Raw genomic sequence first — 60747 nt, forward strand, 5'->3', positions numbered from 1 at the left:
AGACAATAAATGAAATTATTAGGAAAGAAAGGGAAAGAAACAAATAATATAAAATGAACAATTGATGGTCATGGTTTTTTTTTAAGTGTATTCCAATTAATATAAAGATGGAAAAATAAGAGTAGAAAATATTTCAATTGGCGTAGAATTAATTAAAAAATAAATAAATAGACAACCAAAGAATTGGGTAGAAAAAACGAATTAAAAAAGAAAAAAACAAATAAGTTAAATGAACCAAAATTGTCATTACCTGGCCTTGAACCTCTGACTTGTGGGCATTAAAAATGAAGGGAAATATATCCTCCTGAACACTGCGACACAATCACATTCCCTATTACTTATTGCAAGTTTTTGCATATAGATTATTTGCGGGTTTTTTTTCTTTTTACACATTTTCAGTTTTTTTTTTATATATTTTTTTCCGGTTGTGGCGAGTGCCTCCCTTGGTCCCAACGTGGGTCCGCCAATGCTTGTTCTGGTTTCACTTTACATTAATTAATATTTTATGTACAAGGTGAACTCAAGACACATCTACAAGACATAAAATACAAGCAACCAAACAATGACACTTCATTTTAATCCTTTAGGACTTGTGAATAATCATGCAAGACTCAGGTGATATTACTCCCATTGTTCCTTCTCAATATACATTTAACCCGACATTGTCAGTTAAAAAGCGGGATGTGCACAAGGAGCGAAAAATCCTTACTTCAATTCACATAGACTTCCTGAACATACCCTACAGATGGGGTAGAATAAATAGTGCAACATGGCGCGCACGAATAGTTGGCTCAAAGTATGCTAGACATTACGTACAATAGCATAAACAAAATCTCTTACATGTGAAACACCCATACAGGCATAATAATACTTGAACAACATGCTTGACATTAAATTCAACGATTATAAATAATCACAACATGCTTGTTCACATAGAATTCATAAATTCAATAATAATCCATAACATGCTTGTTCACAACATCAAACATGAATCCAATATTAATCCAAGTCACATAATTCACAATAATAAAGTATCACATAGTCCTCATGTAATCGGTGGTCACCCTAGACATGTACGTACCTCGAATATCTAAGTACGGGGGCCACTTTGCAAATCACTATCAAGGTTATAAATCACCTCCTATAATTAAAATAATAAAACTTAGTTATTATATATGCTTACTAAATTTCCAGCAACTTTTATAAATTCTAAAACCCTTGAATTAGTTAGAAATTAATTATCCATTAGTCAAATAATAGTCCCAAATGAAAAACTAAAGTCCTAGTATGAAAACATTAATTTTTCATCTTTAAAATCATCAAAATTGACACTCTTGGGCTTTGAAATAAATCTGAAAATTACATTTGATTTTCATAATTGAAACTAAAATTAAATTACGTAAATCAATCAGTCATTAAATTGAGATTAAAACCCTAACCCTAATTAATCATAAAAACCATTTTAAAATATTAAAAACCCATACTTTATTAAATAATCAAATCTGAAAATTATAGTTCTTTAATTTAAAATATTCCTCATAAATCCAATCATACAAAACATCACAATACGGTGTTCATAACCGTTCCCAACAGTTTAATTAATCAAAATCAATAATAATAATAATAATAATAATAATAATAATAATATAAATTAAAATACGGAATTGAAATAGAATAGGTAAGGAAGAAGAGAATTATCCAAATCCGCCTATAGCACGGTACAATCACGATTTGAATGTGATTGGGCGCAAAGGATAAAAAATATACGGAGTATAATACACACAAGACACAATGGTGTGTGTGTGTTGCGTGCGGTGCAGCAACGAAGGCAGGGGCAGCAATGCTCGGACGAGCAAGGGAGTGTGCGAGTGTGGGCTTGGCGTCGAGGGCGAGCAACAACAACCAACGACAGCAACAACAAACAATAGCACGCAAGGTTGTTGTGTTGTGCGACAAGAGGGAGCGAGAGAACGAGAGTGTATGTGGCGAGGCGAGGGGCGCAACGCGGGTTGTGCGATCACGAGCAGCGACAAGCAACAAAGAGGGGTGAGGGTTGCGTGCATGAAGGCACGAGGCACGAGCAGCGAGGGTTTGTGCATGTGCGGGCAAGGAGACAGGAGAGCAAAGAGGGGACGAGAGGGGAGAGGAATCGGAAGTGGGGATCAATTAATGAAGTGGGTTATCTTTATAGGCTTCCTCAAAATCTAATGGGCTAGGTTTAGGAATTAAATATTGGGTTTTTCAATTTAGGTAATTGGCTTTGAATTGGGATTTGAGCTTAGAAACTCAGTTGGGTTCAACTAGTGGAACAATTTGGGCTTAGAATTAATTCAAACCATATAAAAATACGACCCAATAAATTTCCCGATTTAAATAATAAATTCGTTTTGGATTCAATAAAATAATAATTATTTTATTTAAATAAAAATACATTTAAATCATAGTTAAATGGAATTTAAATTCCAAAATTCATAAAATACTTTATAAATACAATAAAATATATTTATACATTCAGAAAAATACGAGGTATTACAGTCCACACTCCTTAAAAGAAGTTTTGCCCCGAAACTTGGGCACGGTAACCAAATTTTGAAATTCAAGACTTGAGACTTTGTGAGACTTTATTGCGTTTTCTTGCAAAAGAAATATACTTGTTGTACTCTTTAGGTGATTCAACGTGACCATAAGAAGTGCAATTTCAATAGAAAGCACTAAATTTAGCATAAAATAACGGAAAATAAGGTAAAAAGTGCGAAATTCTACCGCACTCTACCCCCCCTTAAAAGACACGAGTTACGACCCCATAACTTAACTAACCTCGGGAAAAATCTCGGGATATTTCTTTCTCATTTCTTCCTCGGCTTCCCATGTAGCTTCTTCTGATTCTTGATTAACATCCTTAGTTCGCGTACTACGCACATTACTATCTAGGATTTTGATTGGTCTTTCCTCAAAGTTAAGCTTTGGTCCAATTCTATGGTCTCCGTTTGCAACACATGCGACTTATCCGGGACATACTTTCTCAATTGAGATATATGGAATACATTATGCACTCTATGAAAGTCCATGGGTAAGGCTAGTCTATAAGCTACATTTTCTATCCGTTCCAGGATTTCATATAGGCCTATGTACTTTGGGCTAAGCTTTCCTTTCTTCCCAAATCTCATTAAACCCTTGGTGAAACTTTGAGCAACACTTTGTCACCTATTTGGAACTCTTCATCCCTACGCTTCAAGTCTGCATAACTCTTTTGGCGATCTTGCGTCGCTTGAATCTTGGACTGAATAGTCGTAACTTGGTTCATTGTTTCCTCTATCATTTGAGGTCCTAACACAACGGTTTCACTAATGCCACTCCAACATAAGGGACTTCTACATTTCCTTCCTTACAGACCTCAAACGGTGACATTCCTATACTGGCATGATAGCTATTGTTGTATGTAAACTCAATTAGATCTAGACTACCTTCCCATCCTCCTTAGAAATCTATAACACATGCTCGAAGCATATCCTCAAGTGTTTGAATATTCCTTTCAGTTTTTCCATATGTGGCTGGATGCAATGCTGTACTCATTTTCAACGTTGTACCAAAGCTCTTCTGCACACTTTTCCAGAAGTTCGAAAGAAACCTTGAATCCCTATTTGATACGATATCCTTAGGAACTCCATGTAGTCTCATAACATACTTAATGTAATATTTGGCAAGTTGCTCCATCTTCTAGGTTTCCTTCATTGGTATAAAAACTGCCGACTTAGTCAATCTATCCACCACAAACCCAAATGGTATCGTTTCCGGTTTTAGACTTGGGTAAACAAGTGACGAAGTCCATTGAAATATAGTCCCATTTCCAACTCGGGATTTCTTACGGTTGGACCTTTCCTTGAGGTCTTCTATGCTCTATCTTGACCTTCTAACAAGCCAAGCATCTTGCTACAAATTCATCTAGTTCATTCTTCATTCTTGGCCACCAATAAACCTTGTTTAGATCCTTATATAGCTTGTCACCTCCCGGGTGGACAGAATACGGTGTATTGTGACCTTCTTTCATTAGCTTTTCCTTCAATTCTCTACACTTTTGAGGTACACACCACCTTCCTTTATACCTTAAACTTCCATCATCATGGATCTTAAAATACGTCTCCTTTCCTTGCAAAATTTTTTCCTTGATTCGTTCTAACTTTACATCTCCGGTTTGATTCTCCTTAATCTCATAAAATACTGATAGTTGTATAGTCAATGCATTCATCATTCCCTCCAGACATTCACCATTCACTATTTCCAGGTTTAATCGTTGCATACCCTTGCACAACTTGTAAGCAACGACTAAAGCACTCACAATATGACTTGATTTCCTATTCAAGGTATCTGCGTCTACATTGGCTTTCCTTTGTGATATTGGATGTCTAGATCGTAGTCCTTAATCAACTCCAACCATCTCCTTTGACGCATATTCTAATCATTTTGTGTGAAAATGTACTTCTAACTCTTATGATCCGTGAATATCTTACATTTCACACCATACAGGTAGTGTCTCCATATCGTCAATGCAAACACTATGGTTGCTAGCTATAAGTCATGGGTGGGGTAATGAGCTTTATACAATTTTTAATTGACTTGATGCATACGCAATAACCTTCCCGTCAAGCATCAGTACACACCCTAAACCATTCTTTGACGCATCACTATACACATCATATGTATCATTTCCATCTGGTAGAGTTAAGACTGGCGCGGTTGTCAAACGCGTCTTTAGAGCTTGGCATGCTTCCTCACACTGTTCATTCCACTCAAAACTAGTTTCCTTTTTCATCAAAGTAGTCATTGGTTTGGCTATCCTAGAGAAATCTTGCACAAAGCGTCTATAATATCCAGCTAAAATCAGAAAACTCCAAATTTCAGTGACACCCTTTGGTGTAGGCCATTCACTAACAACTTTAATCTTTGTAAGATTCACTGCAACTTCTTCTTTAGACACTAGATATTCCAAAATGCGACATTCTCCAACCAAAATTCACACTTCGATAATTTGGCATAGAACTGGTTATCCTAAGTGTACTTAACATAAACCCTAAATGTTCAACATGCTTGAATAAATTTAGAACATTGTTGAGTAAAGCTAGAACATGCTTGAATAAATTTAGAACATGCTTGAATAAATTTAGAACATGCATGAATGAATTTAGAACATGCATGAATGAATTTAGAACATGTTTGAATAAATGTAGAACGTTGTTGAATAAATTTGGAACATGCTTGAATATTTTTAGAGCACAGTTGAATCAATTTAGAACATGAGCTTGGAAATTTAGAGCATGTATATATGTGTTTACTATGTTCTCATGTTCTAAATTAAGATCATGGTTGAATAAATTTAGAACATTGTTGAATAATTTTAGAACATGGTTGAACAAATTTAGAACATTATTCAATAAATTTAGAACATGAGCTTGAAAATTTAGAACATTGTTGAATAAATTTAGAACATGGTTGGACAAATTTAGAACATGAGCTTGGAAATTTAGAACATGTATATATGTATATGTGTTGACTATGTTCTCATGTTCTAAATTTATTCAACCATAAATTTAGAACATTGTTGAATAATTTTAGAACATGGTTGAACAAATTTAGAACATCGTTGAATAAATTTAGAACATGGTTTAATAAATTTAGAACATGAGCTTGAAAATTTAGAACATTGTTGAAGAACATAGTTGACCAAATTTAGAACATGGTTGAACAAATTTAGAACATGGTTGAATAAATTTAGAACATGGTTGAAAAAATTTAGAACATTCTTGAATAATTTTAGAACATGGTTGAACAAATTTAGAACATTGTTGAATAATTTTAGAACATTGTTAAACAAATTTAGAAAATGGTTGAACAAATTTAGAACATGGAGAGTGCAAAAGTATTTTTACCTTAAGAAGTGTTCTTACATAAGGAGGTATTCTTACCGGATCCCTCCCCTATAAAGACCTTATGAAGTAAAACTCGGTTTGTAAATTGTAATGAAACAACCAATACTCGATTGTCAAAGGTTCGGCGATGACTTGTTATTTTACCTCTTTTTTTCTCTAGCTTTTTCCTTTTTCCCAACCATTTTCCCCAAAAAAATTACTATTCTTCTCTTGTTACCTTGGTTCAAGAGATATGGGACTATGGGAAAATTCCTTTTCCATGATCTTATTAAAGCAACACTAGGACCGTTTCTGGCAATTTGGAGACCTTGTATTAAATACAAATATTGGGCCCCTATATTTTTTACGGGAAATTATTTAATGTAAAACACATAAATATTATATTAATATTGTTTTGTTTATACAAAATATAGAGTCAAATTAATAATATGGTTTAACATTTTGTGTGGGTTGGCTTGAGAAAATGGATGAAAATGTTTGATGGAAAAAGCCAAAAAAAATAAAATAAAAAGGAAACCATGTGCTCAAGAATCGAACTCAGGTCTTGGCTAACACACTTATGACTCCTTACCAACTGGACAAATATCACATAATTCTTAACAAAGCATCTGATAAGTGGGTTTTTGTGGATTTAACCAACAAAATTTCGTTTTGGGCCCCAAAATTTCATGGCTCGGTGTTGTAAGTCCGGTTGGACCTCCCTTTAGCCGGCCCTGAGAAACATTGTCTTCTTCATTTATGGAGAGATTGTTATGGTTAGCAATTATCATCAAGAGTTAGCCGAGAGGAGCTACTATCTCTCCTTTTTATAGCTTGGCAGCTTGTTCCTATCGTAGTATAGTTGTTTTCTTAACGAGAATTGTGAGATTCTTGGGGTATGCAGTAAAAGATATTGCACATACAAGAATTGAGGTTGGATCAAGTGGTGAGCTTTCTCATCTTCCCTAGGGAATTCTAGGGTTCAATTCCTTCCCCCCAAGCATTTATGTTGACCCAAGTGGTTTTGGTGATGACTAGCAAACCTTACTAATAAATGTTTAAGTTTCTATGCAAAGAAAACCAGAAGTTCCATAGTAGGAACAAGAGAAGGTCAAAGCATGCAGAGTTGGACAATCAGAAAAACTGATCAAGCAGGCATAATTAAGTTCTTGAAGGGAACACTACCGAGTTCCTGAGGAACAACCAACCTGCGGAGCAGCATGGAACATATAGAGAGGAAAGTTCCTACAGGGAACAATGCCAAATTCCTGAGGAACAACCAACATGTTGAGCAACATGCATGGAACATGAAAACAATAAATAAGAGTTTATTTTCTAGGATTCATTTAAGTATGTAGCAGCTTGAAAGGTAATGGAACAAGATACTAAAAGGAACTTGGAGGAACTGAATGAGATCTTAAAATAGTAAAATGAATTTTCCCTAATAAGATTAATATTTTTTAAAGAAATTTTTTATAAAATAGAAATAGAATTTTATTGTGAAGAAATAAATTGAAAAAGTTATGTTTTGGAAAATACACCTTAGATCCTATTTTACAAAACGTTACTTTTTCCCCAAGGATTTTTTTAAATCACGTTTTACTGTTTCTCCTCTTTGAAAAGGAAATTCTGTTGAGACAATTCTGGCATGTCTAGCCTTGACTCCCACGTTCTCATCAACTGAATAGGTCATGGGTACATGCCTAGAATTATGGCAACATAGCAGTTAGTTGAGGAGATTAAGGGGGGAGCGGTTAGGAGTTCCAACACTATAAAAGAGCATCTTTTCATTCATTCCAAATGGCTTGACTCCAGTAGTCATTCCAGTAGGTCTGGTTTAGGTGGAAAATATCACGCAGAAAAGAAATATATTTTTCCTTCCACATTTACTAAGTCAATTCCTCTGTTCCACATTCCTAGATGTTATAAGTTCCTCATTGTTCTTTCAAGTGCTACATATTAGAGGGATACCATTCTTTAAGCTTTTGTTTTAAGAGTTGGGAAAGGGTTTGAGTGAACTCTTGTAATTGGGAATTGGTCAAGGGTTTGAGTGAATTCTTGTTTCAAGTTTTGGGCAGGAACTTGAGTGAGTTCCTGATGTGTATGGGGTAGTAACTTGAGTGAGTTCTTGTTATAATTGAGTAGCATTTGCGTGAAGTTTATAAGAGATAAACAGAGAGGTTTTGAGTGAAGCCAAAGAGTCAAGAGAGACATTTAGGTAAGTCAGTGAGAGCGTAGTTGTTTTAGGGAACAACTATTGGGAACTTGAGTTCGTAGAGGAACTCAAGTAAAGCCCGAGTTTCTTATAGGATTGTAACTGAGTTGTTGCTCTATAGTGAAAATAGTTTGAGTTGAAATCCCTAGTGGGTCGAGGTTTTCTTTCTAGTTGGGCCTAGAAAATTTTCTCGTAAATGTCTCTTGCAATGTTTCTCTATTTGCTTCAAGTTCCTTTATAATTTCGTTAAATTAGCTACCAAACTACAATTCACCCCCCCCCCCCCTTCTTGTAGTGTTCCATCTGAACAACAATTTGCTTGAGATTTAAGGGGAGATTGAGGGGGTCGGGGTGTATGGTTGTAATGCACCTTTGGACTAGGGTCGTGTGCGAAGGCATCCCAGAGGATTTCTTTCATATACAATCTCAAGAATAGTAACAATTAAGAAAAAAAAAGGTTTTGATCAGTATATAAATGTTATATTTCTTTCGGACCAAAATTATAACAAAAAGCCTAATTCTATATACATGCAATTGCATATTTACATAGAGACCCTATTAGTTTTGAGCCTCCCCTCAAAAGTTATTCCAACATTTAGGACAAGAAACAACACAAAAGCACACCAAGAACAATAGCATCCGAGCAAACATGTTCTCTAACGGGTTAGGAGAAATATTAGTCAAATCATAAAGTCAGATCAAATACCAGAAGCAGTATATCCTTACTAATATACTAAAAGGTGCTTTTAAACAAGAAATGGTGCTACGTGGCGCTCTTTCTTAGGATGTTTTATGCACATAATGCGCATAGCTACGTACAATAAAGAAAAGACAAACTTGTCAAAAATTACCTTATAAAAATGTGTTTTATGCGAAAAACTACTTTAATTATTAAAAAATGTTGTAATTAACTATCTTATAAAAAAATATTGTAAGATACTACCTTTTTCCCGAATTATGAAGGTTGTCTCAAAATTCCGGGATTGACATTACCATATGCATCTTATAATTACGTGCCACTTAATTACCCCTTCTCCCGTCAGATACCGCGTGAGATAAGTCGATACCGGAATCTTAAATTAATGTTCATAATCCAAAGAAATGTACTCCCTCCGTTCCTAAAAGTTCTTCCTGTTTCTTTTTTTAGCGTTCCTAAAAGTTCTTCCTATTTCTATTTTTAGGCATGTTTTTTTTTTCCAAAATACCCTTATATTTCAACTTTATTATGCATAATACCTAAGAATCTTTTCATATTCTACCATCAATTTCCCCACCATCCCTTATTTAATTCATTCACATTTCCCCATTTACCCACCCAACTCCACTTTTATGATTTTTTATTACTTTATTAAAAATATATTTTCTCTCCTTCATTTCTTTATTACTTTCCTTCATTTCTTTATTATTTTCTCTTACACCCAATCATTAATCTTACATTCAATCATTACAAGATTCCATTTTCTTAATTTTCACCTCAAATAGGAATAACTTAAAGAAACAGGGAGACTAGTATCTTACAACATAAAATTTATATAAGATAGTTACTTACAATATTTTTTTATAAGCTAGTTTTTGACAAATTTGCTCAATAAAAAAATAGCAAATCCATTATACAAGATTCAATCTCGGTGACTTCAAGCTTGAATACTAATGAAACAACCAGTTAACCAAATGATATTTAGTAGTACCATTTTAAAACAAAATATTAATTAAAAAGTTTGTAATTGTTGTTCCTAGTTTTGGTTGATGACACAAATCAAACTTCCTACTATTGTTGTCTAATGGTTTCAGTCAAGTGCTAGAGTTCCTGAGAGAAACTAGGGATAGCTGCTGGAATTCCTAGTTAGAAGCAGTAAAAGTTAGAGCACCAAAGCCAATAAAGATCAAAGCAACAACTTGTACAATCGAATGGTTGTCATATATGCAAAGCAAGATGAAGTTCCTAGTCCCGAGTTCCTCTATGCGAAACGAGGAATTCATCTGTTCCGAAGCTGGAACAACCAAAGCTTCTGAGTTGCAAGCTCCAGAAAAGGGAAGACATATATTCTAGGTAGCTTACTGTACTTAGAATTTGTGTAAAATATTAATATTGCTAGAATAGTATATTGGGAACTCGAGGAACTTAAGTTAATTAAAATATTTATCAGATCTCTGGTAGCTAATTTTATGGAAATTATTTACATAAATAAAAGATTTTACGATTTTTAATAAACATCAGATTTTCCTAAAATCTTATTTCCCAAGTAAAAGCAGTCTTGGATTTCCTAAAATATCTCCTAAGATTTTGTAAGTAAATAAAATTGTTTTAGAAAACTTTTTTGGTAGTTGATTTGGTCTAAACCACGTCCAGTGATTGTGGAAGCTACGTGGGAAGTGGTCCTCCCTTGTTCCTCAAGACAAGGGATGTGAAGACCAAGGTTACTGGAAGTTGGCAGTTGAGATTTGAAGGGAACAAACCCTAATGATAAATTTCTATAAAAGGCTAAACGTCTTTCAGGAAAAATCACACAAACATTCTCTGAGTATTTGATATCCTAAAAACGTTTTAAAGAATTTTTTCAAAACAGTTTGTGTCATAGTATAATTCAAGTTCCTAAATTCCTAATATATCTAAACTTTATTAAAATCAAGTGTTCTCATAAAAACTGAACTGTATTTCGAATGTGAAAGGATTGAGTGATCCTTCTAAAGACTTAGGGTTAAGTCTGAAAGCAAGAGAGAAAGAAGAGCACTGTAATCAGAGTTGATTGTTGTTAGGAACTCGAGTCAGAGCGGAACTCGAGTTGTAGTGTATTGTAATCGAGGCATATATTACTTTAATATAAAGAGGTTTTGGGGTTTTCCCTTCTTGATTAGTGTCAACTGTCAAGATGTTTCCTCAATTGTTTATCTTTTATCTCTGTGTTTCTCAGTTCCTTTATTGTTTTCAAGTTCAGCAAGAAACTTCACTAAAGTTCCAATTACAATTCACCCCCATCCTCTTATACGTGTTCCTACTGAAATATCTTTACCCGAGGAATAGCACGGACTTAAGTAGTTATTTTTGTATAACAAGTGTTCCTTGCTTAATTACAATAAGATTGAACGAGTCTCTTACAATAAGATTAAAAAAAAACTCTATTGCGATACTCTTAAGATTGAATGAGTCTCCTAGATAAAGGAAACAAGCTCTCTGCATATCTGTAATAAGTAGCAAGGCTACCTGTACGAAAATACTTAAACTCAGCTGTTGAGGGATTATAGAAATACTGTTTACTTTACATTTCAACTGCACAGGGCGGCATGTTGTAACTGTTGTCTTCGCTAACAAGCACAAGTACAAGCACAAGCACATAAGCAAGCAGAAGATCACCACCCGTTCGTGTTGTAAGAACTTCTAGGCGTAAGTTGGTCGGAGTGGGTCCCACAGTGAACGAATGCTGCCACGACAATGGGACCCCACAATCATCAACTCCGATCACAACCCAAACATCAACGTTACATGTTGCAGCGTTTAACTGACAAGCAAGACCGATAATAGAGATGTATTACAAAATACATATCAGCCAACAAAATAACAAAATATGAAAAAGACAAATACTAAAAACAAACGTCATTTTTTAAAAACAAGTCATTTTAAAAAACAAACGTCTTTGTCACATAAAAAAACACAATTTAATTGTTGTATTTTGTCCTTTAGTGCTTGTCTATTCACTATTTTATCGTTTTATTGGCCGATATATATTTTGTAATACTGTCTCCATTCTTTTTGTTTTTTACGTTTGATTTTTACACGTTTATTAACGACTAATTAATATACATTGAGATTCTTTCTATATTTTACATTTATTTATAATCTTATCACTTTTGTCAAAATTCTAATATTGGGAAAATGAGAAAAAATTTATATCCCAGTGAAAAAGTGTGAAAGATTAAGTGATTCAATAAATATAATTGGTTAAAATAATCATTGGACACAAATTTTAATAGATTATTAAAGTATTTTGTGATAGTATAAAAGGTTATGTAAAGAACATTTTAAAACACCCAAAAATAAAAACGTAAAGAGAAAAAAGAAATCCCTCCGTTCTCGAATATTAGTTTCATTTGGAATCATGACACTATTCACAATTGAAGATAATCTTCTAATTTCTTGTTAATACGTACTTCAAAATATATTCATGTGAGATTTTATTTTGCTCGTCTTAATGTGTAGTTTCACAATATCAAATTTTTATTTTTATTTTGGGTAAATCGTTTTTTACCACCTAAACAATTTGATAAATTATTTTTACCACCTAAAAATATAAAAATTGTCTTTTACCACCTAAAAATAAAAGAAAAATTGTTTTTTACCACCTCTTAACCGGAAAGATGGACGAAAACATCATGCGGACCTATTTCAACTGCTATATTTTTTTTAGTTCTTTCTCTTCTCCAATTATTTTCATGTACATAAACTAACATTTTTCTTTACTTACCATTAATTCACATAACGTTTTCGTCTATTTTGTAGTTAAGAGGTCGTAAAAGACAACTTTTATTCATTTTTTAGGTGGTAAAAGACAATTTTTATTCATTTTTTAGGTGGTAAAAAACAATTTTTATTTTTTAAGGTGGTAAAAAACAATTTGTTAATTTTTTAAAGTGGTAAAAAATAATTTAACCTTTGTTTTTACATATGAATCTTGAGATATTTACGTTCAAATATTGAGTTGTTGAAAAGATTTAAGAACAGAGAGAGTACTCACCTTTTCGTGGACCTCATGGCTCATGAACAATGCAATACTTTCTTCGTAAACTGCAATCTTGATTTCAAAGGCGTAGTGAACCCTAGACTTCGCATCCTCGGGTATATCAGAGACGTTAAAAATCTCAGAACTAAAATTAAAGGATACGAGTTTCCCTACACTTCGATATTCTGGGGCAGTATACCAATAAAACACACCGTTTAAGTACGCATCAGTAGATGGTAGATTTAATGCACCAATCGGCGGTAAGCACAGGTTCTCAACGAGTACACTTCATAGTAAGTAACAGGGTCGGGGTTATCCGTTTTGATACTATAACCTCCCAATATTTTGAAATCATTAGATAGCACATCAAACCCAAATCCCACAACTTCAAAACAAGTTCTAACAATGAGTCCTGCCACATTTGGATATGTGACAAACTTGAATTCTCTAGTGGCAGGATTCCACAAACCTAAACAATCCCGTTTCCAATCTATGTTGTTGTCTAAAAAACGTAGTAAAATGACACCATTGACACACCCATTGCACATAGCCCAACAATGATCGGGAACCATGTTGTTACAATCGCGTTCTAGATCATCATCCAAATCTAAAGTACCGACATCGATATCGACATCGACATCGACATCGACATCTCCATGGAGTATAGAGAGAAGGTAGTATGAATCTATACGACCCGGTTTATTGTATTACCCGCTTCCTCGACAAAGTGGGGCATGTTGCCATCCACTTTGCAAATTGAAGTTTGAACTTGGTAGTGGTTCTTGATAAAGGTAGGGCTATCGATGAGGGAACACCAATCTTTACTCACACATCTCGAGCGTAACAAGTCTCCGACTTGAAGCCTTGATAGTATGTCCTGTACTAAATCATCTGGAAAAATGCAGTTTTCTTCCATACCGCGTGCCTTAAACCTGGGTTTTAATTCCAAATTCTCCCGATTTTCAACTATGACACAAATTGTTGTTTCTGCCCAAAACAAGGATGCACCATATAAACAAAAGTCCGTTAATCATCGACGGATGGAATGTATGTATTACTAATGTTGCTATGTATTACTAATCATCGACTTAGGATTAGGGATGGCAGTGGGTAATGGACCCGACCCGGATCCGTGGTGAAGGAAATAATGCCCTTGGTCCAAGTATGCATTCTATGTTAAGTCTAATAAATGCGGTTCAGTATTAATTAACAAGTTAATAATTCAGTGAGATCAAGTGAGCTGAATGCCTAGCTAGAGGCCGCTTCAGTTCAAGTGGAATTAATGATATTAATCCACAGCTTACTCTTGACTGAACCCGTAGGGTCACACAAATAGTACGTAAACGGATCAAGTATTTAATGGCATTGAATACTCCATCTATGAATATTCGGAACCGACGGATCTTGGTTTCAGTGGGAGCTAAGATCGTCACAGGCAAGAAATGAATACTCCGGAAACGATGATATTGCCGGAAACGGAAATATGGATCGTATCGGAAATATGAATATTATCCAAGTCGTAGATGTTGCCGGAAACGGAAACATGGTACGTATCGGAAAATATTATTGGAAATGGAAATATTACCAGAATCGGAAATATTGCCGGAAACGGAAATATTGTCAGAATCGGAAATATTGCCGGAATCGGAAAATAATTCCGGAAACGGAAATATTAAATATTTGTTCGAAACGGAAATTAATTCCGGAATCGGAAATATTAAATATTGTTCGTATCGGAAATAGATTCCGGAAATGGAAATTTAATCGGAAGCGTATCGTACGAATTAGCATCGGACGAGGCCTGCCGGACGAAGGCCCAGCACGAAGCCAGGCCGTCGCCCAGCAAGCACGCACGTCACAAGCCCAGCGCGCGCCAAGGCCACGGATGCGTGGGCCTTGCTGCGTGGGCTGCAGCTCGCACGCATGGGCAATCCTTGTGGCTGCCGTGTGTGTGTGAGTTTGTGCTCATGCGTGATTCCTGAATCTGCAAGAGTCAGTGTATGATTAAATGTCTATTCCTAATTGGATAAATTAATTAAATAGAATTCATGTAGGATTCTAATTCCAATTAATTCGCATCCTACTAGGATTACGATTCCTTTTCCATAACTCTATAAATAAAGGCCTAGGGGTCATAATTTATATACAAGTTTCAAAGTATTCAAAAGTGAGTTTTTTGAGAGAAAATCAAACACACATCTTGCTCAAAAGTGCCGAAATTTTCTAGTACCTTAAGGGCGATTCTAGTTGGTCAATCTTAAGGCGGATCCGGACGTGCTGTGGACTATCTACGGAGGGACGACACTTGGAGTCCTAAAAGACTTGTTCTTGTTCGGTTCGGGCGCAGCTAGGGAGGGCACGCAACAAAGAGTATGCATCTAAATTATGCTATATGATTATGTGTAAATAATATGTTGTCCTGGGTTAATGGTTGTTTCCGCATGATTTATGTAATGTCATATGTATCATAACCTAACAGTGGTATCACGAGCCCCTTATTATTTTCATAATCTAAATTGCATGAACATGGTTAAATATTACAAATTTGCAAGAATTAAAAGGGGTGATTAATTTTCGTAATTGTTAATTAATTGCAAATTGCGTTTATTTAATTATATGTACGCAGTTTTTCGGCAGTTTCTTCATTACTCATCCGAATTGAGTGATTTTTGTGTCAATTCCGCATGTAAAAGGCATTCTAAAATTTTGACAAAAATAATATTTTTCTGCCGAACCCAGAATTCTCAAATTCGAAGCCTAACTATGACTTTTCGAAGGTTTTAGTTTTTCGAATGCAAAATTTCGTAAATTTAAGATGTTAAATTAAATATTTGCGATTCCTGTTGATAAATCTTGAATTTTTGATTGACCTACTGCATATGTTTAACAAGTTTGAATGCCTAGTCTTGTTAATTATGCAATCTAATTTGTAATTATGATTAATTTGTTGAAAATTAGAATAATTTAGAATTAATTTGATTTTCATAATTAATTGTAATTTAATTAGAAACCTATGATTAAAAACCACCATAAAAATTGTAAATTTACGATAAATTTTAAATTTTTATGACCTAGACTTGAATCCATATCAATCGGAAATCAATTGGATAATAAATTTTCGATTTTTCGCCCTAAAATTATGAAATTAATAAGATTTATTAATTTGTCATTAATTTTAAATATAAATTTTAAATTTTTTATGCGATTCGTTCAAATAACTTGCACGCACGAAGCAATGGACGCTTCGTGTTACCCTTAAGGGGTGTTGTATAATGCGGGCATGCGACGACGAGCAAGGGAGCTCGTCGCCCGTGCGGCACGAATGCAATGAGCAAGGGCGTAGTGCACGAGCGCAAGGCAGCAGCCCTGCCTTGTGTCGTGTGCCACGAGCAATGAACGTATGGGCATGGGCGAGGGGCGAGCCAAGGCAGTCGCGTGTGGGCAGCAAGCGAGCTGCGCCACAACGCGCGCTGCCTCGCACAAGTGCGCGCAGCCTCGCGCGCAGCGAGCGCAAGCTCGCGTGCCACGAGCGCTGCGCACAGCATCACTCGCGCGCACATCGCGCGATGTCGCCCGCCCAGCGAGCGATGTCGCGCACCAGCGAGCGATGGCTCGCGCGCGCGCAGCGAGCGATCTCGCGCGCCAGCGAGCGATCTCGCGCCCCAGCGAGCGATGGCTCGCGCGCGCAGCGAGCGAGCTTGCGCGCCCAGCGAGCGATCTTAAAATGCATGAGATCATAAGCTTGATTATGTTGCATGATTAAGGATTTTAGTTCACTTAAAATCTAACCAACATAGTAAGAGCCTTAAGTTCCAAAATTAAAAATTGAGTTAAAAGGTGCCATGCCAAAATATACACTTGCTTGGATATCCTTTACATCAATCTAGTAATAGTTTTCGCTCAGCGAGGTGTTACTTATTGGTCCTAAAGGGGCAAGGTACACAAATAATTGTGAGTACATGTTAGTTTTGGTAAAACTCAACGATATAAGTAAGGAGTCCTTTTATGTCGTGGCAAATTCGATAGGTTTACCTAATAAGTTCTTAGACGTACCTATCAACCAAGAATAGTTTCTAGACTATTAGCAAAAGGCTTTTGCTTACCTAAGATGTTCTAGGATTAAGTCGACAAACTGTGCTTAGTTCTTCAATGATTTTAGGATCTTGGAATCATTTTATTCACACCTGCCGGAACACATAACTTGAATAAAATGCTTAATAAACATTGAATTATGCATGTATGCTAGAATTTAAGTTTATTAAGAGAAACTGTGAATGGTTATTTATTTGTTTATTCTTTTCAATTGTAGTTTTTAATATGGCAAACAACAATTCATTCAACATTCGATCAATTCTCGAAAAGGAGAAGTTGAACGGGAAAAACTTCCTTGACTGGCAAAGGAACTTGCAAATAAATCTTATGCAGGAAGAAAAGGAGTATGTCCTAGATGAGGCGATGCCCGAAGCTCCTGGCGACGGGGTCACTCAGGCTGCCCTCAATCGTTGGATTGATGCCAACAAGGATGTGAAATGTCTAATGCTCGCCACCATGAGTGCGGATCTGCAGAAAACGTTCATCAACTCAGATGCTTTCACAATCATCAGTGAGTTGAAGAACATGTTCCAAGATCTGGCTCGAGTCGAAAGATTCGAGACTCATAGGCAAATTCTTGAGACCAAGCTTAAGAAAGGCGAGCCCGTAAGTCCACATGTTCTCAAAATGATTGGACTCATTGAGAATATGAGTCGGCTGGATCAGCAATTTTCTCAGGAAATGGCTATAGACACCATCCTCCATTCTCTTCATAGCGGGTATGATCAGTTCAAACTGAACTACAGTATGAATAGTCTGGACAAAACGCTCACTGAGCTTCACGGTATGCTGAAGACCGCTGAAAAGACGCTCAAAAGTGATAAGCAGGATGTGCTTATGGTGCGTGGGGGAAAGTTCAAGAAATCTGGAAAGAAGAGGAATGCTAAGAAAGGTGGCAACAAGGCCAGCCCAACTAAGCAAACTGGCGCCAAATCTGCAAAGAGGAAGGTCAGTCAACCCACTTCTGAATCCGAATGCTTCTACTGCAAGAAGAAGGGGCATTGGAAGAGAGATTGCTTGAAGCTAAAGGAAGATCAGAAGAACGGAACAGTCGTTCCATCTTCAGGTATTTTCGTTATAGATTGTATACTTGCTAATTCAACTTCTTGGGTATTAGATACAGGTTGTGGCTCACACTTATGTTCCAATCCACAGGGACGAAGAAGAAGTAGAAAGTTAAGCAAGGGTGAAGTCGACCTACGAGTGGGAAATGGAGCACGGATTGCTGCATTAGCTGTAGGAACTTACTATTTGTCGTTGCCCTCCGGGCTAGTTTTGGAACTGGAAGAGTGTTTCCATGTTCCAAGTCTTACTAAAAACATCATTTCAGTTTCTTGCTTAGATGCTAAGGGATTTTCCTTTATAATAAAAGACAATAGTTGTTCGTTTTATTTTAAAGAGATGTTTTATGGATCTGCTAGATTAGTCAATGGACTTTATTTATTAGATCACGACAAACAAGTATATAACATAAATACCAAAAAGGCCAAAAAGGATGATTCAGATCTCACCTATCTGTGGCATTGTCGATTAGGCCATATAAACTTGAAACGCTTAGAAAGACTTCAAAGGGAAGGAATTCTAGAACCATTTGACTTAGAGGATTATGGTAAATGCGAATCATGTTTACTTGGCAAAATGACAAAGCAACCTTTCTCTAAAGTTGGAGAAAGAGCAAATGAACTATTGGGTTTAATCCATACAGATGTATGTGGACCAATGAGTACAAATGCTAGAGGTGGTTTCAGCTACTTTATCACTTTCACTGATGACTTCAGTAGGTATGGTTATGTCTACCTAATGAAGCATAAGTCTGAATCCTTTGACAAATTCAAGGAATTTCAGAGTGAAGTAGAGAATCAATTAGGCAAGAAGATTAAGGCGCTGCGGTCTGATAGAGGCGGTGAATATCTGAGCTATGAATTTGATGACCATCTGAAAGAATGTGGAATTCTATCAGAATTGACTCCTCCTGGAACACCACAATGGAACGGTGTGTCAGAACGGAGGAACAGAACCTTGCTAGACATGGTCAGGTCAATGATGGGTCAGGCCGAACTTCCATTAGAATTTTGGGGACATGCACTAAATACAGCTGCACTCACTATAAATAGAGCTCCGTCTAAAGCTGTCGAAAAGACTCCATACGAATTATGGTTTGGAAAACCTCCAAATGTGTCTTTTCTTAAGATTTGGGGATGTGAAGTATACGTCAAACGATTAATTTCAGACAAACTTCATCCAAAATCTGACAAATGTATCCTTGTGGGCTATCCAAAGGAAACAAAGGGGTATTACTTCTACAATACATCTGAGAACAAAGTGTTTGTTGCTCGAGATGGTGTCTTTTTGGAGAAGGATCACATTTCCAAAATGACAAGTGGGAGAAAAGTAGACCTCGAAGAAATTCGAGTCGAACAACAAACTCTAGAGAATGCTCAAGATGACATTCAGGATGAAACTCAGAGATCTTTAGAAGAATCTGGTGAGAATCATGGTCAGTCTAGAAATGTTACCCCGCGTAGATCGCAAAGATATAGATCTCAACCGGAGAGGTACTTAGGTATTTTGACGAACGAGAGCTATGACGTTCTATTACTTGAAAGTGATGAACCTGCGACTTACAAGCAAGCTATGACGAGCCCTAGCTCCAAGCAATGGCAAGAAGCCATGCAATCTGAATTAGACTCCATGTCTGAAAACCAAGTATGGGATTTGGTCGATTTGCCAGATGGCTACCAAGCCATTGGAAGCAAATGGGTTTTCAAACTGAAAAAGGACAAGGATGGGAAACTTGAAGTTTTCAAAGCTAGATTGGTTGCAAAAGGTTACAGGCAAGTCCACGGTGTGGATTACGATGAAACCTTTTCACCAGTTGCAATGCTAAAGTCTATTCGAATAATGTTAGCAATCGCTGCATATTACGATTACGAAATATGGCAGATGGATGTCAAAACTGCTTTCTTAAACGGCGTTTTAACAGAAACTGTGTTTATGACACAGCCTGAAGGTTTTGAGGATCCAAAGAATGCTAAAAAGGTATGCAAGCTAAAGAAGTCAATCTACGGATTGAAGCAGGCATCCAGGAGCTGGAATATACGTTTTGATGAAGCAGTCAGTGACTTTGGTTTCATCAAGAACGCAGACGAATCTTGTGTATACAAGAAGGTCAGTGGGAGCAAAATTGCTTTCCTAGTATTATATGTCGACGACATATTGCTTATCGGAAATGACATTCCTATGTTGAACTCTGTCAAGATTTGGCTTGGGAAATGTTTTTCGATGAAGGATCTAGGAGAAGCACAGTACATATTGGGCATCAAGATTTACAGAGATAGATCTAAAAAGATGATTGGACTTAGTCAAAGCACTTATATCAATAAGGTGCTTGATAGGTTCAAGATGGCGGACTCCAAGCGAGGCTACCTACCCATGTCTCATGGAATGACTCTAAGCAAGACTCAGTGCCCAAAAACACTTGATGAGCGTAGACGAATGAGTGGGATTCCATATGCATCATTGATTGGTTCAATAATGTATGCTATGATATGTACACGCCCGGATGTTGCGTACGCACTCAGTGCTACGAGCAGATACCAGTCAGACCCAGGAGAGGCGCATTGGACTGCTGCCAAGAACATTCTGAAGTACCTGAAAAGGCACAAAGATGACTTCCTGGTCTATGGTGGAGATGATGAATTAATTGTTAAAGGCTATACGGACGCAAGTTTCCATGTTAAGTCATCTAAGCAACCATGTTAAGTGAAGGAAATAATGCCCTTGGTCCAAGTATGCATAATATATCTAAAGAGTTAGGTTATGATACATATCTAGATATCCAAACAAAGATTTACAGATTTACAGTTAAATATTCATTATTCCAAGTATGCATAATATATCCAAACAAAGCATCACTAGCAACCTATGCAGTTGAAGTAAAAGTAATTATTGCCTAAGAAGCAATAAAACAGGGTTGTTTAAAGTTCTTCACTGAACTTGGGTAGATCACCTATCTGCTGGCTTGATGGTTCTTCATTGAAAAATGCGTGGAACCACTCTTGAAGCAAGAAAAACGTCTGCTAACTTAATGGTTCTTCATTGCAAAATGCGTAGAACCACTAATGTAGTAAGAAAGACTAGATCACATAATAAACAAACTCGAAACATGCTTTGCCAATCTTAACATCCTTTTCATCGAATGTTCTTTGAGATATGATGATAAGATCTTTTCGAGTTTGTTTATTATGTGATCTAGTCTTTCTTACTACATTAGTGGTTCTACGCATTTTGCAATGAAGAACCATTAAGTTAGCAGACGTTTTTCTTGCTTCAAGAGTGGTTCCACGCATTTTTCAATGAAGAACCATCAAGCCAGCAGATAGGTGATCTACCCAAGTTCAGTGAAGAACTTTAAACAACCCTGTTTTATTGCTTCTTAGGCAATAATTACTTTTACTTCAACTGCATAGGTTGCTAGTGATGCTTTGTTTGGATTTACCTATCCAAGCAGTTCATAGATATGTGGAAGACTCTCCAACTGTATCTTAGAACATAGAAATTAATATTTTAATTTCCCACGCAACAACTCATGGTCTCCAATCCATGTTGCCATTTCAAAACACGATGCTCTATAGCTCGTCCTTATCAATGGTTAACTCCAAAGGGTCTTGCTTGATCCTTTGCCAGTGTTTATGCGTGTAGCATCAATATTTAGCGTATCTTTATTTCCTTGAATCAAGAACTATTCCTATGTACCTTTTCAAGTACCATAAGTATTCTTGGTCTCAATCTAGTTGATCTTCACTTTAGATCAATAGAGATTGGTATATGTTCGTCATGCCTAAAGGCATACGATACGTTTTTGGCGATCCTCATATTATATCATACATGATAAATTCTTTTGCAGAATAATTCCCAATTGAATTCTATTCATGTAACTTTAGCTCATTCAATTTTTAGTAGATACTGAATCCAGCTAAATTCTTTGACATATAATATAGGTTAAGAATCTCATTTAGACTCTTTGATGTTTAACTTAGTAAATGCTTATACATAGTTCAAACATTCTTTACTTAGATTTATTCACATGGGTCGAATATCTCCAATGGAGACTTTCGTGTTTGATTTAGTAAATGCCATTTACTTAATCCAAAACAATATCATAAGATCTTTGTAAATAGATCTTAATACCCAGTATGTACTAAGTTTCGCCATGGTCCATCATTGATGAATAATTTCAAATCTAAGTCATTAGCATTTGAATGTTATTTCACAATAGAGAGATATGTGTGTGATACACATAGGACCAAATAAGTTTTTATGTACTCCCACTAAACTTCTTATACATCTATAAGAATCATGTATATTTTATGAAACTAAAATGCTTATTAGCTTCACTTAAAACACAGTTCTGGTCAATGAAACCATGATCTATGTAAATGTCATATGTATCATAACCTAACAGTATTTTATGAAACTAAAATGCTCAACTACCACCAAACTAAACCAAATTCGTCAAAGCTATTGAAAAGTAATTTCAGAATATCTTTTCATAATATATCTAAAGAGTTCCTAAACTCAGTGGGAGCTTAGTGTTTGTTATTCAACAAACTAAGGCCCAAGCATAGATATATGTTTCATTGTGATTTATTCCAATAAGACACAAGGGTATTGTTTCTACCACGAATTTTTGAGAACATAATGTTTGTTTGCTCGAAATAATGTCCTTTTGGAGATTCGTTTCCAAAATGACAAGTGGGAGAAAATAGACCTCGAAAGTTTTCGAGGCGAACAACAAACATAAACGGACATTCCGGAGGCTTTTCGAAGTGCTTATCGGAAATGACATTCCTATGTTGAACTCTGTCAAGATTTGGCTTGGGAAATGTTTTTCGATGAAGGATCTAGGAGAAGCACAGTACATATTGGGCATCAAGATTTACAGAGATAGATCTAAAAGGATGATTGGACTTAGTCAAAGCACTTATATCAATAAGGTGCTTGATAGGTTCAAGATGGCGGACTCCAAGCGAGGCTACCTACCCATGTCTCATGGAATGACTCTAAGCAAGACTCAGTGCCCAAAAACACTTGATGAGCGTAGACGAATGAATGGGATTCCATATGCATCATTGATTGGTTCAATAATGTATGCTATGATATGTACACGCCCGGATGTTGCGTACGCACTCAGTGCTACGAGCAGATACCAGTCAGACCCAGGAGAGGCGCATTGGACTGCTGCCAAGAACATTCTGAAGTACCTGAAAAGGCACAAAGATGACTTCCTGGTCTATGGTGGAGATGATGAATTAATTGTTAAAGGCTATACGGACGCAAGTTTCCAAACCGACAAAGATGATTTCAGATCACAGTCTGGGTTTGTCTTCTGCCTCAACGGAGGAGCAGTAAGCTGGAAAAGTGCTAAGCAAAGCACCATTGCGGATTCTACAACTGAAGCGGAGTACATTGCTGCACATGAAGCAGCAAAGGAAGCTATATGGCTAAGGAAGTTCATAGGAGAACTTGGTGTAGTCCCCTCCATTAAAGGACCAATAGCCCTGTATTGTGATAATAACGGAGCTATTGCACAGGCAAAAGAGCCTAGACACCACCAGAGAGTCAAGCATGTACTTCGTAGATTTCACCTTCTACGAGAGTTCGTTGAAAGAAAAGAAGTCGAGATAAGCAAAATTGGAACTGATGACAACATATCAGATCCATTAACTAAACCTCTGCCGCAAGCGAAGCACAACTCGCACACTGCAGCTATGGGAATCAAGCATATTGGAGAATGGCTTTGATGTCTCTGTTTAATGTTTTAAAGTTTTAGAGTTTAAATCTTTGTAAAACATTATTGGTTAATCATTCACAATAAATGAAAGGAATTCATTTTTCCATTTAATTCGTGGTTTATTAAATGATGAGTCCCTTCAACTTGACGATATATTCAAGATAGACTGTCAGGACCAGTCCTGTGACTAAGAAATGTCTATCAAGTGAACTTGAATGTCAAAGGTTGAAAATGGTCCCTAATCGGAGTTTTCTATAAAATTGGACGCATAGAAAACGTTAGACGATTAGAATGCAAGATGACTAGTAGTTCTGTTTCTTGAACTATGTGGACATGGCAATGTCATAATCATTTGCATAGATACTTACTTTGGGAAGACTAGTATCGGACAAGACCTATGAAACTTTACTGTAAGAGATGAAAGTCTGTCATAAGTAAATTTCATTAAATTATTAGACACTAAATCCTCAATACCTGAGTGATTTGAGATTACTTGTTTGAGAACTGGTTGCTTTGACGTTGACCAACCGTCGCACCGTAAAAGGAGGCTATAAAGGCAACGCTCAGGTAATCACCTATCAAACGAAGTCTAATCTCAAGATCGCAAGATTGGGATTGTCCTCCCATAAATCGGGATGAGATGCTTAAAAGTTGTACAAGGCCACTCGGAGAGCTAGAAACTGTGAAATGCATGGCCGTGCTCGGATGAATCATAGGCTATGATTATCTGTTTATTTGATCAGTTGAACTCTGAAACCGAGGAACACCTCTGGACATAATAAGGATGACAACTCTTACCTTATGTTCAAGAGCAAGCATCGAGCGACAAAGGAATTAGGAAATGCACACTTGTCCCTAAGGACAAGTGGGAGACTGAAGGAAATAATGCCCTTGGTCCAAGTATGCATTCTATGTTAAGTCTAATAAATGCGGTTCAGTATTAATTAACAAGTTAATAATTCAGTGAGATCAAGTGAGCTGAATGCCTAGCTAGAGGCCGCTTCAGTTCAAGTGGAATTAATGATATTAATCCACAGCTTACTCTTGACTGAACCCGTAGGGTCACACAAATAGTACGTAAACGGATCAAGTATTTAATGGCATTAAATACTCCATCTATGAATATTCGGAACCGACGGATCTTGGTTTCAGTGGGAGCTAAGATCGTCACAGGCAAGAAATGAATACTCCGGAAACGATGATATTGCCGGAAACGGAAATATGGATCGTATCGGAAATATGAATATTATCCAAGTCGTAGATGTTGCCGGAAACGGAAACATGGTACGTATCGGAAAATATTATTGGAAATGGAAATATTACCAGAATCGGAAATATTGCCGGAAACGGAAATATTGTCAGAATCGGAAATATTGCCGGAATCGGAAAATAATTCCGGAAACGGAAATATTAAATATTTGTTCGAAACGGAAATTAATTCCGGAATCGGAAATATTAAATATTGTTCGTATCGGAAATAGATTCCGGAAATGGAAATTTAATCGGAAGCGTATCGTACGAATTAGCATCGGACGAGGCTTGCCGGACGAAGGCCCAGCACGAAGCCAGGCCGTCGCCCAGCAAGCACGCACGTCACAAGCCCAGCGCGCGCCAAGGCCACGGATGCGTGGGCCTTGCTGCGTGGGCTGCAGCTCGCACGCATGGGCAGTCCTTGTGGCTGCCGTGTGTGTGTGAGTTTGTGCTCATGCGTGATTCCTGAATCTGCAAGAGTCAGTGTATGATTAAATGTCTATTCCTAATTGGATAAATTAATTAAATAGAATTCATGTAGGATTCTAATTCCAATTAATTCGCATCCTACTAGGATTACGATTCCTTTTCCATAACTCTATAAATAAAGGCCTAGGGGTCATAATTTATATACAAGTTTCAAAGTATTCAAAAGTGAGTTTTTGAGAGAAAATTAAAACACATCTTGCTCATAAAAGTGCCGAATTTTCTAGTACCTTAAGGGCGATTCTAGTTGGTCAATCTTAAGGCGGATCCGGACGTGCTGTGGACTATCTACGGAGGGACGACACTTGGAGTCCTAAAAGACTTGTTCTTGTTCGGTTCGGGCGCAGCTAGGGAGGGCACGCAACAAAGAGTATGCATCTAAATTATGCTATATGATTATGTGTAAATAATATGTTGTCCTGGGTTAATGGTTGTTTCCGCATGATTTATGTAATGTCATATGTATCATAACCTAACACGTGGATCTAGATCCCTTTTCAACGGATCAGGATCCTCAATTTTTGGACCCGATGGATCCGGGTAGGATCTGAATCCTTGGTTTTAAAAACGGATCTGGATCGGGTCCTAAGTCATTACCCGGATCCGGATCCGTTTACCCGTTTTTATAAATAAAAAAAATTAAAATATAAAAATAAAGACTTAAGAATTGTAGCATTATTGAAGTTTGTTGAACTATTAATATTATTTATGTTGGATTTGTAAAATTTAATTTTATTGAATTCTTGTATGGACAAATAGCGTTGTTATTGAAGTTATTAAACTATGTTTTAAGGTTAAAATGTAAATTAGGGTCGTTTGATGAAAAAATAAGTTAGGATCCGTTTTGGACCCGGATCTGGATCTGGATCCTCAATTTAATTACCCAGCGGTTCCGAGTAGGATCTGGATCCTTGCCTAAAAAATGGATCTGAATCTGAATCCTAGAGGATCCGGTCCAGATCCTACCCGTTGCCATCCCTACTCAACACTACGATCGACATGAGTATGTACAATATTTCACAGCAAGATTAACACATGACACCCCAAAATAATTCATTTATTTATCGTAATAATGCACTAATGTTGTGTCTACTTTTAAATTTTCTTATTTAATCAATTAATTTTTTTTCCCAATACACCCTTATAAAACAACTTAATCACCCTAATTATCCCATTTTTACCTACAAAATATGGTCTCATATCTTATGTTTGTAACAATGAAAATAGTATAATCCCATAATTAATGCTTCTATCCTGAAAACGTGGTCCAATAATTTATTGTTTTTGTCTTTTTATTTAAAAATAAAATAAATTGTGCACTTTTCTAGTAAAGTACAACAACATTAATAGTTAATTATGTCATTTTTCAAGTTTCTTAATTTCCGTGAAAAATGTCAAATGTACTTGTATTATGGGATGGAGGGAATATAAGTTAAAAATCAATGTTGTAAACTGTATTTTGAATTATGAAAAAGTAAATACATAAACTAGACTACGACGATATAATCTCTGTCCTTAGGATAAATATTAACCCCCACTATATTGCTGATGGGATTCAAAGCTAATTTACCCCCATGATTCTCTAATCACGAATGGAATACGGCAAACTCAACATTCACAAGAACATGTATTTTGGAAGAAACTGACATTATATTGTAAGAAATATGAGAAACGTAATCAACATTGTGCATTAGGTTAAATAGGAAATATATGGCAGTTACTAAATATATAACTGCCCTTGGTATTATCCTATTTAAAATAAATAATTATTTAATATCGAAATATTAATTAATTAATTAACCGCAAAAAGATTAACGTTAAGTATGTTATTCAATAAATCGTGCAAAGTGTTAAGTCTTGATAAATAATATATAGTCATATTACTAACTCAATAGTAGCACGTCAAGCCCAATGCTCCATTTGGAGCAACAACTCCACCCAACACATATTTAATATACGTTTATTTAAAGATATTCTAAACTATACATCATATGTCTTACACCTGGAAGCGCACGCACAAAGTGAAGACTATTATCTAACAATCCATGCATTGCATGTAGTGATATAGACTTGGCATAAGCAACCAATTCCAAGGAATATCCTGGCCACAATCACAAGCCCTAAGCGAATACTAACTTTGATTTGATAAAAGAGATCATTAACGGATTTGTAATATCATATTGCATGGCATATCAACTGCATCTAATAACTAATGCAAATTTAAAAAAAAAAAAAAAAAAAAGATATTTCTAAGTGGTATCTTGAAATTATGATATTTAAGTCGAAAATTTGCACTGTAACAGAGAAATCAGAAGTTTTGATCATAAGAAAAAGTAAGGGATTCAAATTAATTTAAAAGCACAAGAGTTTAACAATAGAATTAAGATTTGAGAGAGAAAAGCAAACCTCGATCATATGCTGATCTTGAAGAGGTCACCGTTAAAGCCTTAAAAGCGGTAAAGGGGATAAGAAGCAAGGTGTAGAAGATAAATAATGAAGTATCTATCTATCTATACTAATATATTAAAAGGCGTTGAGAAAAATGTCCATGTGGTACATAGTACTCTTCCCTTTGCGCCACATCATCCACTCACCAAATGATATGTCATATCATGGACAACCAAAAATCAATACGTATAATGAGGTTTGAACTCCTGACCTCAAGTGTGGAGAATAACTCTCATTACCATCTTAACCAACAACCATTTGTGGTATATCTCTTCACATTAATTTATAAATGAATGTTAATATGAAGTTTACAACAACTAAACTTTTATGTGATTTTTTATTTTCTATTGACTATTTTGGAAAAAAATAATAATTAAAGAATTAGGACAACCATGAATAAACATGATGTCATAAGTCTGATAAGCATCAACTACATAAATGCCTTGCATGACTGCATATGTCTAATTTGGTGTTTGTTAATTTTAAATCACTTATTTCCACTAGAAAACAAATTATAAATTGTAAGATGATGCAATTGAAAAATTATTTCTCATGATAAATGACTTAGTGCGTTTGTGTAGTTGATGAACTTGATGAATGCTTTCACTTAATGCTATACATGTATCTTATCAAATATTTTGCTCAAGAAAAATCTAAAATTTTAACTATTCAATGTAGCAATCGGGGCATCGCCCGAGCCACACACTAGTTATTCATTTATTTGTAGTGGTGAAAAGTGGAAAAATGACACGGTGAGGCGGTGCTAGGAGTACTTATCTCAAATAAGAATTTGTTTGGGACTGTTATATATGGAGACTCATTGGATATAGATGATGATTTTGAAAGAAAATTTATGATAAAAATGATACTCCCTCTGTCCTGGAATACTTGACCTGTTTTCCTTATCGGGCCGTCCCTTAATATTTGAACTGTTTCTAAAAATGGAAATATTCTAACAATATTATATTATTTCTCACTCCACCCCTATTAACCCACTTACCCCCTACTCCATACAAAAAATAATTAAAAATTCAACCCCTACTCTCCCCCAACCCCACCTCTTAATCCACCTCCCACTAACTATATTAAAATAATACCCCACTATCAACTACTACCTATTAAATTAAATAAGTCAATTCAAGTCCCTTAAACTCTGTGCCGGTCAAACCGGGTCGAGTATTCCGGGACGGAGGGAGTATGAAATTAACAAAATAATATAAAAAAAACTACAATAAATAGTCAGAGAAAGTGATATTTATAAATAAACAATAAGCAATGGCTTATTTTCAAACGCGAAACTAGTCGTTGATCAACAAAATGAGTAATTTTAAGTTATGGGTATTTGGTGAATTATGTTTTAGAATAGGGGTATTTGGTGAAACAAGTATTAAAATAGAGGTATTTAGTGAATTTGAAAATTAGGCTAACAGAGGATTAACGACGCATCTAGAGCTGTCAAAAACTGACCCGACCCGAAAACCCGACCTGAACCGACCGAACCCGTAACCGACCATGACCCGAAATTTTGGTAAAATAGGTAACCCGAAACCCAACATGTACCCAACCCGAATAAACCGATAACCGATTTTAACCCGACGTGTATGACCCGAGCCCGACACCCGACCGAAAGATAACCGATAACCGAACTGACGGCGACTGAATAATAATCCGAACCCGATTCGATAACCGACAATGACCTTAACCCGATTTTTACCACATAACCTGTTATGACTTGACATGTGGAATAAATATTTTACGCTTGAATATTTTGAAATGACTAAATCAAATATTGACTCGATCTTAACCCGTGTCCGAGAGTTAACCCAGCCTGAATTTTAACCGACCCAAAAATTATCCGATCCGAACTTGACCCCAAACCCGAGATTAACTACTACAAACCCGATTCAAACCGACTATATAAGACCAAACCCAAAATTGAACCCGACCCGAACATGACTCGACCCTACCTGACTTGTACCTGAAATGGAAAAAAAAAACCCGACATGACCCGACCGAACCCGACCTGCACCTGAGTTATAAAGTAACCCGACACGACCCGGCCTGTTTATGACCCGAAACCCGTGATTATCCGACCCAGACCCGACCCGATGACCTGTTTTGACAGCTCTAGGCGCGTCATTAGTAATGGTATTTTGGGTATTAAGTCATTTATGAGGGGCATTTGGTAAATTTCTGAAAATCGAGTGGCATTTGGTGAATTACGCCAAAACTCAAGGGTATTTCATGAAAAAATCGTAATAATATTCCCTCTTTAATTAACTCAAAGGTAGTTTTATGTCATTGAAAATTGTAGCCGATTATAATCAAAAGAATTTGTAAAGTAATTAAACGTGAGCGAGAGGAATAGAGCTGAGAGAGGCCATGTTGTCAAAAAACTTTGTTACTTCATATCAATACCTAACAAAAATGTGTATAGATAAGGGCAGGGATGAGAATATATAAATCTCAGGATCACCTGGAACCGGCATGGAAGCTCTAACCAATTGAGCTATCCACCACTCTCTGTGTATAGATAATTGTTCATTGTATCAAAGAATATGTTGGATTGCCTGATGTTCAATTACACTATAATAATTAGGAAATTTTGACATGAATAATCCCAACTTTCACCTATTTTCTCAAAATAATTCCAATTTTGAATTATTTTAGAATAATCCCAACTTTAGGGGGTACATTCTCAAAATAATCCGAAATATTAATTTTCAACATATTACAGACCTAAAACGATTAGTGTAAGCAAGAAAAAGAAAGTTTGGCTTATTTTGAGAATGTCCCCTCAAAAGTTGGGATTATTTTGAAAAAAATCCAAAATTGGGATTATTTTGAGAAGATGGGTGAAAGTTGAGATTATTCATGTTAATGTTTCCTAATAATTATTCATGTAATTCAACTTAAATTTTTTTTCTACCTTCAATACGGTCAAACGATACTAGTTTACCAGAAGTCTTAGTCACCTGTTTGATTCAAGTATTATGCCAATTCACCATCACAGTCCACAAGTTATCATTTATTTAGTGGCACCTAAAAAAAACAATAGTGAAAATTTTATGAGTTTGTCCTAATTCGTTGAATTTTGGTTTAATAATCATTGATAAATGCTAAAATTAGTACTTCGTATTTATGTTAGCCAAGAATGATTAATATGTAATTAGTTAGTATTACATTATTACTGGTCTTTCTAGGCCTTGTTCTTTTGGACTTTATTGCAGTTCCATTCAGTTCAACTCCATTCAGTTCAGTTCAGTTCAGCTCAACTTCATTCAGTTCAATTCAGTTCAGTTCAAAAGAACGGATTCATCTTTCTTTGTAATTATTTTTATTCTTTGATATTGCAATTAAAATTGACAATTATTACTTTTATATATATATATATATATATATATATATATATGTATATATATATATATATATATAATTTATTATTATCATTATTACTTAAATATTACTACCTCCGTTCCTTAATGTTCTTTACGCTTTGGAATATGTGTCCAAAGTATAAAAACTTTGGCCGTGGATTCTCACTGTTATATACATCAAAATGTTATCATGTAAGATATTGTTAGATTGGTCTCGTTATGTACTTTAAAAATATTAAATTTTTATAATTTTTTCACATACGGAAATGGATATATAAGTCGTTAAATATTGCATTGGAGTCCGTGCAAATAGTAAGCGTAAAGAACATTAAGGAACAGAGGTAGTACTATTATTATATTAATATTATATGTAATAATTGTTATTAATAAATAATTATGATTATTGTAGTTATTATTTATTATTATGAGTATTGTTATAAATATTAACATTATATTTATTATTTATTATTACTTATATATATATATTTATTATTTATTATTACTTATATATATATATACAAATTATTATTATCGGTATTATTACTTAAATATTACTATTATTATATTAATATTATATGTAATTATTGTTATTAATAAATAATCATGATTATTATAGTTATTATTCATTATTTTGAGTATTTTTATAAATATTAACATTATATTTTTTATTTTTTATTTTTTTATTTTTTTATTTTAATATTTTATAATTCATTATTTATTATTTATTACTCCCTCTATCCCAGAACACTCGCACCGGTTTGAGTCGACACGCTTGCCAATGCACAACTTTGACCACCAATATCTTTAACTACATATTATAAAAACTTATGAAATATAAATATTTTGAAAATATATGTTAAGATGAAGCCAACAATATATTATATGCTAACTTTTGTTTTCATATATTAGAAATAAAATAGGGTCAAAGTGAATTATGTGAATAGTGCAAAAAGTCAAACCGGTGCGTGTATTCCGGAACGGAGGGAGTATTTGTTATTTATTCAGTTCCATTCAGTTCAGTTCAATTCAGCTTCAGTCAATTCAGTTCAGTTCAGTTCAATTCAATTCACTCTAATCAAATAAAGTTCAGAAGAACAAGGCCCTATTCATTATAGGATTAGCATGTGAAGTACTTCGTATTGTATATTGAATCTTATTAATACAAATCTTAGACACTTTATTTTAAAACGAGATATTCTAAATAAAAGAAGCCTAATCGGGAGTGCTCTTCTTTCTCTCTCTTCAAATTTCGGTTCACTACGAATTCCAATTTCTAGAATTTCTAATCACATTCTGCAAAAATGGTGTTAGCACAATTAGGAGGGAGCATATCCCGTGCTCTCCAGCAGATGAGCAATGCCACAATCATCGATGAGAAAGTTCTTAATGAATGCCTCAATGAGATCACTCGCGCCCTTTTGCAATCCGATGTTCAATTCAAGCTTGTCAGAGATATGACCACCAATATTAAGAAGATTGTAAATCTTGATGATCTTGCTGCTGGTCATAACAAGCGCAGAATCATTCAACAGGTACTGTTGCGTTTCCAATTGTCGAATTTGCGATTTTGATTGTTTGAGGACTGTTATTGAGTTTGAGATAGTAGTGTAAATCAGAATTGTTTGGATTTTAATAGGTTTGCATGAATTGATTTTTGTTTGTGGAAATTGGCTATTGTAATAATATCTAAGTGAGTTGTATTGCGTTTCCGATTGTCGAATATGCGATTTTGATTGTTCAATTGGTGTTTGATGACTGTTACTGAGTTTGAGATAGTAGTGTAAATCAGAATTTTTTGGATTTTAATAAGTTTGCATGAATTGATTTTTGTTTGTGGAAATTGGCTATTGTAATAATATCTAAGTGAGTTGTGAGCTAGTTACTGGGTTGCGATTTTACGGGGGAGAGATAGAGGGTTTGAGTATTGGAGACGAAGTTAGACTTATTGTGTTGAAATAACTCAAGTGAGTTGTAAGTTAGGTTTTTTGCAAATTCGCAATTTGTGAAAGTATGTATGTGGATTTGAAGGTTTTTTTACATAGTGAGAGATATAATCAAACAACTTTTTAATGGTGTTACGCTTTGAACTGAGTGATGGAGACAGTATTGGACAAATTGTTATAGCACATCACACATGTTGATACAGTAAATGAAGTGCATTGTCTAAAAGGATGATTCAATTCTTAGTTGAAGGAATTTGTGATGTAGTTAGGTAGATTTTCTTCTTGCCTAGACCATCGAAATAGTCTTTACTCAATGATTTGCAACTTTGGCAGTGGTCTTTTTGTATTTCATTTTGGTTTGAAGTGAAATCATTTGGTGTTTTACTAATTAGATACTGTGATTATTTAGGCTGTATTTAATGAGCTCTGCAAAATTTTGGATCCCGGGAAGCCAGCTTATGCTCCAAAGAAAGGGAAACCAAGTATCGTCATGTTTGTTGGTCTACAAGGTATGTCACATTGAGGTGTAATGTGTTCTAAACTTAATTGTTGGAGTACTGTGATTTTTTTCTTCTTTCTCAAAGGAGGTTCTTATGTATAATTATGCTGCATGCTTAAATATTCAGGGTCGGGGAAGACAACTACCTGTACAAAATACGCGTATTATCATCAGAAAAAAGGTTGGAAACCAGCTCTGGTTTGTGCTGATACTTTTAGAGCTGGTGCTTTTGATCAGTTGAAGCAAAATGCTACCAAAGCTAAGATTCCCTTCTATGGAAGGTACTCTACCGATTGGCCACGATCATTTCCTTGTACTTCTGTTTATTATTTAATTTATTTTGATGTATTTGGAGCGTTTTAAATACCCCCTGTTGTTTATATGCTTCTGAAGTTTACTTTGCAACATTAGTCCCTCTGTAAACTTCTCCTTAGATACCTTAAATTGAACTGGGACATTGAGTATTAAATAATGTAGAGAAGTGGGACATTGAGTCTGGTAAGTATAAATTGAACTGCAAACTCAGAGGAATTACTTGGAGTGTGGCAAAGGGTTAACATGCTTAATTTTTGATACTGAGACTAAATGCATGAAGATGGTAGGTTTCCACTGGGATATTTGAGACTTGGTTGAAATCAAACCTGTATGTTTTCTACTTGACATGTCAAGTTCAGTAACTAACTTCATTAATTGTCCCTACTTTCTAGCTGATTCACTTTGTCCTTACCGGGAATATTATCACCCTTCTGTTGAGAAGAAAGGCATCCATCTTTGCTGCCAATCATATTTTTAAGTAGGTTCTGTTTTCCTACTTTTTGCTTCAAATTGGTTGGATGATTATATATCTCTTTATGGGAGTGGGGGCTGAATAGAGTAATGCTCAATGATGCAGTTGTGTGGATTACCTGGAGACAAGTGGGATGAAGAAGCTAGAATAAGTTACTTATTATGAGCACACAAATCCCCCTCCCTAAAAGAAAAAAAAGAAAAAGAAAATGAAAACCGAAGCAAGAAAAGGGACATTTTCTTTGAAATCGGAGAATGCAAGTGACGTGTCTTATGTCTGGTAATCAAGTGATTTTACCCATTGGCTACCCTATCGTGTTTTTTTGGTACTCGTAATCTCGATCAACAGGAATGTAAGAAGTGAAGTTGTGAATGGCATTGGTTTGAATCAATTGGCTGGTCATATATCTGCAATCTTGTTGTATTTCTAATTACCGAATGAAAAACATTTGAACAAGGGTTCTGTACAATTAGCTGAGAGGTGCAGAAAGGGTTAGGGAGAAAATAGAAAGGAAGAGAGAAGGATAATTAGGGAAGTAGTACTATGGGAAAATGCTAGTTAGTGCTTAGACTTTTTTTCTCTTGAACTTGCATCTCTGTGTCTACAACATGTGTGTTGATATTTTCATAAAGTTGATCAAACATCAAATAGTACATTTTAAAGGGTGAAACATGAACCTATTTCTCAACATTTTTTGAAACAGAGAGATGCCTTTGAGTTAAAATTCCTTTTGGTTCAGTATTTGCTCATACAAGTGTACTTCTTCTTGGTATGTTCATATGTTTTTGGTACCGTGGTTACGGAGATTTATTTCTGAAGAAGAAGCAATTGTGTTATGTAGTTTTCTTGAAATGATTGTTAGTTTCATCAGTGGAGACTATCGACTGTATTTATGTTGATGATAGCCTGCTTTATTAACAGTTACATGGAGTCAGATCCAGTGAAAATTGCTGTTGAAGGTGTAGAAAGATTCAAAAAGGAATCTTGTGATCTCATTATTGTTGATACTAGTGGACGCCACAAACAAGAAGCTGCTCTCTTTGAAGAAATGCGCCAAGTTGCTGAGGCAACGGTAATCTTTCTAACTTCATAGCTTCTTCCATTGTGTTCATCACTGTATACCCCTTCTTCTCTGAGTGAAGGATATGGAGACATGCAGTATTGAACCTTGTTCTATTTATTTATTTTTTGCAGAAACCAGATCTTGTCATATTTGTCATGGATAGTAGCATCGGTCAAGCTGCATTTGATCAAGCTCAAGCTTTCAAGCAAAGTGTTGCTGTTGGTGCCGTGATTATTACTAAAATGGATGGTCATGCAAAAGGAGGTGGTGCTCTTAGTGCGTAAGTATAATGGTGTTTTACAAGTTGATTACTTAATTTGCAAACGATCTTCTGTATCCTTCTGGATTATTTAGCTATTTAATGTTAGTTGTGAGATCATGAATGACTTGAGCTAATGCGTACGCTTTCATTCCTCTTTACTTGTACGCGCTCTAAATAATCTCTTTAAATTCATAGGATTTTGTCATTGAGGTCATAGTGGTGCTTTAGTTTGCCTTTGTTATTTTGGAGTCCTTGTGTATGGTTTTGGTTTCTGCTATGTTGTTTCCCAAGTGTTTAGTAAAATTTTATAAACTTGAATTGCCGTGCAGTGTGGCTGCAACCAAGAGCCCTGTGATATTCATCGGAACAGGAGAGCACATGGATGAGTTTGAGATTTTTGATGTCAAGCCGTTTGTTAGCCGCCTTTTGGGTATATATATACTTACTCGTATTTGTCACCTTTTTTCTTCTTCTTTCGTATATTCTTATACATCTCTGATATCCTGAATTATGACGTCGTCTCTTTCTTTCATTAGGTATGGGTGACTGGTCAGGGTTCATGGATAAGATTCATGAAGTGGTTCCCATGGATCAGCAGCCTGAACTTTTGCAGAAGTTGTCTGAGGGGAACTTTACTCTCAGAATCATGTACGAACAGTTTCAGAGTATCATGAAGATGGGTCCTATTAGTCAGGTATGGTATAGCTGTCTCTCTCCAGGATTAGCTTGATTGCCCCAATAATTTTAAAATATTTGGCAACTAATCTAACCAAGCTGTAACTAATATTATGTTTTTCACCGTAGGTCTTCTCAATGCTTCCTGGGTTCAGAGCTGAGCTGATGCCCCAAGGTCAAGAAAAGGAGAGCCAGGCAAAGATCAAGCGCTATATGACCATGATGGATTCAATGACAAATGATGGTAAGTTGTGGATACCTTGGATGGTTTTCTATTTGGGGTAAACACACAATGCATTTAAACTATTTACTACGTATTAGCTGAAATGTGGAAACAAGCTCTCTGCAATTTCAGGTAAGGTTGGGTACGTCCGACCCCCCCTTACCCCGCTTGTTGCGGGAGCCTCTTTTAGGCAATGGGGGTAATGATAATGATAATGTAGTTTTTGCAACAAGAGGCATAATTGGGCAATAACAGGTTTCAATTGAAATGAGTGGGGGTCTTTGTATAAAAAAAGTCATGATAGAAAAACAGAGACATCTATTCTTTACTATGATTGTATTTTGTAACTAGTGCGGAATCAAGTCCATTGAGAATAAGGCGTATTGGTGGATCTTGAGTTATTCCATCCTTATTCCTTAATTGGTGCATGAACATGTTTTGTTCCATTTTCAAAGTATTAAGTGAAAACCATGCTGTGTTGGCAATGGCAAAGCTATATTAGCAGGAGCAATTTATGGTTTTTTATGCCTAGTTTAATGATGGGGAGGATGACTTCAATTCTAGTGTTGCATTTTTTTTTATCAAACTATACATGTACCTTTCCCCTTTCCAATTTTTTCTGTTTTGATTTGATGATTATGGTGCAGAGTTGGATAGTTCAAACCCAAAACTTATGACTGACTCGCGAATAATGCGGATTGCTCGTGGAGCTGGTCGTCATGTTAGGGAAGTGATGAACATGTTGGAGGAATACAAACGGCTTGCAAAGATCTGGAGCAAGATGAAGGGACTTAAGATTCCAAAGAAGGGAGAAATGAGCGCATTGTCACGTAACATGAATGCACAACATATGAGCAAGGTTCTTCCTCCACAGATGTTGAAGCAGATTGGGGGTATGGGTGGTTTGCAAACCCTAATGAAACAAATGGGTAATATGGGAAATATTGGTTCTGCTAAAGACATGATGGGTATGTTTGGTGGGGGTGACAAGTAAATATTGTTATTACCTTCAATGGAGTTTTGATTTAGAAAGAAGTAGATGTCCAACACAAAGATGCTTCAAAGCAATGAATACACCCTACTCTAGGCGAGGATTTCTAAACCTATAATGGTTGAGTACCAATACAGAATATATTAGTACCAAATAACACAAAATTGCTAAGGAGTACCAATACAAGTCATATTGGTACTAAAATATTCTGTATTGGTACTCACTTGTGTGACTGGGAAGAGAAAAGTGTTAACAGTATAAGAGAGCGAAAATTGAGCCTATCTGTCAAATGAAAATCTCAATCCTTTATTTTCATGGTACATATTCCATTCAAGGGCATTAAAGATTAAATACTTATCATAAGGTCATCATTCAAATGATCAATTGTTGCATTCATAACTTATCTGTACATTTATTAACTCAGTAAGTTGCAACATCAATAAAGAGCTCTGTAACCATCTTTCGCAGCTCGTCTACTGTTGTTGTATTGTCAGACATGTTTGCTGAATATTCAATATCTGAAATGCATACAAGCAGATTCTGTATTAAGATCATGAAATAAAACAGAAAACTGGAAACTATTCATTTTTAGGGTGTGATAATACTTACAACGTTTCTCTTATTGGCAAATTCTTATACAAAGAAAGCTTAATTGTGTTATTTACGCACATGAGTAATGTTTCACTCTCCTTTCTCCTCCTTGGTTTATATGTCATTTGCCAATATTGCATGTACTATGTCATTTGCCAATGATTCTCAAGAGACTAAATAATTATCGTTCCGAAACTCTTTTTATAAGTAAAGATACCTCTTAAAATCATTTTTAGATGTAAATATTGTACTCTCATATTTACTATCTCCAAAATAAGGTACATCAAAACACAATTTTCTCACACAAATAAAACGACTTTCATTTGTCAACAAAAAGATTTTATGAAATAATTAAATATTGGGGTATTACATTACACAATTTTCTCACACAAATAAAACGGCTTTCATTTGTCAACAAAAAGATTTTATGAAATAATTAAATATCGGGGTATTACATTAAGTTAGAAGACAATATAATTATATAAGCAACTAATAAGAGCGACTGGAAGTTTGGAACTCTCTCTTCATTACAATAGGAAAATAGTTACACTGCCATTGGGCTACTTTTATTACACTACCATTGGGCTACTTAAAGTTGGGCTCACTTCTACACAACTAATATACATGAATACATCCTCGTTTTCTAGTTTACTAGATTTTATCCCGTACGATGCACGGATTCTATTAAATTATTATGTTTAAATAAAAATTCTATGTATATATTAGATTAGATTAGTTTTTGATTTTGCATTGAATTTCATTTTAGATTTTTTATTTATCATGAGAGTGTTTGTACGTTTTTTTGATGAAATTGTATATGCGTAATATTAATAATTAATTAATAAAAAATATCTACGTGACACTTAATCATTTCTTTACGTGGCACTCGACTTTTTTAATTCAAAATTAAGTTTGAAATCTTATTTTTCATTGGCCGAAACCATTAGATTTTTCTACGTGGCGCTCTAATATTGGATTAATGTTTGATTTTAAATTGAATTTTATTTATTTTATTTTAGATTATTATTTGATTTTGGATGAATTTTATTTTAGATTTATTTTTTTAATTATAGGAGTGTTTGATTTTAGATGAAGTTGTATATATTAGTAATTAATTAAAATATCTATGTGGCACCTAATTAATTATCTACGTGGCAATCGATTATTTTTTAATTACCAGAGTGTTTTATTTTCGATGGAGTTGTATATATTAATAATTAATTAATTAAAATATCTATGTGGCACCTAATTAATTTATCTACGTGGCACTTGATTTTTTTAATTCAAAAAGAAATTAGAAATCTTATTTTTCATTGGCCGAAACCATTAGTAATCTTAGGTGGCGCTCTAATCTTTCAGCAAATATGCCTCCTTTATATATGTATATTAGATTTGTTTCCTTTTCATAGTGAAAGTTTATTAGTTTTGACCGTATTGTAACACTAATTTATAACACTAAACATTATCATTAGGAAATTTGTTATTTGTTCCAATATGAAGATTTAAGTTATCAACTTTTATAATTTTTAATATACACGATTGAACAGTCAAAGAGCGCAATTTAGAAGGTGGACCATGGTGCACATAGAGCATGGTGCACCTTAAGAATATTAGTATATAATTAAAAGAACATCTGGTTACGTAAAAAGAACATGGACATATATTTTTTTTATATTTTTAATAAATTGTGATTTTTTATAACAAAAAAGTAAAACATTATATTGCATGTTCTTTTGTCGTAGTGTCATGTTCTTTTGTTTATGCACATGTGTTCTTTTGGTGCACATGGTGCACCATGCTCTATGTGCACCATGGTCCATAGTCCACGGATTGGTCAAAGAGAGGTTTTGGAGTCGGTGAGAAAACAAAGGGGTAAACTAATTGAAACACGGAGGAAGTATTTTTTTTTTTTTGGTTCAAATGAGCCACAAGGGTGGGGATGAGAATCGATTACAGGATCACTTGGAACCGGGATGGAAGCTCTAACCAACTGAGTTATCCATCACTCTCACACGGAGGGAGTATATAACTATATATGAAGATATTTCTATTATATAATTCAAGAGGGGAGGGTTATTTTCGTAATTACGCTTTTGGTGTCCCCATGTAAAATACTAAAATACCCTTCGCATTTCACACTTACATATTATTGTAAATCTGATTATTTATTATTTTTAAAAACTGATTAATTTGCTTTTTTTCATGGCAAATAATTACCTATATTAGCTATATAATATTTGATTTTATTATGTAAATCAATCACGACAAATAATTAACTATATTAGCTATATAATATTTGATTTTATTATGTAAATCAATCACGGCAAATAATTAACTATATTAGCTAGCTTATTATACTCCTGTATATTAGTTGTCAAAGATACTCCTAGATATCAAACTTCCATCAAGCAATGTAAGTAGTATATATTATGTGATTAACATCAATGCGAAACACGCAATTCCATTCATTTCTGAAATATAGGATTCATCTTTATGTCATTTTCTTTACGTTAGTACTACAATTTAGATTTTTCGTTATATAATACTTCCTTCGCTTCGCAATAGATGCATCGTTTCTCTTTTGGACACTATTCATTAACTAACTTTGACATTTATTCTTTTACATTATGTAAAAACAAATATAGTCAAGTGATGTCTTGTTAAATTCGTATTAATGTGAGGATTCCAAATATCAATTTTTTTATAATTTTTACTTACACGCAATTAGATATATTAATATTCAAAGAAACATGTTGGGACACGTGAAAAGAAATGATGCATCTGTTGCGGAACGAAGGTAGTACATGTATTACATTGTTTCACTATGTAAATTCTTTTTTATCTAGATATTATTATAGCTAATTTTTATTCATATGAACATTTTGAACAATTTTTCTAACATATTATTTATTGTGATTAGTTGTCATAACACAATTTTTAGTTTTTATTTATCGCATGCATATCGTGCATATAAGACTAGTGTTTAATATGGAAGCAAACCTACACTAGCTACTCTATGTTAGCAATACGTTTGCAGTTACAAGTTCCTTTCAATTAGTGTACTCAAGCTAACGGATGAGGAAGTCTCAATACATATATGATATATGCAAAAGACAAAATAGAAAAAAGACAAAAAAAAATTGTCGACATTTTTTTAAAAAAAAACTAATATTTTTATGTTTACTTTATGAGATTGAATATGAATTAGAAAAATGTGAAAAAATTGTATTTTTTTTAAAGAATGGTACTTGTTTTAAAAGGAATAGTACTTGTTTTAAAAGAAATTGTACTTTTTTTAAAGAAATTGTACTTGTTTTAAAAGAAATGGTACTTTAAAAAAATGGTAATTTCTCTCTCCACTTTGTCACTTTCTCCTTCTACTCGTCTACTTTTCTTTATATTTTTTTTCTCATTCTCTCTCTACTTCTTTTCTCATTCTCTCTCTTATTTTTCTGTTCTAATTGTTGTGTTTTGTCTTTATCTATTATCATTTTCCTGTTTTGTCATGTTGTGGGGTTTGTTTTGTCATGCTGTGGAATGATGTATGTGTTGCCACACATATCTGATATCCGCCTCTCCCAACCTCGCTAACAGATGGACTTATGGACATCTGGACATGGTGGCTTGTATTGTAAGGCGTGAGTATTATAAATTAAAACCATTGCTAGATATCTTAATTTATACTCCCTCTGTCCCAGATTAGTCGTTACACTTTCCTTTTTCGTCCGTCCCAGATTAGTTGTTACACTTCTAAATTAGAAATGACCCCACAATTATTATATTATCTCTCTCTTCCCAATAATTTTTTTTGGTCCTCACACCCTCTCTCATTCAATTAAAAAAATACCCTACTAACTCCTATTACATCTACTTTTTCAATAAAATAACAATTGATAAACAAACAACCACTTATCACCTAAAACTTTGTGCAAAGGTAAGTGTAACAACTAATCTGGGACGGAGGGAGTAACTCAGTAGTATCTCCGATCCCTTATTAAATCTTTATTTTCTCCTTCACAAATGGAAATGGCCGGTGTTATAACGAAAGCAAAGAAAGATTAAATAACGTAATAAAGAATGCAGAGATTTAACGTGATTCCCTAACAATGTATTAGCTACGTCCACAGGTAGAGGGGAGAAAAGTTTTATTGATCTTGAGGAGTACAGATTACAGAATACAACTAGATTATGACTTAAAGAGTTTATATAGTACTCTTTAGACATATGCAGAAAAGCCCAGAAAATAGGCCCAAAATAGATAACCTAGTCCAGAATCCCCATGCTGGAACGTTATAGTAAGGAGTTTGACCGATTCAAGGCATTATTCTAACAACTGTTTTATTGCTAACTTTGTTGGCTTTAGAGTAAGAATCATGTAATCCGAATCTATCTATATATTCAGTTAGTTTTGCCAAATTATTTTTACATCTTGGGGGAAGTATAAAATAAAGTTTACAAACTGCCAATAATTCTAAAGAGACTTAATAAATTATCGTTCCTAAACTCAGTAGTATTTCCCTAATTAAATCTTTATTTTCTCCTTTAGGGATGGAAGTGACTGGTTTATTACTAACTCTGTTGGCTACTTTTCTACTGACTATCAGTTCAATACAATGTAATCCACCACCTCCTGCTGCTCAACTATACGCAGTGGTTAGTTTTCATTGGTCAATGGCTTTATATGCCATCAATACCTGCAGCAAGGGTCCGCCAGGGGAGTTCCGTCTCCACGGTACTTAGCCGGTATATGCCAATGGCACGAGCATGATGAAATGCACCAACCAGGCTTTCAGTTGGTCCGATCGACTGTAAAGGTAGATCCTGGCCTGTCCTAAAGTCATGGTGTTTCTCACTTAATTATCAATTCTGAATGTTCGATAAATTGTTGTAGAACATGCAAAGAGATCTTGACTATTATTGGCCAAGCTAATTACATGATAACCAGGGGTGGATCTAAGGATGGGCCTAGGTGCCAAAGGCCCACCCTATCATTTAGAAAACTTTGATATATATATATATATATATATATATGAAAAATTGTATATTAGATTTAAATATGTGGATGGGTTGATGTAGTCGGTAACTTTTTGCGCATAAGAGATCTAACAACTTGTATTGAAGTAGAAGGTTCAAACGTATATTGTATTTTATATACATATATTGCACATATATTGTATAATATTGTACATATACTACGGAGTATATTGTATAGTGAAGGAAATAATGCCCTTGGTCCAAGTATGCATTCAATGTTAAATCTAATAAATGCGGTGCAGTATTAATTTAACAAGTTAATAATTCAGTGAGATCAAGTGAGCTGAATGCCTAGCTAGAGGCCACTTCAGTTCAAATGGAATTAATGATATTAATCCACAGCTTACTCTTGACTGAACCCGTAGGGTCACACAAATAGTACGTAAACGGATCAAGTATTTAATGGCATTAAATACTCTATCCATGGATATTCGGAATCGACGGATCTTGGTTTCATTGGGAGTTGAGATCGTCACAAGCAAGTGAATACTCCGGAAACGATGATATTGCCGGAAACGGAAATATGGATCGTATCGGAAATATAAATATTATCCAAGTCGTAGATGTTGCCGGAAACGAAAACATGGTACGTATCGGAAAATATTATCGGAAATGGAAATATTGCCGGAATCGGAAATATTGCCGGAAACGGAAATATTGTCAGAATCGGAAATATTATCGGAATCGGAAAATAATTCCGGAAACGGAAATATTAAATATTTGTTCGAAACGGAAATTAATTCCGGAAACGGAAATATTAAATATTGTTCGTATCGGAAATGAATTCCGGAACCGGGAATTTAATCGGAAGCGTATCGTACGAATAAGCATCGGACGAGGCCTGCCGGACGAAGGCCCAGCACGAAGCCAGGCCATCGCCCAGCAAGCAAGGACGCGCGCCAACGCCCAGCCCAAGGCAGCGCCAGGCCCACCGCAAGGCAGACCCAGCGCGCCAAGGCAAGGCTGCCCAGCGTGGGCTGCGTGGGCCGAGCGCACGCGTGCGGGTGCCCTCGTGGCTCCGTGCGTGTGTGTGTTTGTGTCCATGCACAATTCCTAAATCTATTAGGTTTTGGTGTGTGATTAAATTCCTATTCCTATTAGGATTATTTAATTAATTGGAGTCCTTGTAGGATTCTAAGTTTAATTAAATCGTATCCTACTAGGATTCCAATTCCCTTTCCAAACCTCTATAAATGAGGGCTTAGGGTCATAATTTATAGAGACGATTGAAGTATTCAATGGGTAAGTTTTTGAAAGAAAATTCAGCCACACTCTTGCACAATAATAGCCGAAAATTCCTAAGCACCTTAAGGGCGATTCTAGTTGGTCAATCTTGAGGCGGATCCGGACGTACCGTGGACTATCTACAGAGGGACGACACTTGAAGTCCTAAAGACTTGTTCTTGTTCGGTTCGGGCGCAGCTAGGGAAGACACGCTACAAAGTGTATGCATCTATACTATGCTAAATGATTATGTGTAAATAATATGCTTTCCTGGCTTTATGGTTTTTCCGCATGATTTATGTATTGTCATATGTATCATAACCTAACATATAGTACATAAATGGACATGTTTAACAATATATTTCTAAAGTTGGTACATTGCGTTGAACTCACATGTTATCTTTCTCATTTTAACTTGCTAAAATAAGACATCAGATATTCATATTCATATTTAAAGGAAAAAATTGTGGATGTCAACTAGCTTAGTTGGTAAAGTCTTGAGGTGGTGATCTAGTTTATAATATGCTAATTGTAATTCTTTTGAGAAAAATTAGTAAATTAGTTTTCGACCCACCTAATATAAAAATGTTGGATTCGCCGTTGATTACAAAAGGAGACTTTAAGGACACGAGTGGATGTGGCACGGTACCTGTTCAAGATTATCGGTTAGGAAGTATTTCGAATATTCTTTGACACTGTTTAAACAGATGCACCAGCCTATGCACGTTCACGACTCTTGTTCAAAGTGGTAATATAAATTTAATCACTTCTCTCCAATTTTGTTTTGGTAGTACCTCTAATTTTCATATTTAATGTATTTTTTCTCATTCATGATAGAATGCTTTTTGTGTAGGGATACACCCTTCAAATAAAAAATATATGATGTTAAGCAATGGTCAAGAGACTCAACTTCTAATTTTCTTATTTAATGTATTTTTCTTATTTATTGCCGGTACTTAATGGAAAAAATTACTTTTTGGAGATGAGGCTTTACGCCACCGCAGATCTTAAGAAATTTCAGAATTACGCCAATATGGGAAAGGTGAGTGGCACTTGTGGATTTGACCTCAGGGCATTGTTCAACATAGAGTGGGACTATAATGACGTCAATAATGAACATGAGCTGCCTCTTTTTCCTTTCATTTCTGATTTCTATGCATGGTCACATTGTGATCGAGGCGGTATTAAAATTATTGTATTCACTTATTTCAATTTTCAAATGATGTCAAGAAAGATATGAACTCGTTTAAGGTGTATGTTGTAATTGTTGGAGATAAGAATGCAAAGTACAAAAGAAACCGTTGGAAATAACTACTGCATTCTCATTCAATTTGAAACACAAAGAAATACCAATTTAAATAGGTTTCCAACATGCTAAAACTAAGCAACTAATGCCTAGGAACGTGGAGCTAGTGGTTGCACTACTTGTGCCCACAATTCATAAATAACTAATAGCCCACTAATTACTGCTACTAACTTCCTAATTTGACTAACTAAATAACAATATTTGAAACTAAGTAACAACTAACTTTGAAGCACTAACTTTAACACACCCCCTTTGCGTCAAAGTTTAATATAATAAAATAAAATTAATGAAGCACTTCTCTTCATCCATGATGCACTTTCATCTCATATAAATGTTGTTGACGCACATTATTACCAACCTCTAATCTTTAAAATTTGGAGCGCTTCTCTCCATGGGGAATATCTCATCCACAACTTCAAAATAAATTCTCTTCCACGACCACTTATGGTTAATTAGGATTATGACAGTTAATTAATGGTTAATAATGTCTGGGAAAATAAATTATTTTCGTCAAAAAACTAAGTCAAAATAATTCTTTTGGGAAATAAGTCAAGTACTAAAAGCTAATTTACATAAATTTGTCTTTAATGCTTTTATTTTATTTTTCCTTTATATTTAATAGTCTTAACATAAAATCTAACACCGTTTAGGGACTAAACTGAACTTTTGAGCAAAGTTTAGCAACCGTCAGAATAGTTTAATCTGTGCAATTCACTCACGATATTTTCTCACCTTTTTTTATTATTTATTTTAAAATAATGGTTATGCACGTGCATAACCAGGTTATATGGTGGGTCCGCCTTTGGGTACCTTGATGGGCAGCATCCCTCCCAGTTGAGGTTTTTTCCATACTCAAGGCTCAATCCCGAGACCTTGGTTAAGGAGAAAGAGGCCCTTAACCACTCACGTCAACTCGAGTTGTAAAAAACATAAGTATTTCAATGAACATGGAACACGGTTAGTATCGATGAAAAATGATTTTGGCACGAAAGTGTGAGACACAATTTTTTGTGCTCTACTCATAAGGGGTGTGTAAAAATCAATTCTTAGTGTGTCAAAAAACAGTTTTCCTTGTGGTTTGGTTGGTAGATAATTTTGCGATTAATTTGTACGTAGCACTACCTTTTAATGTCCCAAGAACCACATATCTAATATTATGATGCAATTGTTTATAGAGTATGTGTAGAGTGGCAGTGTGTAGACCTGGCAAAATTGATCCGAAACAGAAAAATATTTCTGAATGATTCGATCCGTTACACGATTTTGACCCGACACGACGATCCAAAATCAACATGAAACCCAAATTTACCCGAGCCAAAACCGAAATCGATTCGAAATTGATATAACCGAAAATGACCCGATACCCGAATCGATCCGAGTCGAATTAACCCGAACCGATCTTCACCCGAACCGATCTTCACCCGAAACTGATGTACCCAAACCAAAAGTAACTGTAAAATTTGAATCAACCCAAAACAGATCCGAACCGAAGACCCGAAACTAATGCGAACTAAAGCATAATCAAGTTTATCAATAGTTAAACTAAAGGAAATTTTGGTATTTACTACTTAAAAATACACCACTTTTGTTTTTACTACCTTATGAAATTTTTATTTTTATTTACTATCTTAAAGTTTCACTTATTTTGTTTATAGACTACCACTTTACAGTTTCTGATTTAAAAATTTAGATATATCACGTTTCTTAATTGTTTAAAGTGATTCAAATTTCATTATTTTTCTTTCTCTACAGGGAAATAATTCAGTTGATAATTCATAAATAATTTAAAATTTTATAAATAATATTTAATTCGTTTTACCTTTTATAAAATGTTAAAAGAAAGATCTCTATGGAATCCTTATACATAAATGAGAAAAATGAGTTTTGAATCACTTTAAACGATTAAAAAAACCAAAGAAATAGCTTAATTTTAAAATTAGAAGACTGTAAAGTGGTACACCCTCCATTCACTTTTGATCTTCCTGTTTCCATAAATAGGTTCCTATTTGTTCTTCTTGTTTCTTTTTTTGGACATGATTTTTATCCAAAACCCTTCTTTATCTTTCTAATTACAAAAAATACCTAAAACTCTCTACATATTCTACCATAAATTTCCCCACCATCCTTTATTTAATTCATTCATATTTCTCATTCACCCACCCAATACTTTTATGATTTTTTTGTTACTTTAATAAAAATATCTTCTCTTTCCTTCATTTGTTCATTACTTTCTTTCATTTCTTTATTATTTTCTCTCACACCCAATCATTACAAGATTCCATTTTTCTTGATTTCCACCCTGATTCCCAAATAGGAAGAACAAAAGGGAACGAATTGAGTAATAAATAAAAATAAAAAATTGGAACTTTAAGGTAGTAATTTAAAAATAAAATTTCATAAGATAGTAAATACAAAAGTGGTGTATTTTTAAGGTAGTAAATACCAACAAATTCTAAACTAAATAACACAAGTTTTTAACTTTTTTTTTATATATATAATTATAACGGAGTATTTATTATTATTATTATTATTATTATTATTATCATCACCGTCATCATTAATAATCACATATTATCTTTGAGGTAATCCGAGAGTTTGGTCTCAAATACTAGTTACTTTACCAAATCATGATAATTTTTTATTAATCACTAAACTATATTGTTATTTTTGTCCTTATGTCATGTTTCGTCTTCAATGCTCGACCATATATACATTAGTACAAGTAAGACTAGAGTCTCCTAAAACTACTAGAAAGACTTGTGACTACCAAAAATTCTAGTTGCAAAAAAATAATGTAACCATTATGTTAAAAATGTAACCATTAGCTAAACTATCACTTGTAACAGTGTAAAAAAGTAACCATCATCATTACTTAATTCCCATATTGTAAACCAATAATTTCGAATTGTATATGCTTATCCCTATGTTGTAAGAAATATTGTTACATGATAATAATACAAAAAATAATTGAATATTTTATGAATGACGACTGAAACTAAAGCAAAATAACCAGATCAAAACTTAAAACCTGAAAAATTAGATCTAACCCGAAAAATTCAATCTAATCCGAAAAAACCCGATATAACCCAAAAAAACCGATTCGATCCGATCCGATATGATCCAATATGATATGAACCGAACCGATAATGACCTGATCCAAAATTGACCAAAAATCTTGACCCAAACCCGACCAAATCCGACCACCAAAAAACCGAATTAAACTCGAATGAACCCGACCCATACCCGAAATAACAGTGACCTGAAATGACCCAAGATGAATGGACCCGATCCGAATCCGATCCAAACGACCCGTTTACCAGGTCTCCTTGTAATGACCCCAATTTTTTTTCGTTACTAGATAGGTGTAACCCTCAATCGGATGGCCTTCTAAAATAATTTTTTCTTATCAATACAAAAAGAAAAAAATACAAAGGCCCGACGTTGTCTATGTAATTCACGTGACAACTTATCGTACTTCTAATCATAATAATATCCAAGTAATAACTAGTATGTGGCGCGGTAATATCTCAAATTGTTTCTTGGAATATTATACTACTATAGTATTTAGCTAGATGAGTGAGTTTGACTTTTTTTTTACAAGCATGACACAATATAACCCTATACTAAATAAGTAACATTTAGCTTATACATACGTGCAAGCACAACTAAGCAACATTTATCTTATACATACAAGCACGGCACAACACGGTGGAACATAGACCTCCTATATTCAGCACGATATTGTACATATCTGATGGGGAGTGCAGGAGGATGTGGGTCAAGGCGGGTTAGAATTTTATTTCTTTGACAAGCATGACACGAAACAACCCGATAATATCTCAAATTGCTTTACCTTATGCATGCAAGCATGACAAAACGAGGCCCCCCTAGTTAATCCAGCCGATTAACAAAGAGCGTTAATCTGGGGGTAATTTCGGTAGAAATAAACAACCAACCAAGGGAAAGGAGTTGTTAGACTTAAAATTAAAGGGAAATAGAAAAAGGTAGGGTGTTGGGCGTTAGTAGACGGAAACATCAAAATGTAACTGCCGTTTGGGTCTGTTTGTCAGCCGTTTGCCTCTGTTTGGCAGACGTTTTGCTCCGTGCCTTTCGAATTTCAAATTGAATGTACTGAAATTTTGAAAATTCATTTCCAGTCCAAAAAATAACCCACACCTTCTCTCTGATCTTATTTGAAACCCTAACCCCCTTAACATTGATGAAATTCCGTTGTTTTGGAGTCCGAGTTGGGTGAAAATTTCGGGAAATCGAGGTAAGGGTTGATTAATTAATTCCTCAAATTGTTGTTTTTGTTTATGAAATCGGTGTAATTGGATGTTATTCATTGTTATCAAAAATTGTTTAAATTTATGGGGGGATGTGGTTGTTGTTGTGTAGTTAGAATTGACGTTGGTTGGGGATTTATTGTTTGAATTTATGTTGAGTGTGGGTGTGGGAGTAGTGGGTATTGATGATGAACAGTCATTAAATTCCTCCTAAAAATGGTATTTATATGTTGGTAAAATACAAAAACTATGTTGTATGATGTATGGTGGAAAATGTGACAATATAGTTTCCCCCCTTGAAGAAAATTCTGAAAAAATAATTTGTTGGTGTTTTGGTTAGTATTAATGGTATAGTATATTATCTGGTGCGTGAGATTGTTTAATATTTGTACGTACTTGTTAATTAATAGACTTTTATTAGAATGATGTTGTATTTAATGATATAGGAACTAGCATTTAATTATAATAATAGTTACAAACATATTAATTTGTGGTGGTAGGTCATGGACCAAGACATTTGAAGTAATGATGATCCACATCCGGGAATTGGTCAACGGCCGGTTGGATTGGGGGAAATTCACGAAGGAGGCGTTACTGAAGGAAATAATGCCCTTGGTCCAAGTATGCATTCTATGTTAAGTCTAATAAATGCGGTTCAGTATTAATTAACAAGTTAATAATTCAGTGAGATCAAGTGAGCTGAATGCCTAGCTAGAGGCCGCTTCAGTTCAAGTGGAATTAATGATATTAATCCATAGCTTACTCTTGACTGAACCCGTAGGGTCACACAAATAGTACGTAAACAGATCAAGTATTTAATGGCATTAAATACTCTATCTATGGATATTCGGAATCGACGGATCTTGGTTTCAGTGGGAGCTGAGATCGTCACAAGCAAGAAATGAATACTCCGGAAACGATGATATTGCCGGAAACGGAAATATGGATCGTATCGGAAATATAAATATTATCCAAGTCGTAGATGTAGCCGGAAACGGAAACATGGTACGTATCGGAAAATATTATCGGAAATGGAAATATTGCCGAAATCGGAAATATTGCCGGAAACGGAAATATTGTCAGAATCGGAAATATTATCGGAATCGGAAAATAATTCCGGAAACGGAAATATTAAATATTTGTTCGAAATGGAAATTAATTCCGGAATCGGAAATATTAAATATTGTTCGTATCGGAAATGAATTCCGAAATCGGGAATTTAATCGGAAGCGTATTGTACGAATTAGCATCGGACGAGGCTCGCTAGACGAAGGCCCAGCACAAAGCCAGGCCATCGCCCAGCAAGCCACACGCATCACCAACACACGCCAAAGCCTCGACCAGGCCCAGCCGAAGCCATGGGCGCGCGCGGACAGTAGCATGGGCCGAGCGCTGTGCGCTCAACGTGGGCCGCAAGGCCTGCGCGGGTGTACGGTGCTCGTGCGATGCTCGTGTGCGAATCCTAAAGCTATCGGGATTCGATAAAAGATTAAATCCTAAACCTATTAGATAAAGTTTATTTAAATAGAGTCCTAGCAGGATTCTAATTAAATTAATTAGTATCCTAATAGGATTCCAGTTCCTTTTCCATACCTCTATAAATAAGTGCCTAGGGTCATTATTTACAGTGACGATTGAAGTATTCAAATGGTAAGTTTTTGAAATAAAATTAACCATACACTTGCAAACACTAGCCGAAATTCCTAGTAACCTTAAGGGCGATTCTAGTTAGTCTAACTTGAGGCGGATCCGGACGTACTGTGGACTATCTACGGAGGGACGACATTTGGAGTCCTAAAGACTTGTTCTTGTTCGGTTCGGGCGCAGCTAGGGAAGTGTAACGCCCCGACCTCTAAATCACTCATTAAAGCATAATTAGCAGCGGAATTAACCTAATTTGGTCGGGACATTACCTGCCTTAATTCTCTCTTGGAAATTACAAGGCAACATCATACATAAGCCATAAAAACCTCCAATCTAATATAATAATCCTTTATATTCCCAAAATATAAGTACATAAATTACTAAAAGTCTTTAATTAAACTATTAAAACATTAAGCATAAACTAGGTGAATAATATAATAGTGAAATCCTCGCCACTACTCGTTCCCATCGTTCCCAGCGGTACCTAAAACAGAAAACAAAATAACGGTGAGCCGAAGACTCAGTAACGAACTATTCTAGCAACGTAAATTCATTTCAATTCATTTTATTTAATAACACAGGGAGAATAGAATAATGTAAAACATTTTATAAAGTCCTTTATTTAATTCATTCATAACTTTTGGGTGCACATGCTAGTCGTGGCAAGTATGACATGGTGGAACGTCTTCCACGATGGACCGCTGTCCATAAACATGGGGCCTTGGCCCGAAAACATGAGAGCCTTGGCTCAATGGGCGGATGCCCCATGGGTACATGCATGACCGAGAATCGTAACCTGTGAACATATACTGCCAAACGGACTAGGAATTTCACTTTCATTTATCATGTTTCGTTTAATTTTACATTTTAGTCTTTTTACTTCAGTTGAAGTAACATAATTTCTTTGGATCATAAGATCAAACATCCTTTCTTTCCTGGTTTCTTACAACCAACATTTTATAAGAAATTCGATCAATCATCATAGCATTTTATAATCAATCATAAAATAAGGAATAATTCCGTCAAATCATATTATAATAAATTATTCAATAAAATCATATTTCATTTCCCGCAATTCATAAAACATGTCAAAACATTCATTTGATAAATCAATCATATGTTGTAATTTCATAATCACATTTATAAGGGAATTGCGGGTACTAGCAATAGCCGTTACCTAACTCCGCGATTTCCTAGGGATTTTCCTTGGTTCGTTCGTCCTGAGCTCCGAGTTCAATTCTTTCAAAATATTAAATCATTGAATTAGTACTAAATCGATAAATAATTTAAAATCAATATTTTATAAATCATAACCTTTATAAATCAAGAATTTTATAAATAACGAATTTTAATATAAATATAATTTCATAACTTAATGAAAATATTATTAATTGAAATTTTAATCGAATATATATTTATTTCATAAATCGGTTTTCATGAAAATCTTATTTAAATTCTGTTTTTGTTAATTCAAGATAATAATTTATTTTAGTAAAATCCATATTTGATAATTAAACCTGAAAAATAATAACGATTTATTAGTAAATAATTATATCATAAAAAAAAACAATATTAAAACATGAAAATTAATAGTTAGAGAATCTGAAATTTAATAGTTAGGAAATCTGAAATAGTAATTCAAAGTTTAACTCACCAAAGGCCCAAGTTAGAATAGCCCAACTCAAGTATGGATTTGATGTGAATAAAATTCAAGGTTTCAAGAAACCTGATTTTCGGTTCTTCTGGGAAAGGGAATAGAAACAGGGGAGGGGGCACGAAGAAGAGCAGGGGAGGAAAGAGAGGAGGAAGGAAGGGAAAGGTGGTCGGCTGGGCGGCTCGGTGTCGGATGCGACGGTGAGGGTGGTGGTTGTGCGGTGGACGAACGACAAGAGAGAAGAGGTAGGGGTACGACAGAGCAGAGCACAGGGAAGAGGGGGGGAAGAAGGTGGCCGACTGGGTGTCTGGCTGGGCGTCGCAGATGGGTTGCGACGGTGATGGCGGTGGTTTGGTGGCAGAGGAACGGCGAGGGAGACAGAAAATGGAGCACGAAGTGAGTGAAAACAGGGGAAATTCGGGTTTGTTTCTGGGTGGTTTTGGGCGGCGGCTCGCCGGAATTGAGGGCGGAGGTGGTTGACGAGATGGCGAGGGTGGCTGGAGGTGGTGGTGTGTGGTGTGGTGTTGGTGCGGGTGGTGTAGCGAAGAGAAAAGGGGAGAGGCAGGGGAGTGCGAAGCGGGGAAGCAGGGGACGGTGGTTGAGTACGGTGGTGTTTCTGGCTGGCCGAGTGGTGCTGGGGTGGTGGTCGAACAGTGGTGGGAATGGTGGTGGTCGGTGGCTGTTGTGGTGGTTAATGGTGGTTGCAGCACGATGGTGCCGTGAAAGGAAGAAGGAGGGAAGCTTTGGTGGGTTGTTGGTTCGAAACAGAGAGGAGAATTAGAATTGAAAATTGGTTTTGATTTTGTGATGTTGAAATCCAATTGGTACTATGACTGATTTGTATAGTCAAGAAGATTGAATGGAAAGGAAAAGTCCTTGGTCTCCAAGGCAGGAATGTAGACAGAATTCAAGGAAAGGAGTGGAAACATACGTGGAGAGGGGGAAGAAGAAGAGAAATGGAATTTTTCTCTTTCAAGGGCATTTTTGTAATTTCACAAGATTAGGCTAAAATTCTGAAAAAAATTGGTTTCTATTTTTAGGAAATTAATTAGAATAGAGATGTTTAATTAAAACTAAGTTTCAAGATAATCTTTTATAAAAATATCGTTAACGAAAAATAAATTTAGTTTTTGAATAGAATAAGAACGTTTCGAAATTATTTAAAAATCTGAAATAATTAACGAAATAACTAAAATAAATAGCTTAAACTCGTAACTTTTTAAATTAAATCATGGAATCTGAAAAATAATAAATCGTGTAATAATATTAAAAATTCAAGTGAAGTAAACTTCGTTAATTAAAATAAAGTTCGAATTTAGGATTTAAAAACGGTTTTAAGCTAAATAAAAATAATTAAGCATAATTAATCGAGTTTTAAAAATTCGGGGTATTACAGGAAGGCACGCTACAACATGTATGCATCAATTCTATGCTAAATGATTATGTGAATATAATATGCTTTCCTGGCTTTATGGTTTTTCCGCATGATTTATGAATTGTCATATGTATCATAACCTAACAGTGGTATCACGAGCCTCTTATTATTTTCATAATCTAAATTGCATGAACATGGTTAAATATTACGAATTTGCAAGAATTAATAGGGGTGATTAATTTTCGTAATTGTTAATTAATTGCAAATTGCGTTTATTTAATTATACGTACGCAGTTTTTCGGCAGTTTCTTCGTTACTCATCCAAATCGAGTGATTTTTGTGTCAATTCCGCATGTAAAAGGCATTCTAAAATTTTGACAAAAATAGTAGTTTTCGGCCGAACCCAGAATTCTCAAATTCGAAGCCTAACTATGACTTTTCGGAGGTTTTAGTTTTTCGAATGCAAAATTTCGTAAATTTAAGATGTTAAATTAAATATTTGCGATTCTTCACTACTACAAAAATGGGCAAAGAGACCCTTCCAAAATGGCATAAGAGATCCCTTTTGTGGAGGTCTCTATCTCAGAGGTCTCTTTGATTAAGAGACCCTCTCATCTAGAGGAGGTCTCTTTGTTAGAAACAAGAAACCCCTTAGGCAAGAAAGGGGGTCTGTTATATAAAGCATACTAAAAATAATTAAGAAGGGGAAGAGACCCATTCTTAAAGATATGAGGTCTCTTTGTTTATTAAATTCAGATCTCATGTGTAAGAAAAGGGGTCTCTTTGAATTTTTATTATTTTTTTAATTCAACAAACTCAGACCCTCTATATCACCTAACGGGTCTCTTTGATAATTTTTAATTTTTTAAAAAAATAATATTTATGCCGACATGTCTGCATATTGATAATTGCTTATATTACCAACTGAAAAATAAACAAATATTACATCCAAAATCTTCTACACAATTACAAATTATTCATTCATGATTGTAACTTTCATAAATCTAAATTTTACCTCTAAAAATACAAAAATTGTGCAAGTACAGGAATAAAATCTTGTTACAACCTAAATAAACCCACTAAAAAAATATACTATGTATATCTCTGAAGTCGTACACCCAAATTGACGAGAGCTAACCAGTAATCTTCAGAAACGACTATAAGTAAGAGGTTGCTTGCTCGTATTCTGTTGAAACATTTTACAAAAAGTCGATTCAAGGAATTAGCCAAAAAAAAATATTCAACCAAATAGAAGGAGCTCAAAATGAGCAAATTCATCATCAGTTAATAATATAGCTCCAGTTTTAAGTAATACATCTGAGTCAAATGTGGGTTGCATGTACCTTATCTATGACCACCAGGATCAAACAGTGTATAACTCACAGGAGAGAACCTCGATCCCTTGTTGAGATCCATATTTCTGTGAACACCAACATATAGTAATTAGAAAGTAATCTGCTAAAAAGAACAAAACAATATTGATAATATGAATCGGGGAAGAAGAGAGATCAAACATTACATCAACACAGAGCATCTAACACTTGATAATATGGATCTGTATCATACTCAAAGCAAAGATTCTTTATGTTCAACTGCAAAAAAATTGAAAAAGAAAAACATAAACACACAAAATCAATGGCGTGTAAGATCATTGTATATGTGTGTGCTTTGTTATACTCGATCAATGTAAAACTCTTCCAACGTCTCTAAACTGGAAAAGCATGTAACCAAGCAAAATTTATCAAGGGTCTCTTTTCCTAATATGTTAGCAGTGACATAAGGATACTTCTAATAGTTCTTGAAACTAAAAACATCAACCATGCAGTTCCCCAGCAAAAAAAACCTTTTCCCCTCTGTTTAGTGACTTTCCACTCACCTGCTCGGAAAAAGGTTCAAATACTCATACCTACTGCAATAAAGTAGTATGCAAAGCTTCTCCTAGAAAACTAGAACAATATGCGCAATAAATTACAATACTTTGAGCTACTATTGGAACTGATTTCGTTCGGAACAATGATATACCAACAACTGATTTTGCTTCAGCTCATAAGTATCTTGAGTTCCTGACCAATGGTCAGTATCATTCCAAAACATAATAATTGAAATATGTCCACCAAATCAACTATTCCCGATCTAATAAAATATAAAATGAATCTAAACCAAATACAATTATAATATCATAATCTACACAAAATAAAACGAAATACAAACGTCATAAAACCTGTTAAAGTTACTATTAACAAAAACAAAAATATCCAAATTACCTCTGGCTTTCTTGCCAATATCAGTAAATGGAGTTGGAACCATCTCTTCTTTTGTAACTATGATTAATCATCTTACTCCTAAGAAAAGAGAACACGAAAAAATTAGCTTAACATCAAAGCATTCGTCAAAAACAGAAATGTTCCACTTCAAATTTGAAATAAATCAATAGATAATGACATTTTCTGAAAATAAGTTGATCCATTTGTTCATAAAATTAATTGAACTCCACTATCAAATCTCATACATAAGCACACAAAAACTACACTAAAACTAAGAGTGACAAAAAGAGAGAGAAGGAAATGAATGGCGATTCTTGTCAGAGATGTCACCGACGGTGACGACGGAGGGTGAATAAAATCATTAATCAGGCAGTTTTTAATTTCAATGGAATACACATATAAACATCAAACCTAAATATAGCAACGAGAAATATAATTTAATAGCTAACAATACCTGAACAGTCACAAATTCACTCGAGATGTTGAAAAAATTAACAAATTGTTGCCCTAATTGACAAACCTACGATGCCGGAAAATAATAACATCCATTTTTAACCATAAAAGCTTAAAATTACTACAGAACTAGGGCAAATCAAACATTATGGAGAAAGGAAAATACCAGTGAAATATGAGGTTCAAATTTGTGAATGGAATGAAGGTGAGGGTTGTAGAGCTTGGTGCTCCAATTTCTCGAAAATTTGCTTTTTTCGATCGCAGATCTGCACCAACATCATCATCGCCATTTTAGGAATTTTTTTCACTGAGGGATAAGGACGAACATTGAACTGAATAATGAAAAAAATACCCACCATAAGCAGCTTCATCAATGGAGACCTTGGCTCCATAGCAAGATCCGAGCTTACTTCACTGCTTCCTACCTCCCTGCTTTGGAAATTACATCTCGTCACAAGAATTGTTTTTCCTTCAAATTAGGGTTTTTATAACCTTTGTTGATTTGAATATTGAAAGAATTGGTTTTTCTTCGAATTAGGTGCAGAAATTTGGGAGTGATTGATGAAGATAAATTGGAGGTTTGATTGTGAATGAAGGAGTGAGAATTTGGGATGATTGCCTTTAGATCTGAGGTTTGCTTTTCGATGGTACAAGGGAGAAACAATTTTCATTTTTATTCCAAACGTTTTCATTTTTTATTTTTACGGAATGATTCTAAGTTAACAAAGATTTTTCCGTATTAATTGAAATTAGGAAACAGACCCAATATAAGAGTTGACGGGTCTCAATTTTTTTACCTAGTGGACCCCACATATAATAGAGAGGTCGTATCTATGCTAGAAGGTCTCTGTTTCATATTTTATTATCTAGATTGTGGGCCCAGGTCTATATAAGAGACCCTCTATTTGTAATATAAGGTCTTTTTAACTAAAGAGACCCGTTAATTAATGTAGTGGGTCTGTTTTTAGAGGTCTATTTGGACATTTTTGTAGTAGTGCTTGTTGATAAATCTTGAATTTTTGATTGACCTACTGTATATGTTTAACAAGTTTGAATGCCTAGCCTTGTTAATTATGCAATCTAATTTGTAATTATGATTAACTTGTTGAAAATTGGAATAATTTAGAATTAATTTGATTTTCATAATTAGTTATAATTTAATTAGATACCTATGATTAAAAACCACCATAAAAAATTGTAAATTTATGTTAAATTTTAAATTTTTATGACCTAGACTTGAATCCATGTTAATCGGAAATCAATTAAATAATAAATTTTCGATTTTTCGCCCTAAAATTATGAAATTAATATTATTTATTAATTTGTCATTAATTTTGAATATAAATTTTTAATTTTTATGCGATTCGCTCATATAACTTGCACGCACAAAGCAATGGACGCTACGTGTTACCCTTAAGAGGTGTTGTATAGTGCGGGCATGCGACGACGAGCAAGGGAGCTCGTCGCCCATGCGGTACGAATGCAGCGAGCAAGGGCATGGTGCACGAGCACAAGGCAACAGCCCTGCCTTGTGTCGTGGGCTGTGAGCAATGGGCGCATGGGCAGGGGCGAGAGCAAGGCACGAGCAATCGCGTGTGGGCAGCAAGCGTGCTGCGCCACAGCGCGCACTGCCTCGCGCAAGCATGCGGAGCCTCGCGCGCAGCGAGCGCAAGCTCGCGTGCCACGAGCGCTACGCACAGCGTCGATGGCTCGCGCGCAGCGAGCGCCAGCTCGCATACTGCTGCCTCGTGCGATGAGCGCAAGCTCGCGTGCGGGAAAGGCAGGCGCGCAGCGAGCGATGGCTCGCATAAATCGAGCGCTGGGGCGCGCAGCGAGCGATGGCTCGCGTACATCGAGCGCTGGCGCGCGCAGCGAGCACCAGCTCGCGTGTTCGATTGATGCCTTGCGATGGTGAGCAGCAGCGATGCGACGCAGCGCATGGGCTGCGCGCACATGGCCAGCGATGGCTGTGTGCGTGTGGCCCATGGGCGTGCATTGCGTGGGGTTGTTGCGTTGCGATTAGATCGTTTTGAAATTTTAATTTGAAATTTTCAGTTTACGTAATTTAGTTTAATTTTAAAATTAATAATTTAAATTATTTTCTTGGATTTTAATTTTGAATATTGTAATTATAATAAATTTTATTTATTCTAATTATTTTACTAAAATTAAAATCATGAATTAATTTAAATACGACTGAAATTAAATTAAACTTTTTGGATTCAATTATAAATTTATATGAGCTTTAAATTTTAATTAAATTTGTATGTTTCCGGTTAGACTAGAAATACATTTTTATGTTTAAAATTAGTAAAGCATATGAATTTATTGGTTTAAGTGGGAGCCCTTTTTAGTCATATACTCTTGATTAGGTCTACAAATCCTTAAGGTTAAAACAACTTGATTAGAATTAATAAGGACTGAATAATTTGTAGATTATTGGTGCCCTTGATTAATTGCTGCAAATGTTTATGTGATGCATAATGTGTTTTACTAACCAGCTATGTGGGCCATTCATGATAATGAATGGGTGAATGGTATATATTGTATATGTACTGTTTTGCAGGTTATGAAGTGACTAGTATGGCCCAAATAGGATAGAAAATATGGTCTGCGTACCATTAATTTGAATGTAATTGGTCTAAAGTACCAAAGTTGTTTTTCAATTCAAATATGGTCTGCGTACCATCAAATAGTTGTAATTAGTTTTAATTATAGCTTATCCTATTTGAAGAAAATGGTACCTCCCACGGAGATTTTCAAGACGGACTTTGAAGTTGAAGCTTCAAGATGAAGTCGGGCCATACTAGATCACATTTATCTTATGCATGTTTTAAGTTATTTATTGCTTTTAAATATGTCTTAAAATGCATGAGATCAAAGCTTGATTATGTTGCATGATTAAGGATTTTATTTCACTTAAAATCTAACCAACATAGTAAGAGCCTTAAGTTCCAAACTTAAAAATTGAGTTAAAAGGTGCCATGCCAAAATATACACTTGCTTGGATATCCTTTACATCAATCTAGTAATAGTTTTCGCTCAGCGAGGTGTTACTTATTGGTCCTAAAGGGGCAAGGTACACAAATAATTGTGAGTACACGTTAGTTTTGGTGAAACTCAACGATATAAGTAAGGAGTCCTTTTATGTCGTGGCAAAATCGATAGGTTTACCTAATAAGTTCTTAGACGT

General features: G+C 35.1%; 1 protein-coding gene, 2 long non-coding RNA genes and 1 pseudogene across 3 annotated transcripts; 1 reads left to right on the plus strand and 3 right to left on the minus strand.

Annotated features, from left to right (window-relative positions):
- Positions 1 to 10666: 10666 nt before the first annotated feature.
- Positions 10667 to 13749, minus strand: LOC110775342 (protein SUPPRESSOR OF NIM1 1-like; annotated as a pseudogene).
- Positions 13750 to 32459: 18710 nt separating this feature from the next.
- On the plus strand, positions 32460 to 38193 carry LOC110775341 (signal recognition particle subunit SRP54 2-like). Its single transcript, XM_056832926.1, has 9 exons — positions 32460 to 32812; positions 33633 to 33732; positions 33850 to 34003; positions 35431 to 35581; positions 35704 to 35852; positions 36164 to 36264; positions 36371 to 36528; positions 36639 to 36753; positions 37380 to 38193. Exons 1-9 carry the CDS (start codon positions 32582 to 32584, stop codon positions 37724 to 37726), a joined length of 1506 nt encoding a protein of 501 aa, XP_056688904.1. The 5' UTR covers positions 32460 to 32581; the 3' UTR covers positions 37727 to 38193.
- Positions 38194 to 52120: 13927 nt separating this feature from the next.
- Positions 52121 to 54173, minus strand: LOC130462820 (uncharacterized). Its single transcript, XR_008923633.1, has 3 exons — positions 53463 to 54173; positions 52986 to 53047; positions 52121 to 52292 (listed from the first exon to the last, which is right to left on the minus strand). It is a non-coding gene; the product is annotated as an uncharacterized lncRNA (long non-coding RNA).
- Positions 54174 to 55730: 1557 nt separating this feature from the next.
- Positions 55731 to 57969, minus strand: LOC130463733 (uncharacterized). Its single transcript, XR_008923874.1, has 6 exons — positions 57911 to 57969; positions 57721 to 57820; positions 57102 to 57179; positions 56357 to 56429; positions 56181 to 56257; positions 55731 to 56023 (listed from the first exon to the last, which is right to left on the minus strand). It is a non-coding gene; the product is annotated as an uncharacterized lncRNA (long non-coding RNA).
- Between the last annotated feature and the right edge of the window lie 2778 nt (positions 57970 to 60747).

This window comes from Spinacia oleracea, chromosome 6, assembly GCF_020520425.1.
Source record: "Spinacia oleracea cultivar Varoflay chromosome 6, BTI_SOV_V1, whole genome shotgun sequence".
In the NCBI taxonomy this organism is placed as follows: domain Eukaryota; kingdom Viridiplantae; phylum Streptophyta; class Magnoliopsida; order Caryophyllales; family Amaranthaceae; genus Spinacia; species Spinacia oleracea.

Coding starts and splice junctions, on each gene's coding strand:
- LOC110775341 (XM_056832926.1), top strand. CDS start 32,582: ATGGTGTTAGCACAATTAGGAGGGAGCATATCCCGTGCTCTCCAGCAG. Junction 33,733..33,849: donor CATGTTTGTTGGTCTACAAG/GTATGTCACATT, acceptor TTAAATATTCAG/GGTCGGGGAAGACAACTACC. Junction 35,582..35,703: donor GCCAAGTTGCTGAGGCAACG/GTAATCTTTCTA, acceptor TATTTTTTGCAG/AAACCAGATCTTGTCATATT.